General features: G+C 45.4%; 2 protein-coding genes across 4 annotated transcripts; both read left to right on the forward strand.

The window, feature by feature from the left end:
* The first annotated feature begins 16,929 nt into the window (after positions 1-16,929).
* On the forward strand, positions 16,930-19,490 carry LOC142578275 (uncharacterized). The gene is made up of 2 exons (XM_075687675.1): positions 16,930-17,418; positions 18,381-19,490. Exons 1-2 carry the CDS (start codon positions 16,930-16,932, stop codon positions 19,323-19,325), a joined length of 1,434 nt encoding a protein of 477 aa, XP_075543790.1. The 3' UTR covers positions 19,326-19,490.
* Positions 19,491-26,538: 7,048 nt separating this feature from the next.
* Positions 26,539-49,807, forward strand: LOC142579497 (phosphatidylinositol 4-phosphate 3-kinase C2 domain-containing subunit alpha-like). Of its 3 annotated transcripts, none has more exons than XM_075689742.1 (3): positions 26,539-26,783; positions 27,279-27,430; positions 43,344-49,807. In XM_075689742.1, the coding sequence occupies exons 2-3, from the start codon at positions 27,328-27,330 to the stop codon at positions 48,131-48,133; spliced, it is 4,893 nt and encodes a 1,630-aa protein (XP_075545857.1). In that variant the 5' UTR covers positions 26,539-26,783; positions 27,279-27,327; the 3' UTR covers positions 48,134-49,807. The 3 variants fall into 3 exon arrangements, with proteins under 3 accessions (XP_075545857.1, XP_075545858.1, XP_075545859.1); XM_075689743.1 differs by having other exon boundaries at positions 26,539-26,776; XM_075689744.1 differs by lacking the exon at positions 26,539-26,783 and adding an exon at positions 33,261-33,390 and having other exon boundaries at positions 27,290-27,430.
* The last annotated feature ends 14,835 nt before the right edge of the window (positions 49,808-64,642 follow it).

Below are 64,642 nucleotides of genomic sequence, written 5' to 3' on the forward strand. Positions count from 1 at the left end.
ACCGCGACAGCTATCCACCCTTCTTTTGGCGTTTACACGACAAGGGAACGGCAACACTATGCTTCGATTATAAGGGTCCTTCACCAGTTCGGGTTTACACGGTCTGAAAAGTAAATAGCGAACATTTCTGGCTAGCGAGCACCTGAAGAGGTTACGACTGCTGCGCGGAAAGATACGGTATCGTGCCTACTGTCAACGGCACCCTACATTGCTTCGCTTTGCTATGAGTCCTTCGTAGAATTAAAAGCAGATTGCGCCAACAGTTGCATGCACGTTTCCATCTATCTGCAGCCTTGTGTATAGAGTGTAGTGCGGGCATGCGTAAGCTAATGGCGATGGGATACAGTGTGCGCACCGTAAGCTTTGAGCTGCAGTAAGAAGCGTTTGCTAAAGAAAGAAAGAAAAGTATGGCAGCTAGGACTAAGTGCGTGCAATGTCGTAGGTTGTAGAGCTTGCTTTGTGCCAAAGCTGCAGCTCTTTTCTACATCAAGAAGACAGCCCGTGTGTGAGACCGTTTTTGGGCGTATAATCGCACAAGCGGCAAACGGACAAGTTCATCTAGCAGGACTGAATTGCAAACAGACAAAAAAAAAATTCAAAGCCATTCCGCTCTGTGGAGGTTGATGACCGGTGGAGCTGTATACATGATGATATGTTGATAGTAAATATCTTGATTGAAAATAAAAGACGGATACCACAATGAATTTCGTTTCTTCAGTATATTTGTTTTATTAAATTACATAATCAATGTCCTTTTGATTTTTAACGTTCTTTTTGTTTGACTGTTTATTTATTTATTTTTTACTAAACAAGGTGACTATCGCTTTATGGTCGCTGTGATGTACGGCCAATGGCTCTGTGGCGATACTGAAAGATTTTTGGCCAATGTGAGGTCTATACACGACCGATGACGCGTCGTGGGCACACTGATGCATTTGTAACGTTGAATGCCGAACCTTTCCAAGAGAAACGCCACGAACCACACTCCGTCCTGCCGAGACACGTCTATGTTGAAATCGCGCACAATTACGTTGGGAGTGGAGTCGGCAGGCGTTACCCAACCAAATGTGCCTACGCGTGGCGTTTGCGGCACGATCTTCGTCCGCATTACGTGTCGCCCACCGTCGCCCCGCACATTCCCGCTTCTGTTCACGACGGTGTTCTTCGTAGCCACGCTGTTCTTCCGCAGTCCTCACCGCACGCAGCCTATCCATTGCACGGGTGGAAGGCAACTGAGATAAGATTACGCGTTTTGCCTGTACAGCCCATGACGTCAAACCGCAATGCAGTGTCTATTCCGCTTTTACTTTTTTTTATTATAATATTTTTTTATCACAATACGTTTTGACACCTCTCGCGAGTAAACGCAGCGGGGTCATACCTGGCTATACGCTTTTGCATTATGCTTTAGCTCTTCTAGCTCTCGAGTGGCCGCCATCCTTTTTGCCTACGCACACAAACCGCCAGCACCTAGCGTATAGCAGCTCCGCTGTAATAACTGTTATCGCGTCATGAATAAAAAGCGTTTCGACAGTTGAGGACAAACAAGGCAGACAATGCAAGGGCTGCTTCATCCTCGTCTATCGCGCTGCCTGTAATTCATAACGAAGTGGTACTAACTCGCCCAAATGTCAGCTTTGCAGCACCTCGACAACGCTCTATCTATCGCGGTGTATTGCAAAGATGTTATCACTATCTACGGCAGGTCTGAGTGAGTGTCCTAGCGTAAGTCAGCTACACGTCGCTTTTCGCCACGTTTGCGCGCATTTTATAGTTGCCGTCTTTTCATCGAAAGAGGGGCTGTAAATGAGAATATGGAGCACGGTCTTGCCGCAATCACGAGAGTTGCACGGGACGCAATACTGTACCGGCACAATACATATTTCATTGAACTTACTGGAAAATTAACGTGTGATGCGAGCATGGTATTGTAAGGTTTGACGCCAATGGCCATTGCTTACTTTTTGTCCGGCGTTATATACCGATCAAATGCGCATACCTCACGGTATCTGTCTCCCTTACAGTACTGCACCACAGGAATGCAACAGAAATTCAACGATAGACCTGGCAAATGGCAAGGCTGACGGACGACGTGAAGTAAATAGGATGATGTCAGAAAACACTAGCGAAGAATCAAAGAAGTGATGCCACTCTCGCAGGTGGCCAGATTACACTTTCAGCTTTGTATTTAAGCAGCAATCGCACTATGCGGAGGGCTCTTTCCTGCCGCAGACGAGGCGAGGAAGTCTTGTGTGCTGTAACCGCGGACTAAATCCGTGGGAGTAGCTCGATTACCTGCCACCAGGCAGAGCTTGTATCGCCCTCCATTGTGGGCTATTTGCCCATGCAAAATTTGTTCACGTTATCTAGCAGACTTGCCTTGATCTCTTCCAAGAAAAAAAACAAGAACCTGCATTTACTTGGATATTCTTAGTTCTAACACTTGCCGACATTACGGTATATTTAGATGCTGCCATCTAGCGCACGAGTTACTTATCTGTAGACCTGGTAGTTATATCTAGTGAAAACGGGGCAAGACAGTTTCCCTTGACGGCGCGTGGTCGGTGATCTGGCAGCGCTTGAGTTTCTTTTTTTCAGATAGAACACGTCGAAGAGACACCATTAAACGTAACCACACGTGACTCTTCGTCTGACCATCGAGCGCTTTCAATAGCTTTAGCGTTCAAACCTTCCTATACCGCGTTGTAATGATCAGTTATATGTTAATTAAGGGAAAATGAGGCATCCGCCCAATCGTAGCAGTTGCTACAAAGGAAACACACACGACTTCCTCGAAAGAAAAGCTTCGCAGTTGAAGGAAAATGTGTCCTGGTCCGGGACTCCAACCCGGGACTACAACCTTTCCAGTGCAGCCGCTCTACCATCTGAGCTAACCAGGCGGCTATAGCAGATGGCAGGGCGAAGTCGAATTTGTCAACAACTCGAAGCAAAGACGAGAGTTTCTTTCGAGGAACCCGTGTGGGTTTCCTTTGTAGCAATTTCTACCATTAGGCGGATATCTGATTTTTTTTCTTAATTATTTACTTCTCTCCCCCTTGCGAGTTTCCGAAGAACTATTACGTCAATTAGTTATATGCTTGCTAATGCATCTTAGATGTCAAGTGCGCAGTCTCATTATATAGCTGTGACAACGGCTTCCGAAGGTATTGTTTAAATCTTCATATTCATAGTAATATCATAAGAAGCCAACAAACACTGACACCAAGGACAACATAGGGGAAATTACTTGGGCTTAATAAGTGAAATGAAGAAACGATAAATTAAAGGAAATTGAAGTGGATGAAAAAACAGCTTGCCGCAGGTGGGAACCGAACCCACAACCTTTGCATTTCGCGTGCGAAATGCGAAGGTTGTGGGTTTACAGCTGTTAGCAGAATACGAAAAGGAATGTGCCAATATATAATCCCTTTTCCTCGCTACACGTTCAGCTCACTTCAGCAATCTACTGGTGCATGTTGCTTGAGGAATATACATGACGAATCTGTTTGGCGAACTGACACAGGCTGCTCGGCCCAAATTTTTTAGTGACATATGCCTTTTGGACCGTATGGCTGCAGCCAGAAAGAAGTCGAAATGCCATTCATTAGCAGTATGGGACATATTGAAGATATCATAATTCCCCGGTGGAGGGTAAAAAATCAAGTGAAATATGTAAGGCTTGTGGTGCCTCCTCTATGAAGGTTGGCGAGGTTCTCTTTTAATTATGTACCGTCGAAGCGAATAGTTCTCCGTTTGTATAATTAAAGAACGCTGGATCGAGACATGGTGAGGCAGAAGGTGCTTGAATTTTCCTTTTCTAGGCATCCTAAGCTGCGCTATAGTACCTCGAGTATACTTTGGGCATTGCAATTGGCGCGGTAAAAAACTGCTTCATGGTTTCAATTCGAAGTTGTAGTGAATTGATGGGTTTCGCGAACAATGCGTGCCACGCCATAAGGACAGTCGGTTGCTACCGCTGCGTGAGGTGTTTGCCATATTGTCGATAAAGGCTACTAAGGGCCACGATCAAACATTTAAATTCATGGCTTTCAATTGACTGGCTCTCAATCCTAACCACGAAACTTTTCTTTCAGGTGATTGTTACTACGTTATTTGTGAATTAACTATGTAAATACTCTACATGACGCGCCATCCTGTTAGCAACCATGAGCAATTCGTTTTATGGTGTTCTGTTTCAGAGATCGGTGAAAGTAGCAGCAAACTTTTTCATACGAAATGCGCGCCTAACTCTTTCTTTTACGCATTAATAAAGTGGCCATATTTGACTAGAACAACTCACCAGAGTAATAAGAATCATGATGACAGCTTCGCTGGGAAGTGTCTTTCTAACACGGATAACATGCTGACACTAAATACCAAGATTTTTCTTCTATGTAAAATGCAATCTTTCCCATAGCTAAGTACTAAAGGAAGGGTAAGTGCTTAGTGAAGCACCCTACACAACTTATTGAATTTGCAGACATTCTTTCTCCGCAACATTTATGAACAGACACGGTGCATATGTGCATTGCAAGACCAGTAGACCCCTTCAACGCCACATAGCTTGCGATATCAAAGCTGCAAATTTTCTCGACTCACATGCTTTTGAAAAAGGAACTGCAGTTCAGGCATCGCAGCAGAAAGAAGGCGACATATCCTTCGATAAGTACGGCTCGAGCCACCCGGACCCCAAGCATACACAAAGGGAACGAGCGCGCGCAGCAGCCGAGAGAGCGGCGTCCTGGCCGTGACGTCACTCGCGAGAGGGTGCCACTCCAAGTCCTCGCCGTTAATACTATACGCTTATCCACGATGTATATGCAGGATGTATTGCTATACTATTCAATCGCTAAAGTTGCTCATACCATGTCTTACGTTCTCGACTAAATATTCCTCAGAAGTTTGAGAATGGCGCCCCGCAAACAAATGTTATGAAATATAACATTCACAGCGCGTGCCTTTTGTCTTAACTTTTCTCGGACCATTATATATCAACAGTAAGAAACAATATCAGTGCTCAAACATGAAATCGGCATAATTTAAGTGGCGTGGCTTTTTACAGGCAGCGGAATGACGACTGTACGATGTCATTACAGGCACTACACGGCGTAGTGAAGATTGTAAGGTTACCAGAATATATTGGCGCACCCACGTATGTCACGTCCGCGTTAGTCGGACCCGCGTGTAGCTAGCAGGCGCAACGCTAAACCTTGCTATGGCAGTCCATGCTTCGGCCATCGGGCGGGAAATTGCCAGTTTTCTTCCTCTGATTCCCGCGTGGCACGTGAAGTGTCCTCACGATTGTGAACTATACCTGCGCATTGCAGTGACATGCGCATGCTGTGTGCATATGTCATGCGTATTACAAATCATGCGCATGCTGTGTTATTAGCGCACGCACACACGAGTACGTCAGCCGCATCAATTCACGTTCTACACACCCGACAGTCACTGCTAAAGTGAAACATCGCTTACCTGCTCAAGATCAAAGCAAACTTCACTCGTCTATCCGTGCCTCTCAAAGCTGCAGTGTGGGCTATGATGAATGTCGCAGTGCAAGGCTTCTGGTTCATCTCGACCACCTTTGTCTGTTTGGTTTTACAGCGAAACTCTTATACGCTGGGTTCTGCCGGTTTGTGTGTGTAGGCAAAACAAATGGCGGCAACCCCAGAGCTAAAAAAGCTAAAGCATAATGCAAAAGCGTATCGCCGCGTATGCCCCAGCTGCGTTTAAAACGAATTGTGATAAAAAAAAATATCGCAATAAAAAAAGTAAGACAGGAATAGACACTGTTTAGTATGGATTGCGGTTTGACGTCATGGGCTGTACAGGCAAAGAACGTAATCTTATCTCAGTTGCCTTCCACCCGTGCAATGGATAGGCCGCGTGCGGTGAGGACTGCGGAAGAACGGCGCGGCTACGAAGAACACCGTCGTGAACACAAGCGGGAATGTGCGCGGCGACAGTAGGCGGCACGTAATGCGGACGAATATCGTGCCGCAAACGCCACGCGTAGGTACGTTTGGTTGGGTAACGCCTGCCGACTCCACTCCCAACGTAATTGTCTGCGATTTCAACACAGACGTGTCTCGGCCAGACGGAGAGTGGTTCGTGGCGTTTCTCTTGAAAAGGTTCGGCATTCAATGTTACGAAAACATCAATGTGCCCCCGACGCGTCTTCGGTCGTGTATAGACCTCACATTGGCCAAAAAACTTTCCAGTGTCGTCACAGAGCCACTGGCCGTGCATCATAGCGATCATAAAGTGATAGTAACCTTGGTGACCAAATAATAAATCCAAGAAAGCAAACAAAAGAAGGTTAAAAATAAAGAAAGCATTGAGCATGAAATTCCATAAAGCAACAAAAAAACAAGAAAAAAGCGAAATTCATTGAGGTACCTCTTTTATTTTCAATCAACACACTTATTATGAACATATTTATCATCAACATATTTATCACCATAAATACAGCTCCACTGGTCATCTTCACAGAGTGAAATGGCTTTCAATTTTTTTTTCTTTTTTACCCGCCGTGGTTGCTCAGTGGCTATGGTGTTGGGCTACTGAGCACGAGGTCGCGGGATGGAATCCCGGCCACGGCGGCCGCATTTCGATGGGGGCGAAATGAGAAAACACCCGTGTACTTAGATTTAAGTGCACGTTAAGGAACCCCAGTTGGTCAAAATTTCCGGAGTCCGCCACTACGGCGTGCTTCATAATCAGAAAGTGTTTTTGGCACGTAAAACCCCATAATTTAATTTGCTCTCAATTTTTTTTCTTAACAAACACCTTAATCGAAGCGCACGAGAATTAGTGCGTTGCATTTCCATCGGAGCGCAGCCGTCACGGCCGGGAATATAGAAAGCGGTAACAGTACGCCACAGCCACTGAGCATGCACTGTTGGCAGTCAACTAAAAAGCGTCGGCTCGTGTATAAGTGTTCTCGTGAACGTGTTCGCTCCTGCATGCAGCCAACACTGCCATTCGTTCGCTCAGCAAGATGTTACGAAAGAGGCAAGAATTTCCGTGGCAGCACCGTAGCTCTCGATCACCGAGGCATATTTCGCCAGGCTACGCGAAAGCTCGGGACTAGTTCCACTATGCTTGAGAGGCAGCCTTTCTAACTGATGCAAAAAGTCAGCCTCGACGTTCTTACAAACACACCTTCCTGCTCAATGTTTTAGAGAAATAGGAAAGCAGTGGGGGGAGGGTACTCAACACTGTGATGGAAAACGCTCATTTCCGGGGGCTTTCCTCAAACAACTACGAGACAGGGTGCCTTTGCATTGCATTGCAAGGCTACACTACTAGCGACAAGGCTGCATTCTTGTATACGGAAACATACAAAGCCGTCCTATACTGCCACACTTTTGTTTGATTCTTACGGCTATGCCTTATTCCGAAAAAAAAATCCCTCTATCGGCGATTTCATACGTTGCGACAATTTTAGCCGCGATGATCCTGTGCATATCGTGATCAGATTTTTTAGTGATCTATCAAGGATGCACCAACAAGAACTTGGTGAACTGTACGGCTACAGTTTTCAGATTCCAGTCCACATGTTTCATACTACAGTACGGCTTTGTCTGCTTCTTATTCTTTGTACCCCCGATCGCTCTACCAAGCACGGAATCAGCAAACTGCTTTTCGTGACAACTCTGTCATTCTGTAAGTACAGTTCATTACGTTAAGTCTTTCGAGTGCTTTTTCGCTGCCGTTATGTACTCAAAAGCCGGCACTATCGTCGCGTTTCTCAGGCAAGTAACATGGTAATGCTGTTACGTAGCTTTCCATTCAATCTTACGCACGCCAAGAACACAGGTATGAACTTCGGATACGTCATTACTTCACGTTTCCCTGTTGTGAACATCAGAATGCAAAGGTAAATATTTCTTTTTGTCCACAAACAGTCCTTTTTCGACAGCTCTCAGAGTACAGTTTCCTCGCCTACACAATTACACCCACTGCGACAATGTGGGCGGCCTCCGGGATCGCGTTCGCCACGGTTAATGGCTCGAGTCACTATTGTTTATTAGCATACCTCGTTCTAGTAGCATATGTAGCACGGGCATGTCCCGAGCATCCCTTTCTACGTTGAACAAATGCACACCGTCCGATCTAGGAAGACATACGGGCTCAAGAAGATCGAGCATTTTGTTTGTTCATCCAAGCCAGTGATCGAAAGCAAGCGCATTCAGTAGATCGAGGTCATATGTACCTTTGCTACTTTCACTTCGAAGTCATGTACGCTTAACCTTGCATCAACACAGATGTACGTCCTTTTTAACGAATCTGTAGGACGATTGTGCTGTTGAAACTGCCATTCAATATAGAAAAAATATCCCTAGCCAGAACTCAGCGTGAAGATCAAGAGTTTTCGAACCACATTCTTGCATCGCATCCGAATTTAGAGGGGGAAAAACGTGAGAATAGTTAAAAAGAAAGAAGTCGCCCGAAAGGCGAACCATTCATTGCCATAGCAAATTATTAAAGAACTACACGAAGTAAGGTGAGTAGTTTTATCAGCCGTATAGCCAGCTGTGAGAATTTGCCTACATTGACAAGCATAGTGTCACGCGCGCACATGGCAAACATGGACACACCTAATTCGATGACTACGGACACCCGCTGTCAGAATGCTGACGTGATTGAGCGGTGGCGAGCGCATTGCCCTTCGTGCTGTCTCTCGCTTCAGCGAGACCTAGGCGTGCGAGGACACAGCGCACACGAAGGCATCAGCTATCTCGGGTCACCCGCTCTTTGCACCCACCGCAGATTACCTCCAGGATAGGGCACGCGCGGCCGCGCTCAGTTACGCCGTGCGCAGCCGCGGCCGGAGTAGAAGAGGAGAAGCCCGCTAACTCACCCCCCCCCCCCTTCCTAGCGCGCGCACAGTTCCGTGCTCCCGCATTTGCGCACGCGAGACGACGGTGCGCATCCTTCCCGCCCTCCACCATTGCGCGCACGAGATCGAGCCACCGTCGTTCTCGTCTTACCCTCACAAGTTTTCCCTCGCACCCACAGCATGCAGCACGCGGCCGCGATCGTATCGTACTTTAGACTTTATACGGAACCTCACGGCGACGTCGACGGAAATTTACCTGAAGCGTCCAAAGAATTGCTATCGCCATAAAATAAGGCACTGTCAATCAAGCGACCAAGCCGTTATCATCAGCGATATGGGTATCCGAACATTGGTATCCGAACAGACTACGAGCTAAGGAATTATTCGTATATACTAACCTTTCAGAACTTTAAAACATGAAAAAGGCTAGCAAGACACCAAGCGCTGCCAGAGAGGCCTGCCAGTGTCTCGACCATTGGATCTTGACAAAATTCAGGCTTTGTCTCACTTGCTACTTCGCTAGGAGTAGTAAGACTGATGTTGCATGTGGATTCAAAACGCTCTTTGCTGTCCCAATTTATAGCGCTTCAATCAACATTTCCCTTCGCTCGCACATAAAGCGCCTCGAGTAAACAGAAGCATGCTTGCACCATGAACCACTGCTTACGACATTATTATGTCGATCGTTTTTTTTACTATTGGTTGCGTCTATCAAATCCGCCTCAAGAAAACTTCAGTGTCGCTAACACGCATCCTAGTGTTGTCTGTCTTCGGAAAGCTATTTTAGAGTCAGAAAGCGCGCAGCGAGGGCAAAAAGAGGGAGAGAGATCAAAAAGAGTAGACGCTGTTTTTGTTTAGTTTGTTTTTTTCTAACCACGCAAACAAGGAAGACAGTGCCGAATGCCTTCAAGCTATCGGTCTGACAATATGAACCACGATCAAAGTTCACATGAGTGCTGCGGTGCGACCATCATGATTCGACAGCTATCGGAAGTTCACCTCGATTGCAGTCTGTGACCCTTCCGTATAAAGCCTCAACAAAGTTCGCAGCCCCGCAACCGATGTCCCATATCTACCACACCTGATACGTTTGTTTTGAGATATCATTTTATCTTTTACTGCGGCGACCAAACCTTTCGTCATGACACGTACTGTAAATTTACGAAGGTAATAACCCACCGAACTTATATGCTGCTGATAACTTCAGGACATAAAGGTATTAAAGAATGCTTGCCAAAGTGCGAACAATCTGTTTTCTTCTTTTCTTTTCTTTCTTTCTTGCTTTTTTTACGTGAGTTGTCAGAGTTTTACGCCGTCGCTATGTCCTTTGCAAAATATGCGACCTCGCGAACAATTTTTACGGTGCAGAAGCTAAATTCGTTATGGGACGCCAAGAAGAGGAACAGTGCGAAGGACGCCGTGACAAGCGACAGCAAGACACCAGTGAAAGACGTGATGTGAACCATTGCGATTTCTACGGAGTTCAACAGATAAGTTCCTCCTGGTCTTCGCCGAGTGCATGAAGGACCCTACTGCCCCTCGGCGGAATCAATTACTCTGTTTGAAATTTGTGACCAAGTACTTTCAGTGCGTGCACGAAGAAAATGGCGCTAGAAGCTTGCCTGGTGGCTCGCCTAGCACGCTAGTCTAGGTACATTCAAGCGATAAAGTGCGAAATTATCGGGACTGAACACGCGACACCCGCGTTTCATGCACAATAAATCACGCACTCGCAGAGCTAATCACAGTACGTGGTTGAGGCCAGCGTCCCGTAGGAAAGTCAGAAGCGCCTTCTCAGTGTGGGACCCACAGTAAGCGCTGCTCCATAGTCCAAGTACCTCTTCTAAGGCACGTTCTGTAGCGCATCTTCAAAGCAGACATTATATGCGCCTTGTAGAGATGTTTTTCAAGCAACTCGTCGTTGCAGCAATCGCTATGAACTGTTATAGTGTGGCCACCGCGATCAACCAAAAGTCACACATTCTTGGAGGTCACTATTACTGAACCGCAGCGACCATTCTTGAGTATATAGGGACGGAGCTGCCCTCCACTCGACGCGTTCGAGGTAGTGTAGTACTGATTACTTCCAGAGATTCTGAAAGCCCGGGTGGGAGCGTAGACGGAGGCGAACAAACACCTCGCTTATCCGTGTTTTTCCTGTGTATGTTGCTGTGTCCTCTCTAAAATCTCGCAGAACTTTAGAACTGATTCTACCACCCGCCGTGGTTACTCAGTGACTATGGTGTTTGGCTGCTGAGCACGTGGTCGTGGGATCGAATCCCGGCCACGGCGGTCACATTTCGATGGGGCGAAATGCGAAAACACCCGTGGTTAAAGGTGCACGATAAAGAACCCCAAGTGGTCGAAATTTCCGGATTCCTCCGCTACGGCGTGAGTGGTTTTGGCACGTAAAACCCCATAATTTAATTTTAGAACTGGTTTTACCATGACCGACGGCTAGTTGATAACCTACTTGTCCTGTGCCAGTGGATGTATATAAATCGCGAGGAGCGAGTCGCACCACTTGCTAACTTGCAGAATATGTGCGGCGTCAAGTCACACGGTGTTCCCGTGAATAGAGGAGTAAGACAAGAACTCATATAGAGGATGAAAACACATGAAGAGTCAGACACAAGCGCAACTGTTACATGTACTTCATTCAGCACAGATAAAGCTTCTGAAGACGAGTCAGATTTACGTACGTCGGCGAAGCAAGTAGGCAACATTAGAATTTGCCCGGCTTAGTTATCACTGACTCTATCGTCCTATCTGGTCGGACGTGTGCAACTATAGCATCAAATCAATACATGCCAATGGTTGCAAACCATCATCATCATGACCGTCTGTGTGCCTCAATGTCACCCTTGCACGGGCAAGAGAGACATCGAGACACCCTACACGACGGCGGTGCACACAACTCTTCAGTAATGCTCACTTCTTAGAGCAAAGAAAGTCGACTTCCATGTTTGTTTCCTTCCTGGCTTACTCTGTAGACATGAGGAGGTGTTTCGAGTGTAGGCACGCATGGTAACACACGGACAGCTTGGAGTGTCGTTCCGTTATTGGCCGGAGTGGCGTAACAAAAACTCGCCGCCATGGCAGCGCGGGCAACCCACACGCACCCAAGACTTCCGTTGATATGGCTGGAGAAAGATAATTGAGGAGCAGGAGCCTCGTTGATATTGGCATTGTGTATATCTGCCTCTTCAACTGCATACCGAAGGCCTTGCGGCTCAAGAAAGGAAAGCGAGCAGATAAGACCGTATCACTTTCTTGCAAACACGGAAATGGCAGCGCCTGCGAGGGCGGGAAAACAGCGTAATTGAGAGAACATGTTTAGACACTGTTTTTGTTTCGTGAAGTGCTGGCTTGCTGCCAATAACAAATTGCGAAGAGTTAACGCTTCCGATGTTCAGACAAATGAGTCGTCGCTGCTGGGCTTCTTGCCTTCGTGTGTGCGTGTGTGGGCACGCTTAAGCGTACGTGTATTTGCCCTCAGGCTACGGCTTTCTCTTTCTTTCTTTCTTTCTTTCTTTCTTTCTCTCTTTCTTTTACGAAAACAAATACGCTGCACCGTGCAGAGGAGCAATGATACCAATGGAGTGTGGTGTTTGCTATCGTCTAATTGGCGACGCTTCTCATCGCTTGCCACGCACCTAAGCGCCGCTTCTCCGAGTTTCATTCCTAACTGGGGGCTTAAAAGATATTCACGAATTAAACGCTTCCATTATCGCAAGACAAAATGCGTCAACGATGAAAAACGACGGAAACCGAGCGCAACTGTCGTAGCCTTCTGTTTCCTATGATATGTTGCATCTCGGAATATATTTCCATATTCAAGAGGATGTACGGACGCGCTGTGGGAACGGCCACTGCCTTTTAAAAAACATTTAGAAACATCGTCCGTTAAAAGTCACCGGTACCTTCAAACTTCTCATGCGTTCAGGTAAAACTAGGAAGAAAAAACGTTTGGTGGAGGTCTCCCAGGGTGTTTCGGTGTCGAGATGAAAAGGAAACAATGTCGTCGTCCAACACGTGGCTGCTAGCCTGCCCTCTTCAGGCCAAAATCGTCGCGGTTTCTGCCTCACTTGCCTCCTTCACGGAAGGTTAAATGTGTTGTGGGCTTTCACTTCCGTTCATCTCACCTAAGCAGCAAAGATTGGGCGAAAGCCCAATCTTTATAGTTGAAAAATCAACTATAAATTTATTTAAAGTTAGGAATAGAGACGCGAGCCGGCTGGTCTTCCTGCTTGCATCCGGGAGGGGCTCTCAGTCAGGAGCTCCTGTGGCTATCGTTGCCTCCCGCGCCCGCCGCACCGGATTCTTGCTGGTCCCGTGGGCCCAAGCTGGATAGCACGCCCTCTCGCAGCTCAATGGAATACCACGCACGACTAATCTAAATGCGCAGTCTTCTCTCTCTCTCTCTCTCTCTCTCTCTCTCTCTCTCTCTCTCTCTCTCTCTCTATCTATCTATCTATCTATCTATCTATCTATCTATCTATCTATCTATGAACTGTCAAAAACAATATTTCGGATGTGTCTGTACAATCGCAGCTTCACCTTGAAAGCGGGCTTCTTCCCAATAACATATTTCTTTGAGAGAAGCCTGCGGCGGTTACATCGTTTGCTCTACAAGCGATAGTCAGTGGACTAGGAGCGTTTAGCAAGCACTTAAGCGAGAACGTTACATGACAGCGAGATAGAGAAAAATTAGAGAAAAAAGATAGAGAAATGCGCCAGTACAGGAGTCCCGTAACCTGCGTGAGATTAAAGTACCTCCCATAGGGATGCTGTAAGGTCGCTCTGATTGTTCGTGTTCTTAAGTGTCGCGAATCGGCCACGTGCTTTGTGTATAGAGAGGGGGTTCACTTCCCCCCCCCAAGTCAGCGGGGCAACCATTTCTGTGTTAGGTGGGGTCACAGGGACCGCGCGGTGTTGGGTGACGCGTCGCGGCAGGCACCAGGAGGGCGAGTGCCGATTCCGGGAAGTCGGTATTGTGCGCACGGTGTTGGCAGTCCGCCGACGGTCACACGAGTCCACACAGACCAGCCTTGTAAGGGACCGCTGTACACGGTATTGTCGGTCTGGCTCCCGAGTACCTGACTAATTGGAGGCGCCGCCGAGGTTAAGGAGGGCTTAGCAACCTTGACCCCGTGCCGCATATACGGAGCAGGGATCTATTCTTCTACGCGTCCGGAACGTAATCGCCAGCCTTGTTGTTGGGTGCGACTGCCTGTGTGGTGTCGAAGGCCAGCTTACAGTGCACGCTGCAGGGATGCGGTGCACACGGGAAGAGTGCATTCGGACGGCGGCGTCTTGTAAACACGCACTCGGAGAACTTGGTTTTGTAGACAATAAGTTTGAAGGACAAGGAGGGCCATCAGACTCCCCACGCGGACAAACTTTGAGTACAGCTGCACTACGTGGTGTCGATGACCCTGCTTCTGAGACATTTGCGGCCTAGAGACGCACTTGGGAGTTGAGGCGGCCTAGCGATAACTTGTTCGGGTCTGGCATGTTTTGCTGAGCCCGTCACTAACTACGGAGAAATGAGAGGGCAACGGAGTTTCAGGGAAGAAGGAAAAGAGCTTTGTTTTCCAATATGTTTATTTTTAAGAGTAAGCCCATCCCTGTGGGTTGTGGCTTAACAAACGGTTGACTCTGATTGGCAACTGAACCTGTGGGACGGGCCAACGGCCCTGCCGCCTTTTTTCTTTGTATATTTGGGCTATAAAAATCGGGACGACATGCTGTCCCTCAGACTTGGCTGAAATCAGGATTACTGATAGATCAGTGAGGCTCCGTACCATGTACGTTAGACTTGGGTGAGATCAGAATAGCTGATAGATCAGTGAGCTTCCATACTGTGTACGTTAAAACGAGTCTGGGCTCTAACAGTCATTGAGACAGTCGAAGAGTGAGACTTTGTTTCTCAATTGTTCAAGTTTGTGATGTATTTGTTTTACCTGCCATGTATATAGAAAAGTTCAACTATAAATATTTCTGGTACATCTGATCTCCCTCGCTTCCTGTCTGCGTTGGATCAACAACTGCCGATCATCGTCCGAGAAGCTTCAAGTTCCGACGGTGAAGCGAGGACAGAGAACGAACAAAACTTTACTGATGCTGCATGCCATGCTGAACACTGATCAAAGTGACAGAGCCAAAGGTAGTGAGGCAGTGGGTGCGATTTAAAGAGTTGTGCTAAAGATGCGACAGTCGAAGGGAGCACGTGTCAGGCAATGTCGAATCGGACGGTTATAGGAATTGTAAAGGCAAACTTCAAGCACACGGGAAGCGGTAGAAGGGTTGTCAAAGACGAATAAAGCTGCATTTGGAGATGGGTAGGTTCGATGCACATCGAACGCAAACAAAGAGAGATGCTGTGTCCGGACGCACAAAGTTTCAAGAGGCTGTCGCGCACCGCCTGCGTGAGTGATTTATTGAGATTGGAAATGTTTGCAAATACTGTGTCGCCGGCTACTCAACGAACAATAAGTTGTCCAATGATCACAGAATGATAACATAAGGTGATATGAAGAAAAATACGTTGCCAATCGCCTGTGTATTCTACCCCTAGGTAGAATGACAGTCCTGCAACTACTCCGCTTCTCTGCGGGCAGCAGTAACAGTAGAAAGGAAGAAAGCCTATCTGCAGTATCGACGCCTACAATCCGAACCTCAAGGAATTGTCTTGTAAATACTGCAACTGCGGGACACGAATATGATGCACATTCCTAATTTCTCGCTCCACAATTTAGTATTTCCCTAGGCGAGAAAGAAAAAGAAAAGAAAAGAAAGAAAGAAAGAAAGAAAAAAGAAAGAAAGGCAGTGGGGTTAACCAGACGGACGCCCGGTTGGCTACCCTTCAAGGGGAAATGGGGCTAGTGGACCGAAAGATAGAAGCAAGAAGCAAGAGAACAGCAGAAGACGGGGCGCGTCTAAATGCAATCTCTCATGACGTCAGGATAGTTGAGTAATATCTGTAAGCGTATGTAACAGATGTCATGGTATAGCCGGCGCGAAGAAAGTGCACAAGGACAATAACAATAACTGACATGAACAAACTCCATTTGTTCGCTTCACTTACTGTTATTGTCCTTGTCCGATTTCTTAATGCCGGCTATACCACGGCATCTAAGCGCCAAATCGCCCAGCGATGAGCTTTGCTATATATAGACACAGAGAGTTCGGTGCGAACTACTCGCCCACCACTTCAAAGGCACACGGCTACGTTCACTGCTATATTCTATGGTCAACAATGCTGTGTGTTTGATTCATTTTGAACAGCAATTTAGCGGACTCGATTTTATCCGAAGAACTCCGGTTTGTGGAGTCTCATGTCAAATCATGTAAACTGCCTCGTTGCACTTCGTTTTCGTCTGAAATTGTACTGCACATCGCAGCCTTTCTCATTTACCTGAACTTCATACGGGCGACCTGCGCCATCTCGGTCACCGTGTGTGATCCCAAAATTATTGTCGCGTTGGGTATGCAGGTTGGACGCTAAAGATGTCGCTGTCTCTATTTCGCCTATCAATATGTGGAATCGAACGAAGATTTATTCTCTAAATTCCACTGACGGATATAGTGATAGTTATTAACAGAAAAACACGACAGAAAAAATGTCGAATAGAACTATATATTTCCCGTTTGAAAAGAACTCCGAAAAGCAGCCTCCGATAGATCTTTTTTTTTTCTCTAGAGTAGACTTCGCAAGCACAGAACCTTAGCAATAAGGCTATAAGGTCGCGATACAATCTGCATGACCAAAGCCACACTACGCTGGTACAATTTCCTCCAGAAGAGCTGTTTTGCAATGATTTGCCACATCTAAGAAGATCCGTGCCACCAGAAATTTATAGCGTCATCCTTCATCCTCATTCCATAATTCACCTCGCAACTCGCCATTTAAGCTGCGTCGTGCACATTTGTCATCATGAGCACTATCCCCCTCCCCTCCAGTAGTGTCGCTCCTCTTCCCCATTTCATGATCCATCTCTCGCTTTAAATTTAGGTGTCGTTTCCCGAATTCAAGCACCTTATTATTTCATTCATTGGTTTCTCCTGACGTGTTAGAACCCATGGAGATCGTCGTGACGCCTGCCGAGGGCACGCCCACGAAAGAGGGACAGGAGCTAAAGGACGAGACGCGACACTCCTCGGACTCCAGCCGCGCTTCGCCGCCGCCGCCGCCACCGGCTGTGTGCAGCATCACGGACTACGCGCGCACGCGTACGAGCGTCTTCCTGGACATGCACGCTCCCATGGAGGTGTCCACGTCGGTGGTGCTCAGGTTCTGCGAGGAAAATGTGCTCCGCCACTACTTCCGGCTTCTCGCCATTGTCGGCTGGCTGCCCCTTGTGGACACCAGCGAGCATGTGCGCTGCCAGCCCGCGCTGCAGGTGCTCAACGTCATGCACAACGTCGTCGTCTTCGTCATCCTCGTACTCGGGCACGTGCTTCAATACACGTCCTGTTTCCGAAGGGACGGCATCGTAAGCTACGGGTCGCAAGCAATCCACTCGTCCGCAGCCGTCAAGCACAACGGATTGGTCCACGGAAAAAACGTGGTGATTATGGCAGCTTCCTGTTCCTCAGCAAAAGGCAACAAAGTAGTTTGTTAGACGTGACATAACCACCGCATCACATAAAAGATGACGTCACAGGAGGAAAAGCACATTTGACTCCACAACCGCTTGTAGTCGCATTGTGCGCATCTTATTCATTGTTGTCAGACGTCGTGTAGTTCGCTCGTTATCAGAAGTCTTAAGTGGAGCGCGATTGACAGGGGTAGAACAAGAAATTCTGCCTAAGCCCGCGTATCGTCAAGGGATCTTGTCCTCGCCAGAACCTGACCAACACAAGAGCCTTTGCCGAAACGTTGGCTTCAGCAACATTCCTTGTTAGACCACTGCAATTAACTTCAAGCCTTCGTCTTCCTGCGAACCACTCTCTCGCATTTAATTTTAATGCGTTCGACATGGCATGGCAGGTATTTTATGAGGTGACTAAAGGCATCCGGGTATGAAGTACGTTCTTACTGTGGTAGGATTAACAGTATCTGTGCGTCTAGCTGTCAAAGAAAGATGAGATAGCAGGAAAGCAACGTCTGCCGAAAACGCAGACTTTCATGAATGAAAATCAACATATCCAAATGGCTGAAAAGGCAAACCAATGGCCGACGTTAGGACCAAGGTTCCGTATTTTTACTACTGCGAGAGAGTCTTTACGCCTGCCTATACTCTGCTCATTCGAATGTCCACCCCTGCGGCACAAGCCAAGAAAAGTACATTCCGATAACTCAAATACACACGTATACCATCATATCATGCACGCAGCATGCGTTGTAGATCTCTAGAAATTAACTGTGGTGTGGATGGCAGATCTAAATCGGAGTTAGGTAATGACAACTCGCTACATGCCAGCAGAGTAGGATTCAAAACGTATAGATGGGTGAACATCGCTGCTTCCACAATTATTTTTTGTTCGGCATAACTGTTTCCCCTTGACTATACCTGTTTTTGTGTTGCAGAAGTGTGGCAGCAGCTGGTTTGCCGTGTACCTCCTGCCCGCTGCGATGCAGGTCATAGCGTACGTCATCGCCTTGATTCACATGCGTTCGCACGAGAACGAGCAGTTCCAGTCGCTCGTCGAGAAGGTCTTCCTGCAGCTGACCCCTACCGACGTCTGGAACGTCGCCAAGAAGCGCATCACGCGCCGGTTGCACGCCGTCTACGCCGCCGGCATCCTCTGGATCGTCGCCTCCTTGGCATCGCAGTTGGTCAACGTCTACGCCGGCGGCACGCTCAGACTTGAGTGGATGTACGTCGCGGAGGACGACGAGGATGTGCACTACTTCCTGCTCTCGGCACTCGTCTCGATGCAGCTCTTGCACGACGTCGTGAGCATGACCATCGCTACGAGCTACGCTATCCACTGCCAGCTACTACTCGTCTACCTGCAGAACATGTCGCAAGCCGTGCGAGAGAGGAGGATGACCTTCCTCGAGTTCTTCCGCGGCGTCGAAGAGGCGCGTAAGAGCGTCCGGTATCTCAACCAGCAGCAGGCCCTGGCGGTGACGGTGCAGACGATATGGGTGACCTCGAGGGTTGTGGTGTGCTTCTACGCCCTGCTCGGCACGCCGTGGACACACTGGCCTCGTTTCCTGGCCGGCTGGCTCAACGTGTTCCTCTGGCTATCACTCGTGCTCATCCCGCTGGTGCAAGCGAGCCGGCTCAGCTCGACGTGCCGTCACGTGCGCGAGCTGGGCCTCGAACTGGCGGCGCGCCCCTTCGTCTACCGCGACGTTCCGCAGTCCGCGCTAGACACGTTCCTCCTTTTCACGACTTCGCTGAGGATGCAAGCGAAGCTCTGCGCTCTGCCTGTAACCAAGCGCACAGTGATATTTGTGTTCTTGTTTATTGGGATCAGCCTGTTTATATGCCTGCAGCTGGAGGTTATTCGTTTCAGGCCTTAATCTCGTTGACAGCCTATAGGTGTCAGCGCCAGCACTGCAACCCCGCCACGATAATAGGTCTCGCTAGATATTTTCCTGTTTGTTTACCTGTTACGTTTTTGTTTTGTTACTAAGTTATTCCCTGTTGTGGTTGTCATTCTGATTAAAGACATGCAGTGAGCAGCACTGATCGTCGAGTTTCTTACGTGCAGGTATTGCCCCATTTGAAGATGTTAGTTTGCAGCAATCACCTTTCTTAGACCTTTAAATTGTCTTTGCTACTCCGGTCAACTGATTCAATGCTATACATGCGTTTGCTGCTGGCCGGTGTCTACTTTCTCTTATACGTTTTACTCGTCCTTTATTATTACACCTCAGCGGAAACGGGTGGCGTTGCACGTCACTTGTCTGGCTCATGTGATTCAATGCGTTAATGAAGTCAGCGAGGCGTTCTAATTTCCCTGCGAACTGCTGGATTGGTACCATATTTGTGGGATGCGTAGTGAGACAGCACAAACTCGGAAAGCCAGGATGTCGTGTATGGAGACGGACCCAGTATAATCGTGTCCATTACCTGTCTTCCCTTTATTGCGAAGCATCGTTAGCCTCATATCAGGCACATTGGTGTACGTACGTTGGTTCGTGTCTCTCATCGTTTCGGGCCCGATCATTAAATAAGAAACTGAAGACTCCAAGCCCGAAAGCCCGATGCTTTGACCATTAGGCGACTCTGTTATTTTTTTTTTTCTTGTGCGAGCAACCACTAAATTAGGCTACAATCGCACGCATGCTTCTCTCGTTGAAATACACACACTTTTTCAGACGACTGGTGCGCAAGCACGTGCTTGCGTGCCAGTTTCCACTCGGCCACACAGACAGGAATGAAAGCGAATAGCCATCGCACTGCTTTTCGCGTGCCTTCCAGTTTCCCGCATTCTTCGCTTGTGGCAGCTAGCGGTTTGATACGCTGTGTTAGACCGTCGTCGATATCGGCCCACATTCCCCAGTCGTTTCCTCGTAGCCACTATGGCGCTAAGTAGACGCTCTGTCACACTGTGCCACCTTCGGCATCGCCCCAGCTGGCAACGGAACAGGCTGTAACGTTTCTTCGCCAGAGAACGAAAAATCTGCCGTCATGCCGCCGCCGTCAGACTATCGTTGTCGCCGTATTTTTAATTAAACTATGGTGTTTAACGTGCCAAAACCCCTTTCTGATTATGAGGCACGCCGTAGTGGAGGACTCCGGAAATTTCTACCATCTGGGGTTCTTTAGCGTGCACCTAAATCTAAGCACACGGGTGTGTTCGCATTTCGCCCCCATCCAAATGCGGCCGCCTTTCCTTACCCTTCCCCTTTTGCAATAACACCCCTCCCCTTTCCACCGCAGCGCCTTCGGCGCATTTTAATGTGGAATAAACGTGGTTTCTTACATTCATTCATTCGGCCGCCGTGGCCGGGATTCGATCCCGCGACCTCGTGCTCAGCAGCCCAACACCACAGCCACTGAGCAACACTGAGGGCACGTCTATGTTGCTTCAATGTGTTTGGACCGTGATAAACCGCGTGTCAATGGAATGCCAAGGTACTTGTACTGAGAAACCTTTTTCCAGAAGAATGCCATTGAAATAATAAGGGAGGCACAATTGTGCAGTACGTGTCGAGAAGGACCTAGAGACAGTATTGCGAAAATTAATGTTCATCTGCCATTTGTTACACCAAGTACAAAAGTTGAAAAATGCTCTGTTCAGAACAATATGATCTTCATGACTGGTAATTCTGTGATAGATAACGCAGCCATCGGCGTAAATACAGATTTTAGTTGATGGTACGTTGCCAGGAAGGTCATTTACATACAGGAGGAAGAGAAGCAGGCCTAAAACTGAACCCTGCGGTACACCAGAGGTAACGGCCGCCGCATGTGATTTGGAAGAATTGCAGCAGACGTATTGCGACCTATCTGAAAGAAAACTAATGATCCAGGTAACCTACAGGGTTACCTAAAATATTATGTATAGTTTATTCAAAAGTTTCGAATGTACAACTGTATCAATGGTTTTGGAAAAGTCAACAAATGTGGCATCGATTTGAAGACCTAGGTCTAGTGCATGACAGATGTCATTAGCACATTCAGACGTTTGCGTAATGGTGATGCAGGCCACTGCGAAATCCATGCTGGTAGTTGCCAAGGGACACGTTACACCACACACATACTAACTTCTTTTCGACCACAAAGAATCAAAAAGGTAAGATCGGACGGCAAAAAAAAAAAGAGCATAGCATTATGCATAGCCGAAGGCCGTGGTGATTGGAGATGTATACCAATTATTTAACATTTTATTTGCGAGCATAGGTTCCTCTAAATTTCAAGCGTCAACACATGCAGCCGATCGGCGTCGGCACAATCGGAAAGTATCGGCCCTACACAACACTTAGTCTTTGTAATGCACACATATTAAAAAGCTTTCTTTGCCTCTTCTACCGACTTTCCAGGCACTGCTGCTGCTTTTATGGTCTTGCCGCACGTGCCGCTGGGTTTCTTGAAGCACCACCAGATGGAGCTCGCCTCCGCGCATCTGCGAGTAACTACTCAAGAGGAAAAAATACGAAATCAGGAAAGAAACAATTTATGATAACTCAAAGGGAAGCTCATTACTTTCCGAAGCGAGATCGGGATGCCTTAGAACACGCACCTATAAAGCGACATATAAGAATGAAGAAGAAGCATGTGCTTGCGGTGGTAAAGCTAGGGAAACTATGGAGCATGTTTTATTAGAATGTGAAGACGTCTGCCCAGCTATCGATTTAGGCACCACTGGCCTCGTTGAAGCCCTTAGGTCCAGCGAGAGCAGTGGAAAAGTGAACATGTCCGCAATAGGGATTAGTAAGAGGCGATTGGAGGATTGGTGGAAGAAAAGTAGAGGGGGGGAAAAAACGGAGACGTACCAAAGCAAAGTTCGCAATAGGGGATCAGAAAATTTGGTTGTGGGAGTTCATAGGGTTTTTTTATTTTTTAATTAACCTAGGTAGGACATTAGGCAATATAATAGCAAGAGCTTGGTGGCGCAACCCACCGCCCCGTTACAAAGGGGACGCTCATAACATCCATCCATCCATCCATCCATCCCGGCCGGCGCCGCCACGGGCCGGGATGCGTAGTTTGTGCGTATGGCACGTGTTGTGCTTGCTTTCCTATGCGACAAAAGATGCAGGTCGCGAGCTGGGGTGTGATAGCGTAAACATTGCAATCGGGGTGTGATAGCGTAAACATTGCAATCGGGGTGTGATAGAGTAAACATTGCAATCGCCCATAGCCTGAAGAGAGCGCTTGGAGATGGCGTCTCGACAGCGTGCTGGCCACGTATGCAGAAGGAGCACGTAAACAAGCTCCAGCAGAATGGCTCCAAAGCGTGCACTCGGCGTCGAGGAGACCCATGCCCGAAATAAGCGTCGCGCTGAACAGGAGCGCCTCCGCTAGGCAGCGAAACGGGGTGCAGACCGCTAATGTATGTATACCCCCCCCCCAATGCATGCATAGAATTTTATAATACTTAATTAAATTACGTACAGCCCCATAATTCAATTAAAGCTTAACACCTCTGCCACGATTCGATGTGCCACGTGAGGCAATGCTCAACCCTCTCAGAGATTATGATAAATGACGCACAAGAGCGCCTCAAGCAAGCACGTCTCCCTGTGTGTTCTGTGGACTACGCAAACAAGCAGCTGTGGTACATACAAGGCAACGTTTAACATCAACTCACCACTATCGTATTGGACAAAACGTTGAAGAAATTACACATTCGCCGCAAACATCACCGCTAATGATCGCCAATCAAAGCGAACAGCATACAAAGCTCCGCTTACATCGATATGGTCCCGCAGATGGGAGCATATACAGGGACATCAGTCCGCACGAGACAGATTGTCCGCGCCAGCCAGTATATATCGCGAAAAGAAAACACGTATAGAGCTGCGCTCCATTTATCGCTGGAATGCGCTCCAAGATATCGCCTGGAAAATAAAGGAACGTATACAATATTTATGTCACAGGATCTGTATCAAGCATGTATAGCATGCTAGCATAAAAGCAAAAAAGCATGTATAGCATGCCTGCTTGGCTCAGGCAGGCTAGGTGAATATTTGTCGCCGCCCCGTTTCAAACGGTGTGCCAATGAATTATCATCACCACCATCACCAATAATGGCATTGGCATCCCCCTTCGAAACAAGGCTGAACAAAAATAGTCACCTAGCCTGCTTGAGCTGGCTAGATGACTAGTAATATATATATATATATATATATATATATATATATATATATATATATATATATATATATATATATATATATATATATATATATATATATATATATATATATCAGTCGAATATCTAGTATTCTTTTTCTCTCTTCCTTAAAACCTCTATATCTGCCTTATACCGTTATACATATGCTTATAACGAATCCGGTCCTATCAATTCCTTTCTTGCTTTTTTTTCGCCAATACTCTAAACATGTCTTGTTTATCTCGACTGATAACGGTATAACCGATTGATAACCGGATAAGCGCTTCTGAAAGGTGGATGTTTACTGCAGGTCTCGCTTACTCTCGCTGGATGAATACCGTCGTGTTCCATAAGGATATTCTGAGTTGTCTCCAGATTTTTGCTGCAGCAAGCACATGTCTTATCTTGTTGCGAATATTTGCGCCGGTAGGTTTTTATCATTAGGTAGCCAGCTCAGGCCTTATATATCAAGGCACTGTCATTTATGTTGTAGTACTGATTTTTTATATCTAACCTACCGCCATTTTTGTGCATCTCTGTGGCCTTTTTTTCCCATCCTTTGCACCAAATTTACTGTCTCTGTTTCCCTCACTTTCTTTTGGATGACCCCTGAAGTACCATACTGAACATTGTCAAATTCCACCATGTCGAATTCTGTAATTGCGGCATTTTGAACCAATTAGAGAGATCCAGAGGGCTGCTACGGCCCCTTTGATTGACCTATACTATCACCATTGCCAAATCTTACAATGTGGCGGAATTTCACAATATCCTGAATAGCACCCTTGGTTGTATATCCACATTTTCAATCACCCTGTACCTTGCTGCCATTTCTCTGCAAGCGAGTTGTGTTTTTTTCGGCGCTATAACCCTCTTCTGGAAACATGCACCAACTAGCCCCCCAACAAGTATTACTCACTTGCTGCCATTGTTCTTGACTTCTTCCTCCCATATGTGCTTACGCTTTTGAGGTAAAAATATTTGCGCACTTTAGCCACTTATTTATTTTCATACATGCTCCTGGAACTTTCTTTAAAACTCATTTTGCTCTGCGCTTCTGTGGCTTCAAAAGAGGCCCAGCCCATGTCCCCCTGCACTACCTCAATTGTGGTTTTACCGCGGGCCCCCAAGGCCAACTACCCTACCGACCTTTGGTCAACTTCTAACGCCGACAAGATGTTCGATTTTAAGCGCAGAATGGCATTTGCGAACGTTATTCGCAATGGCACCATTACTCCTTTCCATTTTCAGAAAAAAAAATCATTTCCATTATTCTGTTTCATTGTTGCTTTGAAACAGCGCCACTATAACAGCTCACGAGGCCCACTAAGAGATTCGCGCAGCCAGCACAGCCTTCATATCAAGCTACATTGAAGCCACCCCATGATTTTCGTTGAAGACACCAAAGCTCGGACGTGCCATCCGCGTCACACCAGCAGCGTCGAAGCAGAGACCACGTCGGGCAACGACGCTGCTTCCAGGCTTGAACCATCGAATAAGATACCAGTTTGCTTGAACAAGGCGAACACAATATTGTGCACGCCACACGCTCTCTGGCCATACGTGGCAGCCCACTGGCGTGAAGCGACCTGGCATTTAGAGCGCAGCCCTCAGGCACCCATTCCTGCATTTAGCGTCGGCATCCTCGGCGTAACCGAGCGAACGAGCACAGCGAACGATGAAAGAGAGAACGCGGAGCCCAGCTGGGGATGAAAAATGGCGATAGCGAAGAGAGCGCGAGGAGTAAAGCGAAGAGGAGGGTATGGTGAAAGCGTGAGAAGAAAAGCGTAGTGCCCCGCAAAACGTGCTTTGCGGCGACGATGGCTATGAGATGGCGCCAGAGTAGCGCGCGTCGTCAGTTCACCGATGATGCCACCGATACCATAAATCGAAACAAAGCGCTGCATGGACAGAGATCTGTATGCGGCGGCTGCTGTGAATCCTCCCACGCGTCACCCAGGCGCTGCCTCGCTATCGCGAGGCAGTCGTGCCACACTTCACTCCGTGCCGCACGAGACAGACTGTCCGCGTCAGCCACGCTACTCACAGCGATCTCTTGCTAATGTAAACCTATATAATCATAATACAAAAATTTACGCAAATACTTTTTCACGTATAGAGCTGCGCTCAAATTTCGTGTTAGGGAATATCGTAATCATCAGTAAAATTTTTAAGGCGAAACTCCTAAGTGGCTCATACTCCCGATGGCCTTGAAAAAAAAACGCGTCATCCGGCCCAATGGTACAAAAACTATCATCAGCAGCAATGGCTCATACCCCCTAAGCAAGCAAAAAATGGCTCATCCCTCTCGTAATGCAGAGGCTACAAGCACTCATCAAAGTAAAGCGTACAATGCATACATTCATTGTAATCAGACATTCAACGTACAGGAAAGCGGCATCTAGGCGAGCGGTAAAAAAAAATTACTGAATTTCTCAATGGCTCATACCTTCGCAAGCATTGGCTCATACCCTTGTAAGCAAGCAAAAAAATTCAATGAGTTATACCCCCGGCCGCAAGGCTGAGGCGACAAGCGGTCAGCAAATTGAAGCGAACAGTGCACGCACTCATTGAAATCACCCATACAACACACAAAACAGCAGACTTTTAAATCCCATGCTGAGAGGTTGCAACGTAAAGTCGAAGAGAAACGTCATTCAACTTACAACTTCAAAACACAAGTAAACGAAAACAATAATGAACCATACCCTTTCGAAAACGCTGTTTCCAATCAAAATGCGGCTTTCTGGCCGAAATTTTCCTTCCGCCACGTCCCCTGTTAAGTGTTCACTCCCATTTTGACAACCAAAAAATTTAGAGAAGAACGAGTACGAGAGCGTGCTCAATCCTTCGGTGCAACTTTCTCCCCAAAGGGTTTAATCAAATTGGCAGGCTCTTTTAGCGAAAATCAGAAGCTGCGCTGGCCACAATGTGCACGGGTTATTTTTTCTTTGTCGTGTTTGCAAGTTTTCAGTCCGCAGCATCGCTTTGTGGGGAGTGTTTTGGTTGTTGGGTTGGTTGGCTGGTTGGTGTGTTACAAGGCTTTTGAATCAAGATCACTTGGAGCCGCATCGACATATGAATGGACATGTGATCTACTCGCGATGAACGGAGCTGTTGACTAACGCGTCCCCAGAGTTACGCGGCAGGCAAACCGCATCTTCTGTTAGCGGAGGACCGCTTCTGGTATGATGTAAGCCTAAGCTTTTCAGTGTTCAAAATATACTTACGCGTGGAGATTCGCGGGCATTCTTTATTTCATCACACTTACTACAACGCGTCGATCCTAAATGTATCTCACCAGCAGAGTTTCTCACTGCGGCTTTATATGGCCTGTCACGGTATTGAAGCCTGTTGTGCTTCAAGCGAAACACCGCTCGATTCCGTGTCAGTTCATTGTTAATGCGTCTTTCATTCAGTTAACAATGTCGTGAGAAACTTTACACTGGTGCTCTGATGCGAATCCCAGGGGTTACCTTCAGATGTCACCTGTGTGGTTTTATCAATTACTGACGCGGTGTCGTCAAATGTTCTGTTTATCGTTTTTAGCGCCTGTAGATGTGTAAAACAACAAATTAATAAAGTTCAGGTAGTCGTTCGCTGCTGTTTAAACTTTATTGACTACTAGCTGCGTGTTAACTTGTGTGTAAGCTCGCGTTGAAGTCGGCTGTATCTTGCTTTTCTCCAGGCAGGGACGAGCCATGGCGTTCGTTATGTGAGTCCGCGACACCGATGCCATGGCTGACGGGGGTCGAGATTTTCCTGTGCCGAACCTCCCACCGAAGGCGTTCTCCGTCAATCTCGGGGGGTCGAGGACATCGGCAATGTTTTCGCTTACGGGTGAGTCGTCCGTTCAGTGTCGTTTCGCCGTGGCAGCATATGACAGCTGTGCTCACGTGGCAGCGGTATGCTCGCATTGTTGGGACCGCATTGTTGCTCTCGCACTGCGCTCCGACGTGTTGCGCCTCTCGAGCGTACACGATAACACTTGTCGGATACGTGTCTACGGCCTGTGGCATTTGCTGTGGAGCTGTGGCAACAAACGTGAGCAATAACTACTGTCAACAAGATTTTACGCACCAATCGTGTGTCTGAGCATTTACATCGCGTGACAGTGATGCCCAAAACGTTTTTCCAGAGTGACATATACGGAAGTAATGCCTTGGCGCATTAAAGCGGTTGTGGAAACTTAATTTCTTTTTACAATGCGTGCTGACCTTCATCTAGTCGATAATGCACAGCCAAATTTTAATTTTTCTTCGTTGTTCATTGATCAGCTAATGTTAGGGCGAATCGTATGTTATGTCGGTGTCACACAGCCACTTCTGATCGCAATCGAGCCCGATCCGAATTGAAATTCACGACCGCGATTGGCTCCCTCCTGCAGTTTGCGTAACGGAGCCAATCGCGACCAAGAAAAATTCGATCCGGATCGGGCTTGATCGCAATCAGAAATGCGCCATGTGACACCCGTATGAAAAATTTCACAAGGTGAAGGGAGTATCATAAAAAAAAAAAAACTGGTCTTCGACCCAAGAGCTGCGCTAGCTACATCGAAAGCCAAGATGATTTCCTTACAAGGAAAGCTTCACAGTCAGAACAATTATCTTGGTCCAGAACCAATTTCATTTATTATGGCTAATCAAGCTCATTCATCAGTCATATGTTTGCATTCACAATGCACTTATTGTACAAATATACAGCTGCTGTCCTTTGTGTGTGAATGGCCATGTATAAAGCTAGCTTCATGCAGTTACGGTTGTGTTTCAAAATGCCTGCATTTGAATTTGCACTATATATATATATATATATATATATATACACTGCCGCTGATGTTAGTCTTCCCTACATTGAAGCCACAATAAAGGTTAATAGGATGTGGCTGAGTTAATTCAAGTTTAATTTAACTGTAGCACACAGCCAAGCACCACTTAACGTTATTGTGCATGGCTGCTTCTAAACTGTATGCTAATGCCATGAAAAAAATTGGTGTTTTCATTGGCCCAATACTCTCCACATTGTCTTTGCATCAGATAACTACTTCATCATTACTACAGTGAAAACACTTACTGATCAGTGGTCATTGATTTTGTTTTTCTAGGAGCATTAATCGTACCGCATAATGCAAGCACTACTTTTAAAATTGTTCATATTTCTTCATGCATTGGTACTCAAAACAACAGCACTGAAATAAGACAGCAGCAAAAACACCAGGACGATGCACTGACGACCAAATAGCTCATTGCCTGTTAAAGCACCAATATATTCGATCGGTGGCATAGCACAAACACCACAAAGATGGAAAGGTGTGATGAATAATACACGTTCAGCAGACAGTACGAATTTAGTGACAGATGTGATGATAGCATGTGGGTTGTATATATTGGCATTTTTCCAAACAATAAACCACCTAGTTGTTATTTCATCATCCTCTTTCAATGCTGATATTTTCAGTTCGTTGTATTGTAGTTATTCATCTCTAGCTTTATTGTTTTGTTGAAAACACTGCACCAACTGTGAAAAAGTTGTGTCTGTGGGATAAAGGTTTGGAACAAGCATTCATAGCATGAATTGAGATGTTCATTTTTGTTTTGCTAGGTATTGCCCATGTAAGGTTTATTTTAATTTTTGGACAAAGAAGACTAACTGCAACAACATTTTACTTTGGCTAAATCGGTTGCAAGTAAGTAGTACATACCACCGAGGCAATCTTGGCAAGTCTGCAGGGTGGTCATTGTCCAGCTTTCCTTTTAACAGCCTCTAAATAGCATGCAAGCAGACAGCGCTTGCGCTTGGTGGCTAGCAGATATGACACAAATGCCAGACCGTGACCTCTGAGATTGGTCATCGTATTGCAGATTGTGAAAGTCATGACGGAGAGTCGCGCTAATTCTCAACATTCTGGGTAGTGCGTCATTTCCAAAAAGTAGTAATGGCGGTGCCCTTTTTCTTTCTATCAAAAATGTCTATTTGTGCAAGCTTTTGTGGCACATTAACTTGTATGTTGAATGTAAATTTTTTTTAGCAAGGGCTGCTGTATATTTACACGTTCTCAAACCTTGCTTTTTACACAGCTTAAAGATTTCTTGCAGTTGTCCTGCAATTAAGTTGACCACTGGGGTGACTGCATCATGTATTAAAAAGCCACTCTGTGAATCTGAACAGCAGGTACACTTCACTGATCATACATAAAATATTCACTCTGATTTTACTGCCGCTATCTCTCGCGACTAACACTCAACGTATCTGTGAGATGAACTGTGATAGCGGCGTGTGCCAATTTTCATTTCCCTGCTTATTTTTCTCCCTTCCGTCTCTCCCTACTACCCTTTCCTTAGTGCAGGGTAGCTAACCATACTTCTTTTTCTGGTCGACTTCCCTGTCTTTCCTCCATTTCTCTCTCTCAGCACACCGTCCAGCTTTGTTCTGCATTCCTTCATGCTGTGTCTGGAGGGCATGGGTTGGGCAGAATTAAACTATTCACTGGACAAGCTTCTGTCTTGAAGCAGGCTAATGTAGCTGGGCACTGAGCTAGCTGAGCAGCTGCTGGATGATGTATCCTTGTGATAAAGAATGCAACTTCTCACACCGACATCGTTGTTGCAATGAAAAGTAAAGAAAAGCAAATTTTGTATGAATCAATGCCGAGGGGCAGTCGGAAGTGATCAGGCTAACCATTCCATGCAAAAGACCTTCGATGAAAGGCTGCATCCAGAAATACCTTGTAAATGCATTGTCCGAGAATTAGCTGGGAATGAAGATGAGGTGCGCATTTTATGTCACAGTGACACAAAACCAGAAGGATGCCTGCCCTAAGCACATGCCGATTTTACAGGCCTCGGTAATGGGGTAGAGTAGTTGTAGCTCAAAGGGAAAAGAAAAAAAATATTTGAATAGTCGCATAAGACTGCTTACTTGTAGGAATGTGAAAGCATTATAGTCGCCTTGGCAAAGTTTTTTTTTTTTTTTTTTTTCTCCCTGCTCACGCAAGCTCTAGACTGCGTTCTAACTGTGCCTCGGTAAGGCCAAATCAAAATGCGCCAAGCATCTAACACGCTCACTTACCTGTTACGAGTTCATAACTCTAATTGGACATTAATGCTTCTTATTTTGTACACTCATGACATGGCACCACCTCCTCCCCATTGGCTGTGCCTTCACGTGCCCAACGATGCATGCACTAGGCCACACATTTAGAAAGCCAGATGGCTGCACCGTAACTTGTACAATGACACATGCACTAAGTACATCGTCGGGGAAGCGCGCTCATCTCACACCTCGAAGGCCCGAGTTCAATTCCCATGCAGACTGAAATATACCAAATTTTCTTTACAATGGTATTAATTAGATTAATTTACTTGCTTCCATGAGAAATTTTACATCAGGTCAAGCACTTTTTTACATGTTTTTAATGTTTACGCCATCAGCCTTCTTTGGTACCATCATTCGCTTACACCTCTGACTACAACGGATTTTCGTGTAGTGGAGCATATAATGCTTTCACATTAAAAGTTAAATAGCAAAGGTGACTGAAGTGCACATGGTTTGTGCTATGTGTTTTGGTACTTAATGGATGTAACTTGCCCTGGCATAATGGATACTGGTGTTTATGCTTGTTGATACAATTTGCTGCTTTCTGATGAAATATTGTTATTCCTATGGTTCCGCAAGTTCTGCAAGACAACAGAGATACCCAAAACAGAAAGTGCACAGTCCATGCTACACATTAGGTGATGCAGCACGATTGACAACCATTGTTCAGATTTATGCATTTATTATGGCATAATAAGGAAAGGGTCAGGAATAACACAGACGCTTGCAAATCCAGTGTATGTTGCTAAACTTGGATGTAAGTGCCAACAAATCACTGTCATGACCACTGGACATTTCAAAACATCCTTATTAAGTTGTACTTTTCTTGTTTTCGGTGATATGTTTGCCCATGCAGCTTTGCTTTCCATAAAACCTGGCACATTTACTCATCTTTACTATTATTATTATTACAAGCAACAATGACTGTCTTTTATGCAAATGTACACACAAAATGTGCTGCAGTCAATGCTTGTTGCCAATTACGTGTACTGCCTTTGTCAGCAGTTTCAGAGTTAATGTGCACAATCAGAATTTGCTCTGGGCCGGGGATTGGGTACTCTAAGGTGTCCCCAGACCTTGGCACTTGGTTAACAATTGGTTAACAAGTCAGTTTACTATATCTGAAAGTGCTCTTCTCTGAGAGGTGGAAAGGGGGGAGAGCATTGTGCATCTGCCTGGTTAATGGGAGGACTAGCTGTCATTCTTATGAATGCATAGTGCAAAAACTGTGCCTACTGGTGTTTCTCTAATGCACAAGGCTTCATCATAGAACCATGTCTGCGTTTTCTATCTCGTGAAATACATGAACTGCACATTTACATGCTGGTTCCAAATTTGCAATACTATTTTGCCATTAGATTGACAAGCTGCCTCGTCATGTTTTCTTGATGACTTAATAAAGTCATCGGTCCAAGAAAATTCAAATACAAGCGAAATTAGAGTTGCCTCCACTCGAATTCTTGCGGCGTTAAGGGCACATTTCATTCTCATGGCATAATATGGTGCCACCCAGTAGACGCAGGGCGTTAGTGAAAGTAGACGCCACGGTTGCCAAGCCTGCTCAGTCTGTTGATGGCATTTCATGGCATCACTTTTATTGTTACAACAGCTTCTGCTAGGTGGCCATTGGCTCGCCAAAGTGCTCAGCACATGCATCATTCCCACGGTTGCAACACCTCACCCATGGCTCTGCGACACTCGAAATGATTGTAAAACATAGTGCTGTAGCTTTTTTTGCAGTACCCACAATATCGTGCTAACGTGAATCACACATTACAGATCTAACCAATCATCATGTCCTGTCTACAAAGTACTATACCAAATTGCTGGATCAAGGCAATTCCATCAGTCCCACTCAACCAGCTTTCCCTGGCGCATTGCAGACCCCCTTTAAGGTAGCACATTCAAGCCTGTTTATATCATAGCCAAATAATTTCGAATCATTGCCTATATTGAATGGTAGGCATGATTCCATTTGCAAGCAAATATGCATCATCCTGCCCCCTTAAAGGGGCACTAAAGAGAAAAATAAGTTCAGCATTATTAATAAATTACGCTTCTATAATACCAAGAAAGGCACTCTTACTATGACTGGAGGCTTCGTAACGCCGAAAGAGGCGTAAAAACGAAAGAGGGGTGCGAACAACCCCTTCAAGTTCTCACATCAGCTCATTGTAACATCATGGATTTTGACATCTGCCTCAGGCCTAGTTAATTGTGTCCCATTAAAGATGGACTGCCTTGTATTCTGAATGAGCCAAAAGCTGAACTTAGGAAGTTTCAAGAACCTTTACTGTGTCTCAGCATCCTTAATATAGGAAAATACCTTGAACCTCATGACTCACAAGCTACTGGTGCTGGTGTTTCGGGGTGAAATTAGAAAAATTTAACTTCGACCTTCATATCTTTTTTTTTAATCAACCTCTTACCATAAAATGAACGAAGATAAGCAGAGTAGCTTATCAGTCTGAAAGGATTTAAGAGTTTCTCTTTGGTGTCCCTTGTAAAGTGCACGTTCCTTTCACACCTAGCTTGCACTGGCACTGCCTCGAGTGACCACAACCACATCTCATTGCAGGAGACTTGTTTCAGAGGCAATCAGCACTTCGCAGATCGTCTATCCTAGGCCTAGCATTGTGACTAGCAATCGGAGATTGCGTTAAGCTACAGCATCCACTATAACCAGTTGTGACAACTTTGCTCGAAAAGTAAGTTTTCTTTTCGTGTGTACAGTGACCGTTTCCGTCTCGGTGCCTTCTGTCTATAGCAATGAGTAGTGGTAGCTGTAAGTAGGCTGCATACTTCAGCTGCTAGAGAAAGCTTCGTGGGTATCTGTGCCACTGCATGCAAGTGTGTGCAGCATGCGTGGTACGTATACTATGCCTATTACTATTTTACTAGTATGTGCATACTGTGTGTATACTATCTACGCATGCTGTGTGTAAAAGAGCCCTTATAGCGCAATCTTCGGGTACTTGATTATCATAGACCAGCATTCCATACCCTTAAATCGCCTTTCACTGCAACATCACTCGCATGACTAACATCAGTTTATACTTTATACAGTGCAATGGGCACACGCATGTTGCACATTTCCCTTTTCTACCATTCAAAACTTATGCAGTTTGTAGCCGTTAATATAATATTTAGCCTGCAGTATGTCGCCATCACAAGAAATGGCCAAATATAGGCAGAAGGTTAAGTTAGACATCATATTAGCAGGGCTCCCTCTACTAGCATACTACATCATACTAGCAACATCATAGTAGCTACATCATACTAGCATGGCTCCCACTACACTGCAATCTACTAGGCTCCCCCCGGGGGCCTAGTAGATTGCAGAGCAAGGCTAAAATAATTGACCATTCGAAGCACAGAGACATTAAATGTGGCATTTGGTTTTGCAGAAATTTCTAAGGTGGAAGAAGATTATAGAAACGAACAATTTTTGTCCGCCTGAATATAGCATGAAGCAAGCTTTACAAAGTACTGTCAAAGACTGAACCTGATTCATATTTTCTGGCTGCGGTTTGTTTGCTAGAGTCTGCTTCAACAGCAGGCAATTTCCTTGTGGTTTGTGTTCAAATCTGGTGATAACAGAAAATTGGATTTATGCTTGCAAGTCTCCGATGATGTCTTATGCTTGCAGCAGGCAGTGCATCCGGCGTATGGTTCTGCTCCACTAGGCTCCGCTAGCCATGTAGAACTTAGCCTGTGTGGTGAGAGCATCTGCAGGTCATGTCTGCTGTTAACATCAGCGTCCATTAGGTCTCCGATGGTCAAGAGTAAATGTACAGCAACGTTTTTGTGACTGTCAGTATGCAATGCAGCTGCATGTTGCCCAGGAAACACTAGAATGGAAATTTGGACTAGTAAGTTATTCATGGTGGTATATAGCACGTAAAACAAGGGACGTAACATAGAAGAGTGCTGTGTATTTGTATTCTTTGTTACATCCCTCACCATTTTATATGCTGTTATTAGGTGACCGGGAGATAGAATTAGTTCAGAAGCTGCAAGTTCATGACCAGATACTGATCCATGGGTTGATAGATGATCACAGTGTTTCATGGCGAAAATTGAACCCATGGCAAATCCCGCTATGACACTACTGCTGTAGAGGATGTCAGTAAGGGTAGTTTAGGAGACTAAACAGCAGTTTTGGTTTAAGCCTTAAAAACACTGACAAGGCCGTGTGCATCGCGATTATCAGTGAACATTGGTACATTACACTTATGAAGTTTGGGCGTTTGATCACGCTTTTGGACATAGCTATTAAGCAGCTGTGGTGTTACACGCACATTGCTGTTTGTCTTGTACAAGTAAAATTGGTGACGTCATTGCTTCAATATTGAGCGACATAGTCTCTCTATACGGTATGCTACTGGGTACAAGTCACTACCTTGCTGTGCTTTTCGCCTTGGCAGGTGTCACTAGACAGAGGAATCATCTTGTCATACCACATTTTTGTAACAGACCTGTCAAGTCCCCAATTAGTTGTGCTGTCCAGAGAGTACTCACGTAGCAGCAAGTATAGCCTGCTTTTGTGCAACTTTGCCGTAAGTGCAAACTACCGCTCTTTCCAACTCTTTAGTGGACTGTGGTGCCTACGTTTATCCATAGTGCTAGTTTCAGAAGGCCACCAGGTACTAGTACCAGCGTCTGCTCCACCAGTGTGTTCAGCCACATGCCGAGAGCCTCTTTAGGCTCTACTGGCTGTTCTGATTGAAGTTTTTTTACTATGCTGGAGATTTCTCTACAGCCTCCACGGTATTCAATTTGCTTTCTACAGTTTGCTTCAAAACACCAAATTTCCAGACAACCCCACAATGTAGCAGCTTCCATTGTAATTGTCTGATACTTGCCTCACTTTGTTGCCGACTTCAGTGGCGCATAATCAGGACGGAATTGCCACATTTTCATTACAGTCATCAGCCCGGTTTATGTCCACCGGTGAACAAAGTCCTCTCCCAGAAAATGCCCACTATCCTAGTTCCTTGTCAGCCGGCTCCATCCTGTTCCTGCAAATTTCCTAACCTCATCACGACACCTCTGCCATCTTCAATGGCATTTCTCTTCCCATGGAGCCTATTCTGATATGCTCATAAGCCACTGGTTATCTGTGCTAAAAACGTATTACTGTAAATTCTAGTTAACTGATACTTTGATATCTCGCTCTCCGCTTGTCTTTCCCTCTTCTTTCTATCTATCATTGCTCACGTGCACTTCCTCGGCATCTCGCTGCCGGTTTGCTGTGACCTCTTCTTTTTTTTTTTTTTTTAATCTCATTTAGGATGCTGACAGTGACGCATCAATGTGGTCACAGCGTATTAATCACCTTGGGGAAGATAATCGGCACTTTCGAGCAGGCTCAATCAGCCTGCGCGTTGTAGCCAAAAGAAGCCTGCATGCGAGCTCAAAGCTGTCCAGGTAGATTGCAGCTCGATAAGGACGCCCGCTTCATGCTCCCACAGCTGTAAAGGCTCCTGCAACGGTGAGGCTTAAATGCCACATCACCCATGGGCGTCCGCCAAAGGCTTGACTCTTCCGTAGTTTCAGTTTTCGAAATTAAATTATCTGGAATTTATTACAATGCACAAAGTAGCAGCGTCAGGTTTTTGGACGCCTTAAAACGGATATGCTTGGATGACCGACTTCATATACATCATTAAGATCAACCGTCTTGACTCACTACAAAGAATGCTCTCTTGGCACAGTGCAGAGACGCTGTCTCCGGTGCCGATGCACACAAAAGTGACCAAAAGTATAACTAGCGGTATTTTGGAAAGGCTCCGTGTCGTCTATGTGTGGCTTGAGGGCTTCTGTCTTGGCAATTTCACTGATTTCGAAACTCTGCTTTACTCAAAATTTTGTCCTATTTTTACAACTTTGAGAATGGGAGGTTACTGTGTATGACCTGCTTAGTGCCACTCTTCCTCTTAACTCTTCCCTGAGGTTTCTGTAGAACATTGGTCTAAAATTACTACATGCTCATGTCAGAGCGAAAACTCCACCTAACCAGAAAGATTTTTCATAATAAATAGCACATACGCTGTCGAAACACTAATGGATCAAAGCAGCCCACTGTGCGAAAGAAAGTTGAACTCGCATACTTTTTGAAGATAATAAAATGGTGTGGACTTCTGAGCATGTGCTGATGCGTGAAGCATTGTCAAAGTAGTGTAGGCATAGGAGCTGAAAATTGGACAACTCCGCAGAAGCTCCTGTCTTTGATTCTGCTTTTATTTTTAAATTATGTAGCCTAGTTTACCAAAGTACACATATTGTGTTGTTCAAATTGGGAAGTCCAAGGAGCGCTGGAGGCATTTTCAACAATACCAGCTGTGAAAGCTTCATTTTTCGAGACTCCTCAATGTGCCAAAAATTTCTAAATCTAGACAAAAATTAAAAAGTAGTCTTCATTTCATACGATGCAGGTCATTGCTTGAGGAAAAGTTCTGATGGCAATGTTGAACAACGTGTTAAAAAGTTATCAATCATGTTGATCGAGTTTGCTTGTACTAGAATAGCAGGTACACCCATTTGCTTGATAGTCCATATTGCCATACTCCTGTGTCTTAAAATTATGCCTATAGTTTTTCACTCAATAGCTCGTTGCTTGGTCAAACGCCTAATGATTCAAACTGGAAAACATTCCTAAGAGGGGACAGCTTTTAAAGGTAACCCAATGCACTCTTGCTAAATTCACTATGTAGCATGCATGTGCTGAAAATGACAGGCTTGCTATACTGCATTTCATCCAGAACTGGGAACACAATGAAGGCTAGAGAATCCTCTGTGGTTGCCAGAGAGGACCAGCCAGGGTGACTGATCTGTGCTGTCTAGAGCATTTGCTATTCCACACTTCTTAAAGGGCCCCTCACCAGGTCTGGCCATCTTAAGCTGACAAGCGCCGTGCATGCAATGCACGCTAATGATCCTGTCTGCTAAGTTTTACATCACTACGCGCCACAGAAAGAGCTGCAGTTTCAGACTGAACGCCATTTGCCCTTCTCTTCGCGGGCACCGTGCTCCAAGCCGGAGGGATGACGTATACGTGCTAGTGCACCTATGTACATGTGTTTTTGCTGTGACATCGCCCTTAGTGACTCATGACTTCGATAATCAATCAATTCAACATCTGTTATTTGTGTAATTTGTTGCATCGGTAGACAAATTAAGGTTTAGAGAAATAATAAAAGAGACAAAAGGAATGTCTGCATGTTTTTTGTTTTACTACGCACCCCAGCAGGAGAGATGTTCTACCGTTTCATCTACTTGTTCCCATGTCTTGAAGTCGCACACGCTGACACCGAAACTATGCTATTTTCTACCATGTTCCAGCATGCAGTCTTGCTCTGTGATCCGCTTGTGTCTGCCTCAATGTTTGTGTAGCACTGACTTCTACTGCTAGTCAGGTGTTCTCATGCACAGCGTGCACAATCGTGCGCTGCATGTAACAAGACAAGCAGAACAGCTTCTGTGCAGCACAGTTAGCGGAAGCGTGCCGTGCAGCACAAAAAAAAAGTGAGGGAAAAAAATGAAGGCGGGGCTTGGGACATGTGAGTCACACGATCCTCGAAAAGTCCAGTATGGGAGAACGCAGGGAAGGAATTTCTCTTGTGTAGGCTAGACGGGGTGAGTGGAGAGAGCGTCTTGCTTTTCAGTGGAGCCCCCCTGCTGAAATCATGGGTTCGCGGCACTGAAATATTTCTATCTCGGGTTTTAAGAAACTAACTTGAAAAATTCTTGCAGCTGAACACTTCTTAGAGGACACGTAACAACTTCCAGCATATAACCAAAATTTGCTATGGGTACTGGCAAGGGGCCCTTTAAAAGCGTGCCAACGTAATGGAAAGACATTGCAGCTCATAAAAGAGATAATCCAGTGCCTACGAGCTTTAGGCACGAATCGCAATGCTGTGACGTTCTATTAGAACAAGCACACCAAGATTGCGGTGGAATGTGTGCAATGCACACATTCCATATCATTAGTACTGAAAAAGTGCTGGAAGTAGCGCACTTGCAATGAACAAAAGGAATGCACGAGCAGCTGCCAGCAGGAATTAGTGCAGATGAAATTGTGTAACAATGCATATATCATTGTTATACAGGGTGTTTCAGCGAACACTTTCAAAGTTTTTTAAAGGTTGCCTATGGCAGATAGCTCAATTCTAGTTTAAGAGCCAGTCTGCTCGAAGCGGCGTACACTACTTGCACAAAAAAATGAAATGCAAAATCAGCTAATTATCAAGAATTCACTAATTAACATTTAAACTAATTATCTTATGACCCAAATTGCAATTTACATATTCTAGCAGTGGACTTTGCTTGGCGGATCCACTTGGAACGAATTCTCACGACGACACCAGTTTCGAGATATAAATTCCCAAACTTTGTGGAGAAATGCATTGGTGTTACAGTTACTAGTGTGCTTCAGTGCATGAAATGACATTTTGTTAACAAATTAACTGGAACGCCAATGCATTTCTCCATAAAGTTAGGGAACTATATCTCAAAACTGGTGTCATTTTGAAAATTCGTTCCAAGTGGATCTGCCTTGCGAACTCCATAGCTAGAATTTGTAAATCGCAATATGGGCCATAATGTAATTAATTAGAACCCTAAATAGTAATTTTTTTATTAATTAGTTGAGTTTGCATTTCAATTTTTTGTGCAAGTATTGTCCGCCGCTTCGAGCAGATCAGCTCATGAACTAGAAGTGTGATATCTGCCAAAGGCAACTTTTAAAGAATTTTGAAAGTGTTCACTGAAACAGCCAAATCATAAATGTCCACCTACACAACGCTGTTTATATAGTGTTTCTGAATAGCGATCTCCATCACATTTTGCTGCTGTTGCTCTACGTTCACCGCAAGATTCAGAGCACAGCCTCCATCTGTAGATTGCCAAGTCCTTCTCAATTTCTGGGAAGGCCTCATTCTTGGAGCCTATGGAACTACCTTCCCACTCTACACAAAAAGAATTTCCTTGTGTAGCCGCCAGCCCAGTCAGCTCCCTTCGGTCACACTGAACTATGCTCCAAACTGCTGTGCTGTGTCACTGTTGCTAGTAGTTCCGGCAGCTAAAAATTTCTCTCCGCATGCTGTTCCCATTATGCAGTTCAGCGACGGTAAAACAGGATGGTAGTTGGGTGTTTCATGAGGTAGGCAGTTTTCGGCAAGTGGTCTCGGCTGTTTCAATTTTCTACTTACATCGCTGCTGTTGAAATTGCACTCCCAGCAACATACCATCAGAGCAGAAGAAAAATATAATGAAAGCCGTGCTTTCCTGTGCTGCATGCACAGAAAGGGACTGCAAGAGGTGCAAACACATTATAGCCACATTTTCCTCCATGCCTATAACACCCGAGGAGAATGATGCAGTAAGCAGTCGTGTGGATCAGGAACAGTACACAGTCATTTTTCATATTTGTAACTGAAGCAGGATAGCAAGTAGTGCCACGTGGCACTTGTGAAGTCAGTTGGAGGAAGAGCCTCCAACATTAGGAGGCCGGTTTCACTGCTCAGAAGTTGCAACCAAGTTTGGGAATTGGGAATCTGCATGTTCACAGCTCGAATTATCCGGTTGAATTTACATGAAAAGAGGGACCGTAATAGTTCTGAATGTTATCCGCGATTCACAAACGACTAAGTTCAAATTACTGAGGTTTTACTGGAGTGCCAGGGTGTGCATCTCTGATTGGTGTACTCAAAGAATAAATTACTAAACAAAGCCTGTATGTATAATTTCAGCTCATGGGTATCTCTAAAGTGCACAGAACTTTTTGATAACATGCCGCATGATTTTCAGCGGTTTTAAACTTCTTGTGCAGTAGACTTCCTTTAATTCGACTCCTGTTAATACGAAGTTCCGGTTAATTCGATCCCTACTGAAGGTCGCGGCCTACGCCTATGCATTTCTATGAGCCCTAACTTTTGTTATTTCTATCCTAGAATTGACCTTCGCCGAATATTTCGAACTTGACCAGTCCATACTCATGCGTCTGACTCGCAGCGTCTCTCGCCAGAGCTTAGGGGTCAGTGAATGCGTAGAACACACATCATCTACCATTGAAAGCCTCTATTTTCGGCCTCTCCTGGGAAGATTTTCAAGCAATAAGCGTACCTCACAGTGTATGGTTACGGTATTTAGCCGATTCTAACACGCGCATTTTTTTTTTTTTCAAAATAAGTACTGCATAGAATTGCCTGCCATGTGCAATCAGACACAATACCAAAATTGCCTTCACGGTGCTTGTGTGCTTCACCTCGCGACACATTTGTATTGCGGGAAAGTCAACTTTAGGAAACCAGCCGCCATCGTGCTACACGTATTTAGACCATTTTTCTTGATAAAAAATCGGCTGCTCGTTATCTTTCTACTTTGCTTAAAAGCTTTAATGTAATTTCTACGTTATTTTTCTATTCGGACACTTAGAAAGTCGGCATGCGTTTGGTTCTAGGGCGTTTAGATTCGTAAAAGTACTGCCAATGAATCAGTGGTGTGTTGTGACATTTTTTGTGCATCTTGTTTAATTTGATCAATCTTGTCTTGCCCGCCAAGGTCTAATTAATGAAAGTCAACTGTATTTGGCTTACCCCATTTTTAGGCCACTAGGTATGTGACACATTGTCTGTACCCAATGCCCTAAATGTATCGTACTTCTCTCTGCATACAGCTCTGATCGTCACTCTTCCCACAACAAATACCACACATTGCTTTCATCCTCGTGACTTTGCGTGCCCACATCTTGCAATGTGCATCTACTGTTTGGAATTCGGCGAAATTTAACAGTGCAGTGCATAAGCGTAAAATTTTGAAAAATTTGAATGGCATTAAAGTTGTGAGAAAAATGCATATTGGTCTAGTTGGTGCAGGACAGTAAATAGGAAAAATGTTGGTCAACCAGATAACCATAGCAGGCTGTGACCAGTGTGGGGCATAAATGTTGCGTGAAATTACAATTTGCATACTATTAAAGCGTGCATTGCATTTAGTTTTAAGCATTTAATTAACTACTTCACAAAAGTATTGCTTTACTGTCAGACATACAGGTTGGATCTGCTTAATTTTATTTTGTAACCACCTAATGCTGCTACCACCACAGCCATGGATTCTTGACCGATGCATCCTCAGCAGCGGCAAGAAGACATTCAGCATTACAAACACAACTGCACATCAATGCATACACTGCGGCATGCATTAGCTTTCCTTATCAGATAACACCACCTGGTGTCTTCCCCAGTGCTCAAGAGAACCACTCAAATGGAACATTGAAAGTTCTGTTAAAGTGCTCCTTAACAGTGTTTACAATGGAAAGTCTCGAAGCAATATTGAGGTTCAAAGAACAAATGACACAAACTGTTCTTCTGGCAGGAGCAAAAAAATTACTAACTTTAAAGCTTTTACAGCTGAACTGCTTTGGTAATTGGTGGCTGGTGACAGTTAATTTTCAGTTGAGCAAAAGGAAATGAGGTAAATATTTTGTAAGCGTTTATAGGCTGGGAAAAGGTCTGATAAATGAAGTAGTAGGGGTTAACGCTGGTCAGGTTGGTGTACTGTGCATTTATATGATGCAGTACACTTTTTCAAGTGCTAATCACTTCATATCATAAAAGAAAGGAGAGGATTGCCTGAATAACACTATATAGTTCAAAGTCCTTGCACATGTATGGTAAAGCATGGAAGCCAGGAAGTTTAACAATCCAACTTTAGCTGTAGCCAGTGGAGAAAAAGAAATTTCTTTGGCACACTGCTGCACTGTGCTCACTCATTTCAGAAGCTTATTTTAGCAGTAAGCTAATGCTGTCAAAAAGTAATTTTTACTTGCACATTGCTCATTATTTACTTGCCCTTTGTTGATTGTCATTTACCATCATACTTGTGCGTGTGATATTGAAACATGTCATCGGCATAAAAAGGCAGTAAGAGATGGGAATCTAGAAAGCTTCTAAACCGTAATTACCAGAAGGATGTGATAACTCTGAACATGACAGTAAAGTTCTCCTGAAGGTTGCAGGCTTTTTGAATAGGTGGGAAAGCAATACGTCTGTGTGTGAGAGAAAACAGCTTGCCTTTTTGCGTGCGTGTGTAGTTCATGTTGTGTCTGTTTTCTCCAGCCCTGGTCTTTATCATCTCATCAATGAGCTCATGTTGTTGGGGTGATGTTCAGAGCAATTGCAAAACTAGGCACAGCTGAAAATTTTGCTATAATTGTCACAATTTCCTGCATGGCATTGTATTATGCAGGGGTGAAGCAGTAATCAACATAAATATTGCTGAACATGGCTGGGGTATTCATTGTCTTCACACCGGCACTGCATTTTGTAGCTAGCATATGTATTTGTCATTGGTGACTTTGACCTGCTGTTTATAGCTGAAGTAGAAAGTTGCATAATTTTTGAACCAGATTATATTTAATACACATTTGTTTTCCGAGATATTCACAAGAACACTGTATTAGTGGCCCACATATGTCATCTTTGCATTGGCCCACAAGGGCAGTTCTGCAGGTTGAGTTCTGGTTATATAAATGCATGAATATGGGCATAAATTTTAATGTTGCAATCTGCTTTCATGCCTGATGCCATCAGTGACTTGCAGTGAGTTTCACAACGACATTTTTTTCAATGAAAACTCCTTATTCTTTTTATTCCAGAACCACCTCCATTGCCACCACGCCGAAGTGTCTTCTTTGACAAATGCAACGGCCCTGGTGACCTGTCGTCTGTTCCTCCAGCTCCATCTTCCACATCAACTTGGACAAGCTCAGATTTTCTTAGGCTTATGCACCAACGAGGCGGAGAAGGAGACACAAAAACTAGCATAAAGTCAATAGAAGCCCTTTTTCTTGAGGATGTGAGCTCTAGGAGCACCACACTCCGGCATCATTCGCTCACAACAAGTTCGGTTGTGTCCACTCAAGTTCTCTCTCAGCCATTCCCGTTCGTAGCTGCTGGTCAGCTGCCAGGCCGCATTGGCCCACTTGTTGGCACGGAGATGACACACAGCAACTCTGCACCCAACTTCAACAATCTGTCTTCCAGCTGTAGCCCCTCGCCTATCCACACAGCTAGTCAAAGCTCATCGTTGCTTTCGCGAACAGAGATTGAGAAGAGTATGTTCAGCATGCTTCGAAAGAAGCAGGACAACAACCTAATTGACCTGAGTGGAGACGCAGAGCTGGCAAGAAAGCGTGAAACCCTCAGAAAGGCTGGGGACTCGCTAGATGACCTACTCGATCTGTTTGATCCACTACGAGAGAACGAGCCTGAAGAAATCTTTTCTCCTGAAGAGTCCCCACCTAAAGATCCTCCAGAGGGAAAGACTGATGTAATGGAGACACCACCCCAGATCCCTCCAAAACATGGAGGACTTGCACAAACACAGCCACCATCTTTGCCTGCAAGTAGAAGTTCTGCAATTGAAAAGCCTGTTCCTGTACAGAATGCTCAGTGCCAAGGGCCAAGCATGGATCTTGGCACATTGAAAGTGGTTCGTCATGAAGTTTCTCAAGGGGAGGAGATTGAAGCATTCTGGGCTAAGGCCAAGCAGCTAAGGTCAGAGTTCACCTTTGATGATCACCATACCAATGCTGGTCTTGTCGTCAGTCCTACATTGGAAAACAAATGGGGGAAAAGCCTTAGCATAAAGGTGGAAATCACAACGAGCTTTTCGGAGAGGCCATTCTGCTTCACATGTGATGTAGGAACCAGTGTAGAGCACGTAATTAGCAACACTGTTTGCTCCCTAAAGGACGATTTATCTGACACTGTATTAGAAAGTTATGTACTGAAAGTCAAAGGACTTGCAGAATATTTTACCCCTGACTCTACATTGAAAGAGTATGAATATGTTCACCAGTGCTGCAAGTTTATGAAGCCAGTTTGCTTGACCTTGATGGATGTCCGAGACCTTGGTAAACCGTGGGCACGGACATTAAGGGATGACAGTGAGTTTTTTGAAGTCAAGGCATCAAGCCTGCTTCCTCAGCCATCTGGCCAAGTTTCTTTTGATTCAGTGTCTATATTACTTGAAACTTTCCACAAGGAAGCTAAAAAGGTACAGTTAGGAGCATCTGCTGGTTGCTTGCAACCAAATGGAGCTATTCAGGCTGTGAAAGCTATTTGTTCCACACTTTCAAGGATTGAAATACTGGAAATTCTGCATGCTGTTGAAGGGTTGAAGCACATTTGCAGTCAGATGCCCGAGGTGAACGGGTTTCATGACAACTATCTTAAGGCAGAAGACACGCCAAGCCCAGTACCTATGAATTGTGACCGTGTGGCAGAAGTCGTGTTCTACTCCTTACTACAGTTGCAAACTGCACTGCGTACACTTGTAAAAATCTATTGCCGCAGCTTTTGTGTCGACTTTGTTTTGACTCCTGCTAATGAAAGCCGACCACAAAGTGCAATACGGCCAGTCACTACTTTTCATGACACCTTTCTTGTAAACATTGGCAGCGTTCATCAACTGAGGCCACACTGGGTTTCAGACTACGAACAGTTCATTATATCTTGTGAGCTTCGTTATGGCTTACACATCTTGTGCCAAGGAGAAAGTCGCAGTGTAAAGGCAAGTCGAAACTTCTTTGAACTCGTTGTTTTTGATGAGTGGATTGAGATGAGCATATTCATGAGGAACCTTCCACGGGAGACTGCTATATACTTTGCGCTGTTTGGTGTGAAACCATCAACTGAAAACAGGCCACCAGAGACACCAGCACCTGAACGAGTACTCTTAGCATGGACTGGGCAACCACTGTTTAACAGTCAGCGTGAGCTGCTTCAGGGGAGTCTCTTTCTTGGTTTTTGGTCACCAGATGTGGACGAGAACAGTGGTCCACCCCAGAGCAATGATGCAGTTACCTGTCCGGTTCTTCGTCTGCAATTCCCCGAATTTGACTGCACTGTAGTGTTTCCGCAAGTACCAAGGGATAGCATCACTACTTGTAAGGCAACGACGTATGCTCTTGACAGTGTGGTGATCCAAGAGCTCACAGATGTACTTGAAAAGGACCCTCTCACTGTGCCTAACCCCGAGGAGAAAAAGTTTTTCTGGGAGCATCGTCATTACATCCTTGAAGTTCCGCACCTCCTTCCGAAAGTGCTTCTGTCTGCGCACAGCTGGAGTTGGCCTTTCCTGCCTGACCTGTACTTTCTCCTGACAGAATGGCGTCCTGCTTCCCCCATTAATGCACTAACATTGTTGCTGCCACTGTTTCCTGACTACGAAGTGCGTAAGACGGCGGTCAAGTGGATCAAGAACATTGGCAGTGATGAGCTCTGTGATCACCTTCCACAACTAATCCAAGCGTTGCGCTTTGAGACATGGGAAGATGCACCCATCACATGGTTTCTCTTGGAACGCTCTCTGACTAGTGTGCGTGTTGCCCACCAGATGTTCTGGTTGCTGAGACAAAACCTTGACAATCCGCTCACACTTAAGCGGATGAAGCTTGTGATTCAAACATTGCTAGTCATTGTTGGCAGGTCTTTCAGAGACATTATAGAGAAGCAAGAAGAGCATCTAAACCAGCTTTGCATCATTGCAGAAGGCATAAAAGACACGCGTGAGTCGCTTCGTCTGGACAAGCTTTTGCAAGACTTGGCACAGATCCACAGTATGATTGAGGACAGCCCGTCTTGCCTTCCACTCAACCCAGCAATGGAAGTGTGTGGTGTGGATGTCAAATCTTGCTCCTACTTCACATCCAATACACTTCCGCTCAGGATAGTGTATAAGAGTTCAGAGCAAGGGGCAAAGCCTATTGATGTAATCTACAAGGTAGGAGATGATCTCAGGCAGGACATGTTGACACTTCAGATGATACGAATAATGGATAAATTCTGGTTGAAGGAAGGCCTGGACTTGAAAATTATAACTTTCAACTGTGTCGCTACCGGCAAGCGTAAGGGCATGGTGGAAATGGTTACCGAAGCCGAAACACTGAGGAGAATCCAAACAGAGCATGGGCTCACAGGTTCATTCAAGGACAGGCCTATTGCTGAGTGGTTGCAACGGCACAACACATCTGAACTAGAGTACCAGCAAGCTGTCGAAAACTTTACGCTGTCGTGTGCTGGCTATTGTGTAGCCACATACATCCTTGGCATCTGTGATCGCCACAATGACAATATCATGCTGAAAACATCTGGACACATGTTTCACATTGATTTTGGAAAGTTTCTTGGTGACTCACAGATGTTTGGCAACTTCAAACGTGATAGGGCACCATTCGTCCTTACTTCTGACATGGTGTATGTCATCAACGGTGGCGAGAAACCTTCCAAGAAGTTCCAGATTTTCATTGACTTGTGCTGTGAAGCATTTAATATTGTTCGCCGCAACAGCAACATTTTCATCACACTCTTTGAGCTGATGGTCACATCCGGAGTCCCTGGAGTCACCGCAGATGCTGTCAACTTTGTCCAGAAATCATTATTGCTTGGCAGCTCGGAAGGCGAAGCAACTGCACATTTCACCAGGCTTATTGAAGAGAGCCTGCGTTCACGGTTTACACAGCTGAACTTCTTTATTCACAACATAGCCCAGCTTCGGTTCACTGGGGACCACAATGATGGACTGCTGCTCTCCTTTGTCCCTCGGACTTTCACAAAGGATTCAGATGGCAGGATTGTGTCCCTAAATGTGGTTTGCTACCGAAAGTGCTACGAGCCGGAAAAGCATTACACCTATGTTGTGCGTGTTGGCCGGGAATGCCAGGCAGAGCCTATGCAGGTCGTTCGAACCTACCCCGAATTCCTGGAGCTCTACCAAAAGCTAGTCCGAGTGTTCCCATTGGCCAAGTTCTATCCTCTGCCCAAGGGCTCACTGGTGGGCCGCAGCAACACACGAGAAGTGGCACAGAGAAGAATGCAGGAGCTGAATGCATTCCTTATGTCCCTGATCAAGATGGCTGAGGAGGTGTCCCATTGCAGCCTGGTGTACACCTTTTTCCACCCTCTTCTGCGTGATCAAGAAGGTATGGCAGAAGATGAGAATGAGTGTGACAACCTGCGTCAAATTAGCCAGAGAGTCAACCTATCCAAGGGCATTGTTGGCCGAATAAAGCTCTCCATTGTTTACAAGGCGAGCACCTTCTCCATCATGGTAATGCATGCGGAGAACCTAGCTTGTGTACGGAAGTCTTTGCCAGACTGCTACATTAAGACATACCTTCACCCGGACCCAGAGAAGGTAACAAAAAGGAAGACCAAAGTGGTGTTCAAGAACAACCACCCTACCTTTATGGAGCTGCTTGAGTACAACTACCCACATGCGTTCATAGCTGAACGAGTGTTAGAGGTGTCTGCATGGGACCATGACAGAGTCCAGGAAAATGAGTTTCTGGGAGCTGCCATCATAGACTTGTCATGTATGGATTTGACAAGGGAAAGCACACACTGGTACCACCTGAATGCTGTGCGATACAAATGGCATTGACTCATCAGCATGTTGCCTGGTGTTAAATTTCTGACGTGTTTGTGTTTGTGCAAATGTGGGATCAAAAAATGTAAAGAAGTGGTGTGGTTAGGGGTGCATAAGCACGTGTGTTTTTAATGCAGTGAGGAGCACCACTGAACTACATACATGTCACTTGCTTCTGTGGGGGTCAGGCGCACAGATGTGTGGTTCCGTGTACAGCATAGGTAGCGAGACTTAATATAAGCAATGATATACAGCAAATTCTTTTTCATATTGTATTTGTTGTTATATTGTCTCTGAATAGCTCCTTTTGGGGAAACTTTGCAGCAAACTCTTTTCTGTACAGTACCTTTTCCTACATTACTGTTGCAGAGATTTACTTATCTCACAAGTCATTGGTGTCATAAGCTCACACTGTTGCTCATCTCTCTGCTGCTTATTTGATCACATTCTCATTGTGCATGCTGTGCGTGCAGTGCTTGTACTGCTAATATTCAGGGGGTGTATGTACTATATAGTATATTTTTCTATGAGTCATATATATGACATTTACACGCTTAGTCTTCTGAAAGCAGCTTTACATGTGCTATTAATATACAAGTAACTTGTTGCACTGAAAGTGTCCCTTCCATTTCTTTGTTTGCTTTATGCTCTGCTGACAACCTCCTTGCATTTTTCTGATCTATAACATCTGTTGTTGTAACTCATTTCTGTTCTACAACCTTTTAGTGCTATATGGCACCGAGGCAACTCTTTTGGACATTTCCTTTCTCCCTTTATCATGTCCAAGTATTAAAGCTGAATCCCAAATAAGCTGTTTTTGGCAGCTAATGCTGTCTATTTTCACATATGGGTACAAAAACTGTGTAGGTATGCTATATATTTTTTTCTATGCAACCACTTACTAGATTTTTTTTTCTTCTACCTGTCCATGGTGCATCATACTTTTTTGGATTCATATATTTCTGTAACATCGTACTTGATTGCACAAATAATGCCCATTGGAGGTTGAGTGAGAAATAGCATTTTGTAACGCTGCAAAATATGATATTAAGTGAGGTTGTGTATTAATGTATGCAAAGTTTCATACTCTGTCTTGCACATTAGTGAAGAGCTGTGAATACAGGTGTTATAGCACTAGCTGGTGCATGTTCAGTGTGTACCTATGACAGATTTTTCACTGTCATTTCTCGGAACTGGACGTGTACACTCATTGCATTTGTGGTATGAGTGTTTTGTACGAGAGCAAGTGAATTCAACCTTGTCACATTTGTGTGCTAGGTGTAGCATATCTGCATTGCGGTGCATGTTTTTCCTGCAGCTAAAATTGCTGGATATTCTGTTCAGGCTTTATGCATTTGCTTACAAGGCCGTCAACTTTCGTGTTAAGTATGTCACTTAAAGCTTGGCCATCACAGTTTCTTTCTTAGATAAGAAAATTTGGGGTCTGCCTGTGTTGTGCTGCTCGGAAGAGTAAAAATTGTGCGTGTTCAACAATTCGATATTTTCTTCGTGATATATACATACAAAGTGCCTTCATCTGCTGTGTGGAGCCAAAAATATAACAATAAAGTCGTGAACTTGTGTTACTCAGCATTGTGTTACGCACTTGAATCTGTGTTCCTATGTGTTTCCTAGGCAAATTATGTGAATAAAGCTTTTTTTGCCGCAGGCACTGCTTGTGTAACAGTATACTTACTTGTGCCTTTGTTGCACGAGCTTGTTTCTGAATTTCTGGCACTGTTGATTTCTTCAGCAAATGAAGCAGCAAATTTGTCGTCATTCCTTATTATGTTATCCCGGTCAAAAACACATCAAACCAGAGTTACTGACGAAGAAGGGAATCGTAAATTATCATGATATAGTGATAACTTAGTGGATGCATATTGTGTGTTAACATATGTAAAAGACTCCTGCCTGTAACTCATTTTTTACAATAGTTACAGGTAACCATTCAAAATGAGGCGAAGTACTGAGTCATTCAGCGTGCGGCATGTAATAAATGCAGGTGCCAAAGTAACAGACCCACAGCCATTTTTGTAACTGCGTCACCCTGGCGGCCAAGTTGATATGTGTTTGTGGTTGCGTTCTGTGCCTAAACTCATCTCTCAAGTCGTCTGCAGCATTGAAAGCTGCAGGACTCCTTCGCCAGTAGGAAGACCAAATGCCCCTCAAGATGTGTTCAACCGTGCCATGTCGTCTGCTCACCACCATAGGTATCGTGCAATGCAGTGAAAGTCGGTGACTATGTCGCGGCACGCGAAAGTGTGCAAGTTTTGCAGCGTAAGCCTCGTGACAGCAGCCGATTGCCCGTCCACCGCTATCCCGCCCATTGGCGCAGTAGCGTTGGTTTCAGCGTGCGAAAACGTTATATGTGTATATGTATGATCTCCTGAAAGGATGACAATGCATGAAGCTAATACCCAGATGACCATTTATGTTCCATAGATGTCCATAGGACAACGTTTTAGACATTGCACATATCCTATTGACCCTTTTCACAGCGATCCCGTGGGCGCTGCCATCTTTGATCACGTGTAGACTCGTCCATCGCTTGCCTCGGCTGCGTCTGTGTTTACAATGGGCGTACATGATGCCGGTGCGGCTCTGCAAACCTCTGTTTTGGCAGATATCGTAGACGGTGACTGGGCAGATGACACGCGAAGCGGACGACACGCAACTTCGAAGGACATGTAAGCACTTTCGGAGCTCAATACGCTTTGTCCAAACAGCACGAGCAGCGTATACAGTGCTTGCAACGGTGCAACTGCCCAGTCATTTTGGAGCGGCTTGGAGCACAAAATTTCATTTTGAAGAAGTTTGGAGCAGGCCAATCTGGGGGGAATTTTGGCAGAATAATCGAATATGGCAGTATACTTTGAAACCACGACGAAACAATAAACCAACAAGAGCGCTGTACTGCAAATATATAAAGCAACGACTTAAGCTGGATTTTGAAGCAGATTACTCGGATACTGAAACCGTCTAGTGCATGCAATTTTAGTGATAGTGCCTTTAGCTTTTAATTTACTGATAGCAATCAGAAAAATATGCATTCTGCAATAGTGAGTGAGATCTCAAAACGTAGCTCAAGCATTTTTTTATAAATAAATAATTTCTTCCTTAATGTCTTGACAGTGTGGGTGAAATGTGCTTCACCAACAGACTGTATGAAGAAGTCAGAGTTCTGAAATACTGTAGTTAAGTATTGCGATAACAATTATATGGGCCCTCCAGATGCATTTATGCTGGCGTCGTCAGCGTCGCCGTGATCTGTATAAAGTCGAAGGGTGATAACATCGTCGTCGCGCGCCGTATATATACTGCATGTGCGATTGAAAGCGTGTTAGGGTGAGCCGACGATGGAGGCTCAATCTCGCGCGCGTTGTTCCGTAGCGCGCAAGGCAAGGGGGGGGGGGTGCGTTCTACTCTGGCGGCTACTGCGAATGGCGCGGCCCCTATCTTGAAAGCTATCTGCGATGGGGACAGAGTGCCTGCGCCGAGTGCTGATAGCTTCGTGTGCGCTGTGTTTTCGCCGGTTAGTTCGCGTTGAAGCGAGAGGCAGCGCGAAAATCAATTCTCCCGCTGCTGCTGCCGCGCTTTCTCACTCCAGCGTTTTTAAGCGAGTGCGCGTGGTGATCGAGTGATAAGTGTTCGTTTGGTTGTGCGCGCGTGACACCATGCTTGTTAATTTAGTTAGTAAGCGAATGATTACAAGTTCATACGACCGATAAAACTACTATACTCGTATAGCTGTGTGCTAAATTGCTATCGCAATCAATGCTTCGCTTTTCAGACGAAACTGCGACTTTTCTTGAAAGCCATTTTTACATAATAGACCATGGCGAATCCAAAGCACATAATGCTTAACTTTCTAGTATAACGTAAAACTTTTCCAATCCTTTTATTCCAAATCTGCCATTATCCCTTCGTGATAGGTCAAAATGACTCGGGCCTCGCCCAATGCGGGCATAAAAAATTTTGGAGGGCGCTTGAAGCTTCGCCTTTAAGAGTGGCACGCGATAGCATTAAAAGATCCCCGATAGCTCCTCACGCTTGCCGGCAACTGCAGCTTATGTAACCGAAATTTTGCCGGGAAACGGTGGCGGCGAACGCTATGCACCAGGGAGAGCTTTCTGGAGGTGTTTGTTACAAGGAACCCGGCGCGCCGATTTATAACCTTTGAGCAAACGCTGGAAAAGGGGTTATTGTTTTGAGTTTCCGCGTAACAGAATTATGTTTTCTCGTATATTCAAGTTATAGTCCGACGCTATCATGTCTGTAGGTGCTTTGCGATTTTTCTGACGTATTTTACCTTGAGAAATTCAATTCAGTAACTTCTTTCCGCTACATGGAGCGCCTGCGTGGTTCGAGATTATTTTTACAGAAACGACGGTCGACGTGGAACGCCGACGCCGGATTTTCTGAGACGCGGGGCCCTCAATGCTATCGCGTTAAAGCAGATTGGAATAGTTTTGCATTATACAAGCCTTGGGGACAGAGACCCAGTGGCGTAGCTAGGTCGTCTGGCACCCGGGGCCCATAGCTCTTCTGTCATCTCCCCCCCCCCCCCCCGCGGGTGTAGTCGAGGAAGGCGAGGATATCGACAATTTTTGGGTGTCTTCAGACGTATATGACAACCCCCCCCCTACTGGCCCCGCGCACCCGGGGCCCACGCAACCCCCCCCCCCTTTGCTAGTCCACTACAGAGACCCCTGCCCGTTGAACCCGCTGGAGCGCCCCCCCCCCCCCCTCCCATAATATCTAGTTCGTTCGCAGCGCCCTCGGCCTACTTTTCATCGTTTTGCATCTCGGCTAGGGAGCACCGCGCCGCTCGGCCCGATCAACCGTATTCTCATACACTAAATACAGCCGCTCGGGCCGTCCCGACAGCAACGACGACAACCGGGAATGGCCGCGCGCCTGCCGGCCACTTCCCGGAAGTGCCGAAAAGTCCAGTGTTATAAATACGAATTACGAAATTAACTACGGCAGGCGCCTAATGCGGTGTGCGGGATGTGAACGGCTGCACTGTTTTAGAGTGAAGCTATCTATGGCTAGTCGATTCGTCCGTCCTTCCATCTGTCGCCTGTACGCCGAAAACTCCTCCGGCGTAACCAAATGCGCATGCGCGAAAAGAAAAAAAAGGCACGCGATCGGCTGCGCCACTAGTGACGTCGTTGCTCTCCGTCGTAGCCGAACGCGCGTGCAGCAGTTTCTCTCCGGCTCCGAAATGGGTAGGTCACGCGTCATGCGTACTCTTGAGGAGCAGGCAGCTTTCGATCAGCAACGTCGCGAGCAAATCCGGGACCGATCCCGTCTACGCCTTGCCGATGCTGCAGCCCGGACACAACAACAGGCTCGTGCAGCCGAGCGCAAGCAGCAACTTCGTACCGAAGATCCGGCAGCCTACCAAGCCATCGTTTAATGAATAATCGGTATTAACCCAGCGACACACTGGGACCGCACGTTTCAGTTCGCTGGTTAACCATCTGTACGGAGCGCTCGGGCGGTGATCTCTTTGTAAATCACGACCATATAAAGCCAACATACAATGAAGTCAAGCAAAGCATAGAGGTAATTAGCTATGGTTGAAATTGAAAATAATGACAAGAAAGGAAAATGAAAGTGTACGAAAAGATAACTTGTCGCCGGTGGGAGAACCCACAATCTTCGCATTACGCGTGCGTTGCACTTGCCAGTTGTGCTACGCGGCGACGCCTGTCGAACCGTCCACTACCTTGGATATTTATGTGTCTGGGATTTAGCCTTGGATGGGTGGGTGCATGCTATGAGCGTCCCCTTTGAAACGGTTCTGTGGGTTGCGCCGCCAAGCCCTTGTTCTTATGTTGTCTAATGTTCACCTATTCTACCTAGGAGTGAGCCAGCGCCACTCAGGGCCATGACGGGCGTTCTTTTTTGCCCGATGGCATCACGTAACACGTTAACTTAGGAGAGCAGGCACGTGACTAATAAACATTCGTATGCTACTTAATGGCATCAATGCTGCCAGATTCGGCACCCTCTCTATGAATAAAAGAGGAAAAGGGAACCAAAGGTGCTCGCTTTTTGTTAATCACGACCATATAGAGCCAATAGGCAATGAAGGCAAGGAAAGCATAAGGGTAATGTACCGCGGCAGTGGTGAAATGGTAGAGCGTCTGCCTCGTACTCTTCCGGGAGTAGGTTCGAATCCATGTGCCACTGGAAACCCGCTCGTTTCTTCTAATGGGTAGAGATGTACCATGACCTGGCGATCGGTTGTTTACGTGGGCTCTCATCTCGAAAGGGGGCCTATAGATATTTGCGAGTGTCTCTCTCAAGGCGCCTGTTTTCCTCCCCTCCCCCCCACAACAGTTTTGGTGCAAAAGTTGAGCACATATGCCGCTGCTTTGGGAGGCACACGGTGGTGCCGCCGAGTTCCCTACCGGTAAAATAAGTGCAAACGCGCTTCCTCCTGGTGCTCGGCTCGGCAACTACAGGTGTTTCGGCGGCTTAGGACATCATTTGGGAAGTTGGCGCATGGGACTGCCAGACTGCTATTCTTCTATAAGAAGGCGCACTTGGCGTGCCATTTTGTGTCTCGGAAATGTATGACTGTGGAGGCAAAGTGATCAAACAAAGCATTATTTCTGCCTTGAACATCGGTTAATGGGAAGAACGCAATGTGATCAGTCAACGGCCTCAACACGGTGGTACCAGAATACATACGGCACTGAAGTCGTCGCTGCAAGTCAGAAAGGACAAGCTATCTTTTCATCCACTTTCATTAACCGCCGTGGTTGCTTAGTGGCTATGGTGTTCGGCTGCTATGAATGAGGTCGCGAGGTCAAATGCCCGCCACGGCAGCCGCATTTCCATGGGGCGAAATGCGAGAACACCCGCGTGCTTAGATTTAGGTGCACGTTAAGTAACCCCTGGTGCTTCAAATTATTCCGGAGTCACTTTCTATGGCATGCCTCATAATCAGATCGTGATCTTGGCATGTAAAACCCCATAATTTAACTAATCTGCTTTCATTTTTCTTTTGCCCTTCATTATTTTGTACATTTCAATTTCAACCACCGCTAATTACCCCATCAGGAAAGCATAGGCTATGCTTTCCTTGGCTTCAATGCTTGTTGGCTTTACATGGTCTTGTATAATGAAGCATCTTTTAGGTTCCAAACAGATCATTAGTCATAAAAGCATTTGACTGTAAAGTGTTTATCTCTCGCCTCGCCGACTATCTTCCGGCACTCCTCCCTTGCGCGACGCCACTTGAATGAATCAAAGTACCATGGAACAATTAGCGCTGAACAGTGGGCGTACCCTTGGTCGCGCCGCTCTTTCTCGTTCGTAACATGCCATGGCTCACGGAAGCCGTGGCGTTCGCTGCGTTGCGCACAGTTTAGCTATTTGATATTGACGCGAATTCACATCAATATGAGCTATTGTTTTAAACATCTTTGTCGCCATCTCTCACTTCCTTGCCTGTGCCAGAAACAACTTCCGCCGCAGCACGAAGATAAGCGCGCAGTGCATCGAACACAGTGCACTTCTCGCGCCGGGCGCGGTACACAACAACGCCGGCAGCGCGAGGTATAACAGTTGCGTCAATGGGGCTTGATTCGGTGCGCGTTCGCTCGCAACACGCGACGAACTTCAAGGAAATGAGACTATAGAGGAGAAACCACAAGGTACCAGAGAAGGCAGAGAAGGCGCGAAATCCATAAAGCTGCACTAGCCTTTTCCTTCCGGCGGCCGCCTGCAGGGTCAGATCAATGAAGGCACGGACTGCGTTTCAAACCAGTATGCGCAGTAAATGTTTATACGGTCTTTTTATATTGATCGGCCGCAATCGCGCACTCAGCCACGCCTTCGGCGCGACCGCGGGAACGTGACACGTTTCATCGAGCGGCCTTCGCTTGGGCGCCGTCTTCTCGGTCACCGATGTAGAACGGCCAGCCGAACGACAGCAGCGGGAACCGAGAAATCTTGGTTTGCTTCTTGTGTTCTCGGAGGATAATGGCTTACCCTGGCGCGCAGGCGGATTGGTACTACGATGGCGCCGTTCGCCCCCGCAAGGGTATCCACGAAGTCTGGGCATCACAGAGGTAAACAATCGTTGGCATACACGAACAAGCTTATGCCGAATACCGCGTGCAGCGCTATGGAAGATTGCTTGCTTGCATGCTTAACATAATTATTTCTTACCTTTGTACCATCATCCCTCGGCTTTCGCTCTATATGCGTGGATGAAAGAGGAAAGGGCTGGGGTGCAATAAGGAGGTTGGGGGTTCGTGAACAAGATCGCTCATACGTACACAACTTTTCCTGGATGCCATCGAGCCAGATGGAGGGTAGACATGAGAGAATGTCCGTGGGTTTGTCTCGCTGGCAAGGCTACTCAGGACTCTGTGTCGGTTCTGTTGCAGCCCAGGACAGGTCCACAGCAGTGGACTTAGGCTAGCTCATACGTTTTCTGCTTTGAGAATATTCGCTGCCGTTTTCTGGGATCGTATGCCAACTCTATAATACCAGGTCGGTGTAGTGACAGCCCCCGTGAGCAGACGGCCGAGGCGCACGGTTGCTCGCCCGGGAGAACATCGTTGGAATCGATGTGGCTTTCGGTGGGTGTTTCGGCGAGTTCTAGACGATGCCTCATGCGCACCCCTGCCGCATTCTTAAGATGGTCGTATATATATTAGGATGCAGTGGCGTACATCAGTCTGAGCGACTTGGTGTTTCTGGAGCTTTCTCCCGTGCCAGTCTAGCTGACACTCAGCGTACCACCCTTCACTCCACGGTGACTGACGATTTATAGTAGCGGCCACTGCTAGCGGGAACACGGGAGCCGTGGCATCGCTCTGCGGAGAGCCCCACCACCGGCGCCTCACGAAGTCTTGAGGCGCATGCGCAATCAAACCGAAAAGCCCGGCGAGTTGTCTACTACGGAGAGCCATCTGCCAAGACTTCGTGAGGCACTGTTGGTGGCACTCCGCGGAGGGCTGCCCACGAGCTCTCGTGTTTCCACTAGCAGTGGCCGCGCCTGTACGTCCAGTGGATATACGTGCATTAATTAGCTTCAACCTGTTCTCCAAGATGTATCTAGGCGATGTATCTCCTCAGCCGTGCTGTTGGTCAGTGAAGTGTTATAACAAGCAGACATTGCCTGTTCACTGTCCGAATATGTGTGGTATACAGATATGAAATGCCTGATTTAATGGCTTTTGTGTCATAATTTCCTGAAACGTTAAAGTAATCTCTTGGCAGGCAAAACATCACGAATTTCAGCTTGTCTACTGCATGGCGAGTTCGTGTAACGTAAACGTAACGTTAGTATGTTCATATCCACAGAATCCTGTAGCGTTGGCAGTTTAGTGTCCACGCTTTGGTTGAAGCGAGCAGGGATACCGAGCTGTGTAAGCATTCTAACAGCCGCACGGAAAACAGGCCAGACGGAGGGGATAATAATAATAATAATAATAATAATAATAATAATAATAATAATAATAATAATAATAATAATAATATATAATGGAAAGAAACAACACCTCACAGGGTCTCGTTATACACTTGAGTGACTAATTCGTTGGCATTGGCGCCTCAATTTTCCGCGCCGACTGATGTTATGGAATATGGGACGTCGGGGACCCGGGTATTTCAGTAGTTGAGGTAAGTTCAGCAACCAAGCTGTGCCGGAGATCGTATCACTCGCGCCTATACTCGTGTAGCTGATTCATCGGGCTCGCGCGGAAGTAAGAAGAAGTGGAATGACCAACAAACAAGGAAAAATAAGCTAGGAACACACCTTGCCGCTTCCGCAACACATATTTACTCATTATTTTCTCCGGCTACTTCCCTTCCGCTTCTCATATGGCGTAGATGGAAGGAGTGCGCGCTGTCACTTAAATCATCCTCAGGACTGTACGGGGTATAGGAGGCAGAGGCGTAACTGTAAAAATAAAAAGGTGACTTACCAAGTCAGGGAAGAAAAATTACGTTTCAGGACCGAAACACCATTTTTCATCCTGCCACTGACCGCAGCGTCATTTCTTTCTCATTCTCTTTTAATGTACGCTATTATCTTATTTTTTTTTCTTTCGTTGTTTTCAACCGAATGAACCTTCGTCAGAAAGCTTCATTCTTAAGTGAAACATCTGAATTCTTTCAGCGAACCCGATTTCTTTATGAAGAAATGGCAATCGCTTTTTTTATTTTTTCGTACTTCTGGGTACAAATATACGCTGTAACTCTCCGTGCTAAGCCTTCGCTTTCACGAATGTACTTTCTATATCAAAGTTTATAGCCGACTCGTTGGATGGTCGACTCAGCGATACGAATATTTACTGCAATTGCAGCAGTTAATGTATTTTCCAGAGATGAACTCTGGCATGGACAGAGTTCTCAACTTTCTTCCGTTCTCCTCTTACTCGTCATTACTAAATCAAGAATCCCATGTTTTCATCACGAACAACAGTTTTAACGCAACAACAGGTGTTGCGTTATTTATCTACACGTTCCTACGTGTTGTATGTGCTTTAGAAATAATATATGTTATACAAACTTGTAACAAAGACTGAGGGTTCCGTGACATACAAAGTTACATGATCTTAATCGTTGTACTAAAGATCTAGCTTAATCTCTACAATATACGTGCCGCGCGACTAGTTCGCGCGACACTTTCTCGTATTCTGCGAGTTTTCTTCCAGGCTCGGAAAAACTTTTGTGTGGCACGTATTGAGCAACAGGAAGCTCGATCGATAACTTTTCAAGATGATCTACGATTTTCTCATTGACACTTTCGCTCTTAATATACTAATATTTGAGATGTTGAATAATTAATAATAAAAACGTGTAATTAGTCTAAATACAAAAAGAAGTCTGACTTGCATCGAGCGACGGCAAGCAACATTACCTTGGTTCTGTCCAGCTACGTACATGGTACCTGTATATATTGAAATTTGGCACAAGTTACGTCATAAATATGGTATATACATCAACTAACGGAACGAAAGAGTACACGTGTTATAAAGTAACGGTTGCTTCAACCTCTTCTCCATGGCGTATCTAGCCGATGTATCTTTTGAGCCGTGCTGTTGGTCGGTGAAGTGCTATAACAAGCAGACATTGCCTGTTCACTATGAATATGTGTGGTATATAGATATGCAATGCCATATTTAATGGCTTTTGCGTCAGAACTTCCTGAAACGTTGAAGTAATCTCTTGGCAGGCGAGACATCACGAATTTCAGCTTGCCTTCTGCATGGCGAGTTCGTGTAACGTAAACGTAGTGTTAGTATATTCATATCCACAGAATCCTGTAGCGTTGGCAGTTTAGTGATTCGTATATCTCATTTATATTTCATTCGTATATCTAAGGCGAATCGGAAAGTATTTGCCCCTATTTCTTTTTGTCCAAATTACGACTGTAAATGTGAATCAACATATCCATTCCCAGCGGCGGACCTTTCTTGGACAAGCCCGGCATTATCTGACGGTACCTCTGTGGCACGGCGCTGCTGTCAGTTATTGAAAATGGTGGTTGTACTTCACACGTTCACGGCGTACCAGCAACGAAGTGTGATTCGTTTTCTATGGAGCAAGGGACGAACGCCCATTGAAATTCACAGGGAAATGCAGCCCACGTATAGGAAAAGGTATTTCGCTTTTGAGAAGTGTGAGGTGGTGACGTTGTGAGTTCGCAAAAGGCCTTGAAGACTTGTATGACAGTGACCTTTCGGAGAGGCCGCGTTAGAACGAATTCTACTGTAGGGGCATCTCTAATTTAATGCTGCGATGGTACAAAAGTCTGAACCGGTGTGGGGATTATGTGTAAAAAGTGTAAGTACGTAGAATAATATGTATATTTGTAATTACCTGTATGTACCTTGTTCTGGCTAATAAAAAATGGGGGCAAAGACTTGCCGATGCGCCCTCGTATGTAACATCGAAAACAAACACTGACAATGCTGGAAATAGGTTATGAAATTGATTTGAATGCGACTTGGAAAGTGCGCAAATGTTTGTGGAATAGGTCAATTTCGTGCTAGTTTGTTGCAGGCCTGCAGAATCCGGGCCAAGGGATTGTTTGAGGCGCCAGAAGTAGGCACATGAAAAGGTCGAGACATACTGTAGTTATTTTTCGCGCATTCTTATACCAACGTTATTCAACATATATACGCAATCAATGAGACCGTTTACAAGATTGACTAAACAGGATACGTCAGCTTTGGTGCGTCTGCAGTCCAGGCCTTCTAGACTGAGCGAGGACTGAGAACGAGGCTGTTGTTCAAGGCCGACGCGCCTGGAGCACCGATATCGCTGTATAGAGACAAATTTTCCACGAACTCTGTCTGCTGTGTCTTTGTTAGACCGATGAGTACTGTTACAAACGACACCGGCATATTCCAGCAGATGCCGGCAGGGGGACGTGTAGAGCTTAAGAAATACACCTGCGTTTCTAAACTCCCTCTATAATCGACCAGATGTGTCCCGGGTGTGCAGGCCGTGTTAACAGAGGCGAGAAGGTTAGCTTGAAATCAAAGATCATTCCAATGTCAGGAACTTCGCACTGGTGAGGGAGTGCGGCTTCGCCCAGGTGGTAAGGGCAACGGAGCTCATCTGTCTTGCGTGCATATGACACCACTTTCGTCTTTGGGCCGTTTAACACCAATGCGTTTTGCTCGCACCAAACGGCAAAGGCTGATATGTTTTGTCGAAGTAGAATGCAGTCTCGAAGGTTGTGAATTTCTTTGAATATATTTATGTCGACTGCATAAAGCAAGAACGATGATTTCTATATGACTTTGGATGCATCATTTACAGACAGACAGAATGAGAAGCGGTTCAAAAACAGAGCCACGTGGCACACCATTGGTGTTTGAGGACTGTCCGTTCCAGGTGACAGCATTGTCTGTGTGACAGGTAGTCTTGCAGCCAAGGCACTGCAGATGCGAAAACGCCACTTCCGTAGAGTTTTTGGGAGCCACACAGGGTACACGACTGACCACCAAACGCATTGCTTATGTCACAGTAAATGGCGTCCACTTGACTCCTGTTCTCAACCGTTTCCGACGCGGGTCATAAGAGGTTTCTTGTTGTTGAACGGCACGGTATAAACTGTAGCAACGGCGCGGTCCTGCAGTCGACTCCAGCAGGCCCAAGTCCTGGCCAGCCGCGCCCAAGAGCGTCCCGCCGCGTCTCATGCCACCGCTCCCGCGTCCGTTGTCGCCGTCTTCCGCACAGCTGGCTCCAATGCCGTTTATCATGGCGGCGCTCCCATAAAACTCATGTTTATTAGATATTAGGATGTTCCACACGCTTCATGTGATTAGTGCATGCAGGACAGAGGAGGAATAAACTTTATTTGTGGACAGCAGGATTGAGACCTAGGCCTCTCTACCTAGATGACGGCTTCGAGCCCTTGGGCCCTGGCGGCATCTTCGGCCTGCTGGATTGCCTTGAGTTGGTCCTCCGGTGCACAGCTGAGCAACGCGGTCTCCCAATGCTCTCTGGTCTTGCTTATTTTATTCTGTGTGTGTGTCCGCAGGGCAGACAAAGATATTTCGAGGCAAAGCAGGGAAGTGATATCGTTCTGTAGTTTGGCACGTCTGTTTTCGAGCCAGGTTTGTGGGAATGAAGCGAGATATTTCCTATGGTATAGGAAATAAATGTTCGTGTTTTGAGGCAAATGTTGTATATGTACGTTAGTATTATACTAAATGCATCACTAAATGATTTTATTATTGCTACAGGAATCTCATCAGGGTCACATGAAAGCGATGGTTTTGCGCTGCGAATGCATTTGGCGATAAGTTCTTCACTAATATAGACGCAATGCCTGGAGTCTAATAATAATAATAACAACAACAACAACAACAACAAAAACAACAACAACAACAACAATAATAATAATAATAATAATAATAATAATATAATAATAATAATAATGATGATGATGATGATGATGATGTTTAATGCCATCAAAAACACAAAACAACATAAAGAGACCCGCCTAAGCCTCAGTTGGCTTACAGGACCGTGCCTATGAATATGATACACATGGCGAAAAAAAATACATAAATTTGCGAGACATGTAGAAGAAAAAATTAATGAAAAAGATGGAGATGAACAAGATAACATTTGTTTACGCTACTTAAAACGAAGGAAGTTGAAGTGAATATTAGCATGCAAAAAACGTTCGGGAGGTTAATTTCACCATCTCTGCTTTATTATTTCTTTCAGCGTACTTTTCGAGGTCGCATTAAAAATTTCATCTGGCCATTTGTTAAATATATCCGCCACATATAATAATAATAATAATAATAATAATAATAATAATAATAATAATAATAATAATATATTATTATTATTATTATTATTATTATTATTATTATTATTATTATTATTATTATTATTATTATTATTATTATTATTATTATTATTATTATTATTATTATTATTATTATTATTATTATTATTATTGCCATTTTACAATCCCAGTAGATCAGAAGGCAGGCTCGTCAAAGCCAAGGAAGTGGCTTGCGTGACTTGGCCCGGCACGTCGGCAAACACAAATCGGCAACATGTACAGCAATGAAAAGCTGGTGAATTTCATCACAACAAACTGAAACAGAAATTCAACTGAAATCAGTGACAACAGAAACACAAGAAACACAAGAAACAAGAAAAACAGAACATTATTTACTATTATACATAGCTTATAGTGCCTTCAACATTTTTTTCATGTTTAGTATCGTGGTTGCGGTAAATATATGATCAGGTGCGTCATTGAATATTCTTCGAAAATAGGCATACCTATTAACTTTACCAAATCTTGTGTTGCAGTATGCTAGTATAAATTGCAGTGTTTTCCGTAGGGGACGGGGAGCAATATAGTCCTGTTTGAAATCTGGGTTCCCAAAAAGTCTGACCACAACCATTTGAGTGAACGAAGTTTTGAATGACGGAAGACGCAGACGTGTGAACAACTTTACATTGTCAGCCGAGGAAGAGTTATACGCAATGGACTTCAACATACATTTTAGAATTCTATCAATTCGACATTGCCACCGAGAAGAGCAGGAACCGAACAATGTTATGCCATAACGTAAGACACTGTATGCTAAGGCATGCATGATAGTGATTTTTACAGGCACTGGAACAATGAATTTGATGTTAAAGAGTAGCGATGAAACACTTCAGAACCTGCCGCAAATACATGTCATGTGATCCTTCCATGAGAGGTCACCGTCAAAGAAACCACCAAGGTATTTAATAGAGTTTACATATTCTACGGGGGCATACTGACACGATTGGCAATTAGGACAGTGCAGAAACAGTGGTGTATTTGTAACAGTTTTGCGTTTCTAAAAGGCAGCAAATCAGGTCATTGCATCGTACACACTCTCTTGAAGTAACGCAACTGCTTTTGAGTAACATACATGTTTAGTTAAAAGGATAGCATTATCTGCATACTGAAATATCATACACTTCGATACAGCTGACGAAAAATCATTTATAGATATGTTAAAATAAAGAGGAGACAAAATAGAGCCCTCAAACACTCCAGCTTTCAGAGGTAATTTGTTCTTGATGAATAACTTGTCTGCCGATATCACCTGCGAGCAGCCGTAAAAATAGTTTTTTAGGAACTGGTGAAATTGCCCCCTGAAACTGAGCAGGTATAGTTTTTCAAGCAGGACTTCGTGGTTCACAGTACCGAATGCTTTATAAGTATCGAGAAACAATGCACACGCAAACATACTTAGTTCTAAAGCTGCGTTTTATTCGTCTGAAAATTCCTCGAGCAGAGCCAATGGTGCCCCGTCCCGCGACAAAACCAAACTGACTGCTTGAAATGACTGAAAGAATATCTAGAAATGACGTCATGGTTTCTAACAGAAATTTTTCTATTATTTGTGACATGATTGGTAATACCGAAATAGGTCGATAGCTGTCCACATTACCTTTCTTTCCTTCTTTAAATAATGGCGTTACAATGAACGTTTTTAATTCCACCGGCATTGTAGCCGTGTCTAGGAATCCATTAAGTATGGCAAGAAGAATACCAGATAGCGCGTTGAAGATACCGATATACCGTTTATGCCAGCTGATTTATGTGGCCTAAACCCAGCAACTATTCTTGCGAGTGCGTAAAACGTTGTTGTCGGTAAGGACGCGGAGGCTGCTATGACTTTTTCTTTTCCAGAGCGGCCAACTGGCACCGTTGAGGATGCTCCCGAAACGCGTGCGATATGTTGACTGAAGATTGTGGCTGTCTGCGCAAGATAATCTGGGAAAGCGTCGGCTAGCTTTGAACTGATAGTGTCTTTACCGCGTAGGTGGTTTATGAGTGACCACGTTTTCGCCGGTTTTCGAACACATAATTGAAACTAACATTGAAAATAGTGGCGTCGTTTTGCGCATCGTATATGGGCGTCGACTTCATTCCTTGCGATTCCGTAGCTATAGCGCGAAGTTCAGCATTGCTTGGAGTTCGCTTAATCCGTTTCCGCTGCAAATCTCGGTCGGCGATTGCAT

Source organism: Dermacentor variabilis, chromosome 4 (assembly GCF_050947875.1).
Source record: "Dermacentor variabilis isolate Ectoservices chromosome 4, ASM5094787v1, whole genome shotgun sequence".
NCBI lineage: Eukaryota > Metazoa > Arthropoda > Arachnida > Ixodida > Ixodidae > Dermacentor > Dermacentor variabilis.

Coding starts and splice junctions, on each gene's coding strand:
- LOC142578275 (XM_075687675.1), top strand. CDS start 16,930: ATGGAGATCGTCGTGACGCCTGCCGAGGGCACGCCCACGAAAGAGGGA. Junction 17,419..18,380: donor TGGTCCACGGAAAAAACGTG/GTGATTATGGCA, acceptor TTTGTGTTGCAG/AAGTGTGGCAGCAGCTGGTT.
- LOC142579497 (XM_075689742.1), top strand. CDS start 27,328: ATGGCTGACGGGGGTCGAGATTTTCCTGTGCCGAACCTCCCACCGAAG. Junction 27,431..43,343: donor GGCAATGTTTTCGCTTACGG/GTGAGTCGTCCG, acceptor TTTTTATTCCAG/AACCACCTCCATTGCCACCA.